We start from the raw sequence: 72,089 nt of genomic DNA on the forward strand, positions 1-72,089 counted from the left end.
GGGGAGGGGGTACGATTTCAAAAGTCTTGATATCTAAACTTCCGAGTTGTTGCAAGGGCGAAAGAGTGCTCTTTGTAAGTTACGATGTGAATATGAGGATGAAACAAGATCACAATGCAGGGTTGGAAGATTCAAACATTGGAAGTGTTGCTGTGTAAATTTTGAACATATCCCCCTTTTCCCGATCCACCCTGCTCCGAATCTTAAACGAAGCTAGGATTGGTTCTGTGTGAATATATAGGGGCCTAGGCCGATTCACGAAATTCACATCTCAGTAGGAAAGGAGTGTAGAAGCTAACCGATGAATAGAAAATGGGGTTTCGGTGTAAAACTGAGGATTTCATTATGACAAATGCAAAATACGAGCTCTGAAAGCTGTAGTATAATAAGGCCTCAAGATGGTCGACTTAAAAGTTGAAGAAAAAAAGGCTTTCTCTGCGTGGTAAGCTTCAGCCACAGCCGCCTTGGTTTCCTATAGAATAGCCGTCGTAACTTTAAAGTGACGAGGCGAAAAAGCAAGTGTAGGGCCTATCGTCGACGTCTGTTACAGAAATGTGGCGAATGTTTGAAAATAATTTACAGTTGAAATAATGAGGGTCGGACGGGGGAAGAGTTTCGGGTGAGAAAGGGGTGGAGAAAGATCAGGGAAACGCACTTGAGACCATGGAGAAAGGAAAATTTCCATGTTGAGACCGACTTGGGACAAGGGGCAGTGGGTAGAACAATTAGGGTCCAGGGATGACAATGACGGATCACAAACTCAGTCAGAGGAAGGGTGGCACTTAAACTGGAGTAATAGATGAAATCATATGATGAAACACAGGTGTCAAGGTAAGAGAAAAACTCGCCTAATTACTGGGAATCAATAATTTGCAGTACAACAATAACAACAACAAGCCAGACAAGACAGCTCCGGACTTGGCGAAGGAAATTAGTCCAAATGGTCTAATGACGATAATGATGATGGTGATTACGATCTGTCCGGTCCTCATCGACAACCGAAGCTAAACACGGGCATGCAACTCCCGGTTCAAGCAAGCTAGCGTCAACCATTAACCCGTTGTATACGTGCGCGCCCGGACCCACTTCACCCGGCAGATTAACGAGATTCCGACTGCTATGAAACTGTCAAGCGGTCGGCACTGAGTGCTGATTAAAGTTCATTTTTCTCAAGAGTATGTTTTTTTATTTTAGATCCCAGAGTGCCAAGGGCGAGCGGGCAATCGCCTCGGCTAGCAGCCGGCCCTGGCCAAGGTTTGATGGGCGGCTTGGAGCCAACGACTTTCCCAAAACATTTTCCTCGTTTATCCAATAATAAATGTCGATGAGTTACGGTAATTTCAAGCTGAGTAGAATACTGCTTGATTCCAAATTTTCAATTTGTTGATTGATTTAATTATTTTTTGTATCCTGCACAAAGAAAAATTTACAGAAGAAAACACGCCTTTATGGTTATAACAACTCAAGTTTCTACATATCCAACTTGGGGATAACCTTTTTCTACACATATTAATCAAAAGCACAGGAAGAAGGTGTGTTTCCAATTGAGAAGGGTCAATGTGCTCATACCATGAAATAATTGGACGGTTGTTACAAAGGCAGCATCAACTTGAAGAAATCTAGTCGTGCGTGTTGGGTTTGTCCTCAACTGAAGCTCCCACACCCCCATGGGTCCCCCTCCCCATGGGTCCCCCCCCCTGCACCACTCTCTACTTTCACTGCCACCTTCGAGACCTCTCCCTTTCTGTTACACCACGCTGACTAAACTCCGGCTGAGTGATGTGGGCGCCGTGTTGGCTTGCGACGCGCGGGGCGCTGGGGGAAAGAGGACTGGGCGACCGCGATAAGAAGACACGGTGGACCCGCTCCCGCATTGACACACGGACTCCGAGTCCGTGCACCGATAGTCAAGTTGGCAGCCGATGAGTGTATTTTCCCAGTGAAAAAAAAACATATGTGATACCTGCTTTAAATTCCCACGCATGGGAAAGCATATGCCAGACAAGGCAAGGCTAGCCCAGTAGAGCTGGGCCCAGAGAACACACAATTCTAGTCAATTGATTCAGACTGGAAGTTTTTTCATGAATCTTGTCTACACACAATGGGCCAGATTCAGCTCATTACGGGGTAATCCTATACAATAGCACTGCCCAACTCTCCCCACCAGCCAAGTCAGATACAGAGTAGACTGTAGACTGGCCCCTTTGGGACCAACTTAAAACAAAAGGCTGAGGAGACAAGGGGGCAATGCCATTCTACCCATATCAGTATTGATTTGGGTAATTGTACACTATTACTTTGGGAAGAAAGAATTGAGACCAGTGAAGACAACTTTGACTAACGTTGGGCAAAAACATCGAGCACATAATAGCCCACTTTTTGGCAGAGACAGTAGAATATTAGAGAGACACTGTCACTGTCCCAAAAATAGTAGCAGTTGTAGCATGATTAAAGAGGTAATGGGTTGTGACAAATTATAGGCCTAGTCAGTGGCTATTTGGGAGGGGGTGGAATCAGAATTAAGAGCGTCTGCTAGATTGTGGGATTCTCATCTCTCACCTTCCGTGAGCAAAGGCCACAGTTATAGTAAAGAAATGACCATAGGTTTGATAGTGCGGTGGTATAGGTTGCAAGTTCAATACGGCTCATCGGGCCAGCGTTTATCTCCGGTTTCCCTGACATGTACTAACTGATGGGATGCCAGTCCATCGCAGATAACGCCCCGGCTAATGCCGGTACCCATTTATACTCCTGGGTGGAGAATGGCAAGCAGGGTCAAGTTATAGGCCACATATTTTGAAATAGAACGGGAATAAGTTGTTATGCGTAGCTCATTATTTTACTATCTTTTGATTATATTTTCCTCACTCTACATGTCCAAGGTGTTTACGAGCGGCTTGAGATGAAAGCCTTATCAATAAATTCAATATTGGTGTGATGGTTCAAAAGGACCGCCGCGTAAGCCGTGTGTAGAATGACCTGGCAAAGAATAATTCTCCTTCAGAAAAAATAACCAATTTTGTTTTGTTAAATGGCATGTAAATGGTGATTAAATGGACGCATTGTTGATTTACTGTCACGCATAAGTCACCCCTAGTTAATTGAAATATCAAAAATATGTTAAGAATTTTTTATTTTGTTGAAAGTCTTTTATATTCCAACTATTAGATTCAGCTTCAAAGCACGGTCGTATTTGAACAAAGTGAGTAACCGAAGTGTCAAGTACCGTGCCAGGCCGACATATCGCGGTAATTTCTCTCCCTTTGTCCGTTGTAAGGTGTCTGACCGAAAGTAAACGCTTTTTGACCGCCCCGTGTTCAGCCCCCAAGACATGGTTGTGTATCATTGACGGTGCTCAAACAAAAAAAGTGTCATTTTTCTTCCATTCAATTGAACTAAGATAATCTGTGAAACATGAGGGAGAATAAAAGTTTTATTCTTCCTTTCTTGAATGGACCGGTCAATGGAACGGTTTGCCTGGGAGCTGGGGCCACTGACACGGCCGCAAAATTGGGAGATAGCCCCCCCCCCCCTGCATGACCACCGTGCACTAACCACTAAAAGGATATCAAGGTTGAGTGTATGCGTAGTTGGGTTGGACTCAACGCCTGCACTGAGCCAGCGTTCAATCCATCATACCGCTGCGTGTGGTTTGCGTTTCCTGATACTGACGCTTGGTGGCGGGCTGCTACTATAACGGCTCTTGGCAGCAAACGGCTCTGCCTTTCTAGCTTGTCTAGCGCAGAGGCAAATGCAAGAGCTGATAATATGGACGAGTTAACAGAGCGGGCAAATCTCTCTCCCCTTGTACTGACATGCCACTAACATGCCTTCCACATGTTACACGTGCCCAGTAATTCCTAAGAAAACGATGAATATGTTAACGATGTCGCGGGGTGCTAATCAGACTGTGTTTTCCAGTGGGGGGAGGGCACTCAGTCGTGGGGGGAGATCTACGCAACGCCCAGCTGGGCGGCACTCTATTGTGTGGTTACCCCGTTGGTTAGTGCGCTACTACTGACTGGGCTGTGCCAATCAAGCCAGCCGTGCCGTGCCCGGCCGATCGGCGCGCGTGATTGGCCCAATCGCGCCAGTCGGCTGTCACGGCGTGTGCACGCATGCTTGTTCTGGCCCTAACTGCTTCTCTCTCTAGGTGACTAGATACTGACACAGTGTACTCCTGTATGTACATGTTCATGTACACGACCTCGGGCCCCCATAAAGCGGTACGGTAGCCGATATCAGGGGGTGCCCTAGTAGTTACCCACAAGCCCATCACAACTCTGACACGGTCGAAAAAAGAGAGTTTACTTGTAAGGACACGCGCCGCTTGGAAGCAACTTCCCCCGACAACCTCACTCTCAACACACGTTAACCAAGGCGTATCAGCTGGGATGTAACAAACTTGGGGGCAACTCACTCCAGTCAGCTAGCTCACTACACGGAACCTATAGCCAGTGGTCCATCCCAACATCTCTTCAACTTCGAAACTTTTCTTTTGGTTATTTTATCGAGTTCTCTGAAACTCATTCTTTTGGGGTCAACTTCTGGGCAGATCAAACGCATGGGATTATACCGGACCAGGATTTTATTACGCAGGAAAACGCACTTCTTCTAACCCAACCTCTGCCGGTTCGAGGCACGACCTTCTTTCAAGCTGGAGAAAACAAGCATGTCAACCTTTGCGCAGTTCGGCTACCCGTATCCGGCCTCGTCACAGGTAATTTCAATCGAAAACAAAATCATGATTTAATTAGCTTTAATTAATGGGCCGTGTTGGTTAACTGAGCTTCGGGTGTAATTAATCAGTTGCATAACTTCATTCTACTTTGTGACTACTGTAAGCATACTGACAATTAAATGTCTTTAATTGCACATTTGAGTGAAGTGTTCTGCTTTTGTTTATATTTTACAATAACCGAAGTTGTTGCTCTTACTTTGAAATTTTGGGGCAACTACACTATTGCGTTCAATAAAGTCTCACGGAACTCAAGGAACTTAAATTATACATTCAAAATTGTGTAATAAAGTGTCATGACAATAAATGCACACTTAATGAATGAATAATGAACCTTTTTTATGCTTGGAATTCCAACAGTTACTGATGTCGGCTGCTACCCCGGCTTCATCGTGCTGTGAGAGCGGTCGACCGGTCGTCACCGATCCTCACACGGGGCAAGCGGTGTGTTGCTCCCCGCTAGACAACCGTGCCACCGCGCTGCTCCACTCGCGGGTGGCTGGGCTGCCTGCGCTCTACACATCCCCGTACGCTACTGACCCGGGCTTCGTTCATTTCGCCGCGGATCCTTCTGCGTTCTACTCACCTCTCGTAAGTAAATTTTCTTCCTTGAGATGACTCTTTTTTTGGTCAAATCAGAGCAGTTATCATAGTGTTAGGAACACAATTTCTGATTAACATGTAGGCCTAAGTCCAGAAGTAAGGTATATTTATTCTCCATTCTTTCATTTTGAAGGGATTAAAATGTTCATCTTGGCTTAAAAAGAACACATCGTACCTGCTATCAGTGTTTAAAAAAACCTCATTAATTGGCAGTATTGATATTATTGCTGGAAAATTCTCATATAGGCCAGGTTTGCATTTCTATAATTCTTGCGAAAGTTTGTTCATTATTGAAGTTAATGTAGACATTGAAGAGTCGGTGAATATGCTTCTCAATAAAAAAAAACAATTTCTGAACAAATACTTTCCCCTTTACTTCAATTCAAAGCCTAAAAATAATCCAGAATTTGTCACCATAACATTGTTTGCAGTTGTAAAGGACACAGACGGCCACTCAAAATCACTTGACGGTTTGGACAACAAACATAATTTTTGGTGTCTGTAATAAGCAGTGTTTGTATAAACATTACCTGAAAGAACCCCCACATTCCGTATGGCGGGGCTTGATTTATTTGCCAACTGTAGCCTGAGCCCTGCGGTTATGATAGCCACGGTTTTAGACAGATTCTTTTTTTCGGGGCGGGAATGAAGGGGGGGGGGGGGGCTTGCTGATGATAATGAAAAATGAAAATATAATTTTTTTCTTCAAAAGTTAAGCTAATGTCTCTCTACTTTGTGATGAATTCTGGAGGAATATTGGTTGCTAAAGTAGGCCAAATTTTGGCGATATTGTCCCAAGTCCCCTGTAGAATTGTGCCAGGGTTTAGCTTTATTTTCAGATTATACATGTTATAAAGGGGAAAAAGTGTACAGTACGCCTCATAAAATGTTGCCATTTACTTCCAATTCTATATAATTGTTTTGTTTGGACAGAATTCAGCGTACGATTTGAAGACGAATCCGGAGGGATGGAGTGCTTTAGCCCAGCCCACCGCCTGCTACCCGTACGACCCTACCACATATCAGTACTACGGCGACCGGTAAGTTTTGGTTTTGCAATTCTCAATTAAGTAACCGGCTATTGATTAATTGTATCACTAATTGAGTTGTATTAATTAGACTATTGCCGCGCACTTTGGAACTTAGAGAATGGACATATGGAGCCGTGCAAACAGTCGCCCTGAACAGTTGACAAATTTCGCGGAGCTGAAAAAAAAACCTGATTTTTTTTAAAAAAATGATCACCCTAACCTTATAGTCATGATAATTCCCAACAAATTTGGCTTTCTTTTTGCAATGAAATTGGCCATGCTAAGTGTTTCTTTCCCATAACATCAGACAATAATTAATATTCTGATATATTATCATGATTATATTCTGATATAGTAATTATATTTTGAATCAACTGTTTTACTTCAGTTGCAAGTTGAACAATTATCATAATTATCCTTTGACATGTGAACCAAGAACAGTGAATTTTCTACCAACTTACCCCACAAAAACCCAACAATAAAAAGATTTCGTCTGAAGCGAACTGACTTCCACCTGTCCCATCCCCCGCTCTCATTTTGCCCCAAGCTATTGCGCGAATGAGCCAAGCGCGAACAGATACAAAAAAATGCTGCCAGTTTCTAGCATACAGCAAGTCGTACAAAAGTTTTCCTATGAAATAATCCGACAGCGGCAATTTCACTTACTATAGAAACAGAAATTCCCGATTTTCGAGGATAATATCTTGATTGACATTGAAACAAAGTATCTCTGGTGCTGGTAAACTTATGGTGACACTTGTTCATGGTTGGTTTCCCGTAAACAGCGCTGTACGGGGCGAGCAACAAGCGCTCCTAAATTAAGCAGTGCAGTGAAACACGACACGGACTTTTTTTCTGTGTTGTCATGAACAAAAAACATCCATATCATGCGCTGCTTGAAAATATACGTGGGGCGTATATGTAGGCGGGTTAACAGGGTGCTTCAAAGAGTCGTACTGGGAAAATTTCAATGTCGTCTGTTCCAGAGTGTTAAAGAAGAGATTGTTTCGCATTGTTGCAAAGGAGTTCAATATGTATCCCTTTCAGTGAAATCGTATGTCATTTATCTTCAACAATGTACGACTAGACTACCATCATATCTTATTATCCGTGTCACAGTTGTTCCGCCGCGAGACCTTTTTTCCTGTGTCTTTTTTTTCTTCAGTCAATTCAAATGTCACTGTCGGCATTTGCCTTTGATCTCGACACAGACAAAAATCCCGACCAATTCATCCGCTATTTTTCTCTAAAACGGGCATGTAATAAGTCAAAAATATTTTGCTAAACGCTGGGTCTTCACGGTCGAGTTGGGTGACTTTGTCTGTATGTGTGTGTGTATACAAAAGTTTGTCGCTTGTGCCGGCCCAGTTATTGTGGAGGCAATTTTACATTGGCCGCGCTGACAATGATTTCGCCTTTGTGGTTAGGAATTTTTATTTTGTGTAATCCCTTCTGTTATGAATATAAGACCTTGAACGGTATAGTTTTTTTTTGGGTGATAAATTCAAGTCAGCTTGATTTTTTCTCCATTATATGTTGTTCAATTACATTTGTCCGCGCAGAACTAGATTAAAACACCGAAACAGAAACTACAAATATGGTGTCAAATACGCGGGCTTGTATCTTGTCATGCTTCACATGTATGTATGTACACTTATAATTTTGAAATGGAGTTCCCATAGAACTTGAAATTTACGGGCCGTGGTTACTTACTTTGTTGTGGTTTCGTGATACAGACTGTGGTTTTGTATAAAGACAGCTAATTCACTTTTTTGGAGAGAGACTGCCGGTTACTTCCAAAGGATGCATTGTGCTCTTCGGTTAAAAAAAAAATGTCAAAAACGAATTGACAAAGAAAAGTCAAGTTGTCGTGGTTGTAACAAGTTTGTAATGTAAAGTTGTTGGACGATATATTTTGACCTTGGATAGAAAGGAAAGAATGTTGCGATTGAAGTATTGATGTAAAACTGGGTTGGGGCTATGTCAGGATGTTTTCAGCTTCCCTATCTTTGTGTTAGGGCCTACAATATTTTTTTTTGTTGGTTAATTTTTTTTCTCTCGTGAACTTACCAGATACGGCGCGATGGATTTGAACGGCGCCAGGCGCAAGAACGCCACCCGCGAGACGACCAGCACGCTGAAAGCCTGGCTGTACGAGCACCGCAAGAACCCGTACCCAACCAAAGGCGAGAAGATCATGCTGGCCATCATCACCAAGATGACACTGACCCAGGTATCCACCTGGTTCGCCAACGCCCGGCGACGCCTCAAGAAGGAGAACAAGATGACCTGGTCGCCCCGCAACCGCTGCGGCGACGGCCGGAAGGAAGACTACGAGTCCGAAGACGGCGAGGACCACGAGCGAGACGACGACATGGATGGACTAGGCACTGACCTGGAAAGCAACCACAATGGACAGTGTAAGTTGATCCGTAATGGCTCATGATGCCACTTTTATTCATATTCCGGGGACTTAATCACTGAAAGAATGCCCACTGCAAGTTGGACTATTTTCCAGTCATTTCTGTCAAGCTGTATGTATTTGAGTGATATAGCCGATAACAGCCGGAAGTTTGAATATAGTGTGAGTACTAGTTCCACGAAAGACTAGTACATGTAACGGTTCATAAATTTAACTTCGATTGTTCAAAATCAACCCCCAAACCACAAAAGATATTAGCACTACCTACTCATGTCATGTGGAATAGCATTGTTGAACACCGACATGTACATGTACGTCAGTAGTAGCTCCTAAACATAACCTATGAACTGATATGCTTTATTTAAAAAAATGAGAAGATAATCCCTTCAGCAGTGATCACCGTCGTGTGAAAGGTTTCCTTGGAAGCTTTATAAACCTCGTTCGTGAATTAATAAAAAAGTACTTTGCATTCAGTATTGACTATCACTTTAGCTAGTTGGTATATTTACTGCACATGTAAAAAAAATCATTAAGAATTATGTAAACTAATATAAAGAATTATTTAGAATAGAACAAAGTAAGCATCACAAGTGATTTCTCTGAAATAACGTAAGCACTATACCGTCAAACGCTACTTTCATGAACACTGCGCGCCTACTGCAGACCTCTTAGCTTGCTATACCTAGAGGGCTTTCCGATAAAAAGCTCTTCAAATCATGACGCCAATTAGTCACGTAAAAATTAATTTCAGCGGCCGGGCATAGCAAAATCTAGGAGCACGCGAGGTTGTTTGAGATTCATTATGCCGCGGACTTTCGGTCAGAAAAAAATTCGACCGAGGAGTTTTGCTCACGCTGGGCGGGAATTAGCTCCGTTTAATCGGTTCAGTCCTCTCTCCCTGACCCGCTCGATTTGATAATTTCCAGCCTGGCCTCTCGTACAGTTTGTTCTTTGTCATGCTTGCTTAGTAATTGCACCAAAAAGCGCATCAGTGCTTCATTGAGCTTGTCTCATAACAAAAAAGAAAAGAAGGGAATCCAAAAAAATGCTCTTATGTTTGCTGACATGTCTTTCCTCGTTCGTGTTGGACAAGCACCGCTAGAAGGCCTGTTGCACGAAACTTGTGAGACAACTAATAAAGAATCCCCCTCGCCTCGATATAGCCCTTGCACTCAAAGCAGACCACATTAAACCTTATCAATTATATTGACAGTTCTCTCCTTTTTGTGCAATCGGAGTCACCCCTGTTTGAACAGTCAACGACACGAGACTTCAATGATAATGCCCGTTTTCTTTTGGAAACTCTTAACTGTCAGTAGGGCCTAATTATCTTTTTGCACCCAGAATGCGTGCAGCGGTTAGATCCTATATACCCTTTACGTTTAGTTGATTATCAGATGGCACACACACACTGTAGTCGCGCACGCCGCTCTATACGAGTGCCTAAATTGATGAGCAATTTCACGAGGAGCCATCGTGAAAGAAGAAAAGAAAAAGGAGAGGCTCAATTGGCAGAATTTGCGAAAATTAATTTTTCGTTAGCCTGAGAGCGTGTCAAATAAGCCGCACTTGAGTAGGGGTCTGATCCGGGCGACGGGCGGAAGGCTTGCTTCCGCTCGGCTGGGCTCCGGCCGTGGCTGGCGGCGTACGTGCTTCTACCGCCCCGCGCTATTTAGCTCTATCACTCTCTCTCTCTCTCTCATAACGGCGATGATGATAATAATGATGATGGTGATGATGCCATCATCATCATGAAATCACTACGGCCGGGGCTGGGGCTGGCCGCAGACACTTGAAAGCACAGCAAACAAACGGCCCTGGCGACGGAGGAAATATCAATGACGGATCGGGGGGTGGAAAGGGGCGACTGAAATCAAATACGGCGAGTTGGCGCTGTAGAGCTGCCAATGCACCGGCTCGAGCTGCCGACAGCCATATGATATAGTGGCTGAAATTAATTGTGAATAATTCCCGCCCACTGGCCATGCAGTGAATGTCTTTAACAATTATGAATGGATATTTGCTTTGATCAGATTACTTTCAATTTTCGAATAGTGGCGTTTCATTTTCGTCTATTTCTATATTCGCATTAAGCTTGATACAATGTTCTTTATGTCTGCCTTTTGTGGATTATGTTTTTCATTATTGTTCACTCGATTCTTTCCTTTTTTTTTCTTTGCTTCTTAGTGTCAGATCGTGAGGGAACGAGGGAGGAAAATAACAACGAGAAGGAGGATGAGAATGATGACGATAGGGAAATAATAGTGTGCGATTGTAGCAGTAGTAGCCATGTAGGTTTACCGCGTATTGAGCCGAGGGTACCGGCTGGGTTTGTGGGTACCAACCCGGACAGAGACTCTGTGAGTATCACGGTGGACGATGAAGAAAAACAGCCATCATCATAACCATCATCCTCATCGGTCCAGGGAACTTTGTGGTAGCCCCCTCTGCCACCGGAGGAGTCCCAGCCCCGCCCCTCTGGCGCCCTCAATGATCCGAGCAACCTGCCGACCTACCTCCAGATCCCCACCGTGCGAGAAACCGCTGCCGGCCTCGCCGCCCCGGCAGGCCGAGAAACCCAAGATCTGGTCGCTGGCGCACACGGCCACCTCCAGCAGCCCCGAGCGGGAGCGCCGGTCGCGATCGCCCGTGCGCTCGCCCGTCCACAACGGCGTGCAGGCAGCCATGCCGACCAACCTAGCCCAGAACTTTCACTACCCGTACGACTCGCCCATGAGCACGCTACGGCAGTGGGTGGACGGACAGTTTCACGGGGGTTTGCCCATACCTAGGATGTCTACGGGGTTGCCCAACATGCATCAGCTCTCGGCAGCAGCTTCCAGTCTCCAAGGCGCCCGAGCACCCACCTGTGTCGTCAGCAGCTCACAAGGACCTCTATTCTCCACGGCCTCGGGGATCGGGAGTAGGCACCCACTATTAGTCCACGATGTATCAGCCATGCATAATGGAGTTACCATCACTACGTCTCCCCATAAAGAAGGTAAGAATACTCACCCACCTTTCAAAAAGAAGAAAGAAAAAAATCACAAACCAAACATCATGCAGTGATGAGGCAGAGGTTTTACACATGCACACCGTGAGAAAAGACTAAATTTGTAGTTAAAGACGTCTGGATCTTCTCAGAGCAATCCCTAGAAGTTAGTCCCCACTATGCAGAGCCTCAAAATCGCACTCCCGTGCAGTTGAAGTACTCCCAACAATCAACAAAAAGTCATCCAAGTACTCCCAACAAAAAGTCATCAATCTCGGCAAAATGGAGAGCTTGGGCTGTTCTTTTAAAAGGTTAAGTAAATTTGAACTAGGGACGGAAGTATAACAGTAAATAAACATACAAAAGTTGTCCGGTTTTATTTTAGAAATACCATAAAAGGGCGCCATTTAATTGGTACTATATCACCATTCCCCCTGCTCCGGTTTAAGTTTTTACACATCACACTTCACATAATTTTGTTAACTAATTCTTAGATCATAACAGAGATCAAAATGGTCAATTATGTTTATTTTAATCAACTCAACTTGCAGACAGATTCGCCCTTCGACACTTTTTTCAACACGGGTCTCAGATACTCCATTTATATTCATTCAGTGAGTCATAAGGGACTGAATGAATGACATAAGTAAAAAATTAAGTAAACCATGCCATCCAGATTATCGCATGCGTATGAAACAAAAATAAACACCCCAATATTTCTAATCTTTGAATCCTATGTGACCTTTAGAAGAGCCGGTTGGACCCAGCAACGGGCCCTGGGGTCCCCACACAGCCTTTCATCGTGGCACTTGGGCCCGTTAATGCTCCGATTAAGTACAGGCGTTTTCTCGAAAATTGTCGCCGACGGCTAGCCGCGCTGTGCCGTGGCGTTCCGCTGGGTTGTTCTGCTCGAGCCTCGGCCGATGATTTGCCCGAGTTGTGATGAGATATAACACGAAACCCGCTGTAATAAGTCATTCCCGACGACAGATATATTTCAAAAATGGCAAGTTTCGCAAAACCGGCGCCCCCCCCCTAACCCCCCCCCCCCCAAACCCACTGGTCTTTACCTTTATGATCTAAACTGGACACGTGTTTACACAGTTACACACGCACGGAATCAAACATGAGGAAATGTATTTGCAACCTGTCATAACATACATAGTGTTTTCAATTGTTTGGCTGGACGGGTATCATTTTATGTTCTCTCCAATTTGCCGGGGGCGGAGTATATACAGTCACGCCACACTTCCATGAGCACAAAAGAAAACAACGCTATCAAAACAATCCGGTAATTGGCCAGTGTAGTCTGTACTTTTCCCCTCACGACACGCGGTTTGGGTGGATGTCTTCATAATTGCTGTATTTAAGTTTAACAATAATTGATGTTTTATCAGGTCGAACACAAGTTTAAGACTATACAAATTTACTTATTAACTTTTTTAGTTTGATGCGTTCATCTTGCGTGTCAAGCCAAGAGTATTTATCCTGACCCTAAACGCATTTTGGTCTGCTTGCAATATTTCAGTCATTTAGTCGGTCAATTTATTCGTCAATGTCACTACAAGAGCGATCTGTAATTGCCCCATTAACAAACATGCAGTTGATACGGCAGCAATACAGATGTCATGCAATACACGTTGATGAAAACGATTGAGTGCCGCCGTATTAATTTCGATTCTCTTTCGGCTAAAATGTAGATAAATAAAATGTAAACAACTATACAATAATCGAACTTTATCAGAGGAATAATCGTGTGATGGTAACACTGGTTAGATTGTTGGTTGTGTCTTGAGTGTTACGGGAGTTTGACCGCGTATCGTGCTGAAATTTCTCCGTGATAACTTTGCGTGTTGATAAAACATGCTAGGTACCAAAACCATGCCCTCGTTGCATGCATATTGGCATGCATAAGTAATTTCCACTCATGTTTTGGGGGAAAAAATATTGAAATGATAAATTGACAAGTATAGGTTGAAGTATTTAAATGTTTGAAATATTTTTTTGATAATTTTATTATTCAAATTTACACGAAACATATGCAATGAATGATCTTTTTACGGGGAAATTGTACCTCAGTCCTTCACTTTTAAAAAGAAAACCATTACAAAAGTCAAAGTTGTACCAAGTTGATTATAAGTGCAAGAGTGTCCTCTACAACCATTACATTTGGATGAAGAGTATTTTCGATTAAACGTTATTTAATCTGAGTTAAATTCTGTCATCAATAAACGTGAAGTTGCACTGCAAGAGCTATTTGACCTTTCACATAGGTTGGCATTCTTTCTGTAACATAAAGCTGACATGTGGTTCAAGGCTCAACCAAACGGTAGCGCGTAGTGATACTCTAGCACCATGGTTTTTTTTTTTCACGGGGTAGTTTTACAGAATAAGAAATCACTTCAAACTGATAAAATCACGACACTCTTAGCAAACCTGAACACAAATTGGGCAATTGTTCCTTAATTTCTTTCCCATCTTTGGTATACGTATCAGCTGTCTGCCTTGTTGTATTCTTCCTCCCAAATCGTAAAATTTCCTCAAATTAACAACCAGTTTAAATATGGTAGAATTGCACTAAAAACTTGTCTGTCTTTTTGTCCTCCGGGGTCCTCTGACAAGTATTAACGATGGCCTAGCAATTTGGCATCTAATACCCTAAAATCTCTTCTTTCTTCTGTTTATTCCCGTTCTCAGTAGTCGTCGACTCTAGACGAGACAGCAGCGATAGTAGAGAAGCCGACGAACCGATAATGAGGACGGCTTTCAAGCCAGTGCCGAGGCGATAAGAGGTAAGGATGATTGTGCCACCCTCCCCAAACCATCTCACCCCCCGTACTCCGGGACACACCTGGCCCGGTAGCGCCGAAGCACCTCTCTCGCACCGGGCACAATGCAGCAGTCTCGCCCAGTAGAGAAAGGCTATTTCCCGCCGGTAGGACATAACGGAAAAATAAGTTGACGAATTTATCGAATTTTCCCACTCGCGAAGGAAGTTAAACTGAATGACAAAAAAAAGTTCTTTGAATTTACTTAACAGATTATGTGCGGTTTTGTCCTTCAAACTCCAACGTTGAAGATTATGATTTGTACATTAGGACGAATGATCCATTTTAACTCTTTGTATTTAATTGTTTACATTGCTGCTAGAATACTGTCGTATCGATTGAAAGTTACGCTTATTCCCATACACCTGCATACTTTATAAACAATTATTCATCAACCTTGAGTTAAGACAGAAAAACCCTTGATGATTAGGCCTTGTTTATATACATAGACGCTTTGAACAGGGGCAGTAATTTTTCCTCCGAGAGCAAGCCGCCCCCTCACGGACTTGTAGAATCTTATTAGCGGTCATTGGTCTAGGTCTACTGCGAGACTCGATCCGTTTTTCCTCACACAATCCACGCCTACGACTCTTGCCTCTTGTGTTATTTCTAGACGCAGTGTGAGCAGCGATCATATAGTCTTTCGCTTCCGTTTGCCCCTTCAGGCCCCTCTATATCATCATCATTATGACTATTTTTTGCATTCATTGTATCATGGGAAATAAGTTGATCATCGCATCCAAATTGTTTCCACTTACAACTCCCATTTCGCTTAATCGGACAATGCTGGGGATATCGTCTGACGTGGGCATTGCCGGTTAGTGTGGGCGTAGACAGCGTCTACATGTCAAAGCCCGAACAAGGCAGCCTAAAGAAAGTTTTGACGCGCGTGTTTGGATTTGAAATTAATGCTTGTACATGATGCGGTGATGTCATGTAATTTGATGTTTCACCGCAAGGCTATAGATATGGTCTGTTGCAGGTGGTTCAATCCTAAAAATAACTTGGTGAGATAAATCGCTAAAATAACGTTCCATGGTGGGCTGATTAAACCTAGTCTTCTTTTGTTCCACACTGTAGGCCCTATGCATTAGAAATTATAAGATGCTTTCACTTAAAAGTAATTTTTATGTTAATTCCACAGATCGCTCACTCTGGCAGTGACATCGGTCTGCGCAGACTCGGTGACCTCCTGGTACCCTGTAGTGATTGGTTGGTGCGGCTGACGTCATGTCGAACGGGGTCAACCAACCGATGACTTTTTCTACGGCTGGCTGGCTGTGTGGTGTTCCGTGTCTTGACGCTGTACTGTTTCGTCTTGAGGAGTATTCACGTAGCTGACAGCGCGTGAACTGCGGACTTGCTCGACATCAGCGTTTGCTGTTCTCGGCAGATTACCAACTAAAATCGGCACCGGATGGATAATTCTGGGATGTCTGATTGCCGTGCCTGATTGGAGGACCGAGACCGAGCAGATTTGTGCTGTAGAACGCGAGGAAAACCGGCGGATTCTGCGGTCTGGTTATCGGCCCACTTCACCGGTTCGCGGTGACAAAATTTTTGCCGTAGTCTTCAAAACAAACGAGATTTCAGACCCGAATTCTATCCATCGCACACTCAGCCACCAACAGAACATGGATTCTGCTAACGGTGTTAAACTGTTTTATTTATATTACACATCGGACTCCTTTCTTCTCCGTGGCACCTGAAGGAAAATGTGGTAGTAGTTGGAAGATAATCCTCACCCTATAGTTATTTATTTAATGAGAAAAAAAATGTCATTGAGAGTATATTGTTTTCATAAGCAGGTGTAAGTAAAATGTCGCATTTGTTTTTGTTTTGTTTCGTTTTTTTTTATAAATTGAGATCCATAGTGGAGGTTATATTGGTAATATATGTATATACTGCATCATTTTCTATTGACAAGAAACAAAATGTGACAACTGCCATATGACATGATGGTGCATTTTTTCAGTGTGAGTTAAGAAGGGTGAGCTAAACAAGAAAAACGCAGCATAAACTTTGTAATTCTGTTGCCAAATACAACTTGCTTGAATGCCCATAGCGGTTGACCTCCAAAATTTTAGTCCCTACCATACTCATAGGCTACTTGTTGGGTCAGCACAATATTGTGTAGTCTTATCTTATTTTCCGACCTGTTAGTTTTTATTATACGCTTGCGAGCAATTCAAATGCAAGTTTTCACTGTAGAAATATCTGCAGTCCAATCCCATTCGAATTAGAAAAAAAATAGTGTTTGGAGTCTAGTGTTTACAAATGTTATTAAAAGGTTCTGTTGTATTCGTTTAGTACTTAACTTCGCCAATACTCGAGACAAAGCATATACACTGGTCATTATACAGGCTTATCTTTGTATATAAACGGCTCCTGAACCGAATCCATTTTGTTTCAAATTTTGTCAAAGTGTGTGAGACTGCATTTTGGATTCAAATAAAATAGAGTAATCCAATTTAGAACGGTCATCATTTCAACATTTGTTACCCTTGGATGCCGATGACGCACTGCCAGATCCCAAGAGGTCATTTGCAAACAGAGACTGTGAAACTCTTAAACGGTCTTGGTCATTGTCAAACGTTTTGTTCATTTTGTCTTAAAAAGAAAAACTCGCACTTTATGTTGCTGGAATTGTATTGCGAATTCAAACGAATTTATCTGTTAATCCCAGTATTCAATTTGTCCGAGTCAAGTTAACAAAAGTAGGCCCTATGCACGGACGCTGTACATTTTGATCTGTGACGGGTTTCCCCTTGTTGCATTCGTTGTGAAGGATCTAAATTAGGGACGCCATTTTGAAAGGTTTTCTTGGCCATTTCATGATCTCTCATCACAAATTGGTGGAATTATTTGACCTAATTGTTAAAACCAGACACAGTTTAATAACATGTTTTCCTCGTTAAACCCAGGGACGGCAAATTGCCAATGTTACAAATGAGTTTTGAATGTAACCTGAAGAAACATATGCTAACGTGTCACGTTACATGAAAATGGGCTCCCATGTTATGTGTAAAATGTTATGTGTATAATATTACGCCAACATATGTTGGCGGTAAACTAGTTATCTCTTTTGCGTCTTGCGAACTCATCTCGCACTATGTTAAAAACGGGTACACCGTTGCCAATGAGTTTTCTTTGTGCGTGATGATGTTTGTGACCTATCATAAGCCGTATTATGTTCTATCACTTTAAAAAAAATAGTCTGGAAAAAAACCCCGATAATGTTACGGGTCGCTAGGGCATGCATAGTTGTCATGGCGATTCCGTAGTCTTGTAATACTGAGTGACCTACGTGTTAGAGACAATGGAGTGGTGTACTGCCATCCTTCAAATCAATATTGTTGACTTCATCTTGTTAATGTCCACTATTTTTTTCTGTGAACGGAAAAAAAAACTTGCCTCACGAAACCCGGCGTCGGGATCATTTTAATAATTCAGGCCGTTGTTTGTTGGTTATTTTGGAAATCAGCCGATGGGAACCGAAAGGATCGGGATCGGATAAAAATTCCATCTGGTATTTTGAAGTTTGATCGAAAATCGATTTTTCCGCATACCAATCTGACTGTCATAGTTGGGCGTTAATGGTGTGATGAACGCACAGGATTAGCTTTTGTGACTTGTTTACCAACTCATGCATCCGTTGAGCTTTGAAGGGGGAAAAATATTTCTGAAATGTGAAACCCGTTTGTTTACACCACGTTTACTTGACATGTTGGTTGTCAAGTCGCTTTCATTGTGACTCTCAAAAGCTCGATTTCAAACGAAATTGATTTTGCGAGTAGACGCAAACGTTTTTGTGAGAAGACAGATCCAATCAGGTATTTCGTATTAAGTATACCGTATATACAGACCATAACTCAGTGGTACGATGACTGTGATTGGCCAGTTGGAAAAAGTCGCGCGTTTAAAAGTTATAAGCATTTAAGTCTTGCAGATAAACATGCAGAAAACCCACCACTGCCCAACTACTGCCCTGTACTTAGTTACATATGTTAATTTTAATGTTAAAATGGTGAAAAAAAAGACTTATAATAAAGTGTTTCTGTGATACGATTTGAGTGTTTCGAAGCGCTCTGTATTTCGTTTTTTATAACCGAGTTAAAATACGCCTGTGTTCACTTGTGTTTCACGTAGTAACAAAAAAAGCAAAGCTTTTTGGCAGGGAAATTGTGTACAAATTTTCTTTGTTTTTGTAATTATCTACTGTTGTTAATGTTGCGACGGAAATGTATATACATTTGTGGGAGACGAAAAAAATAATAAAGGTGATGAAATTACGATGATAAAATGTCACTGGCGTCAACTGTTAAGTTTTGTTCGCGGTTATTGTTAGGGGTTGATCAAGATGAAAGTTTTAAGGCGCTTCAATTGTCAGTCCTCTTGTTCTTCTGACTGTAAATTTGTCTTTTCTTCTGTTGATAGGAATTTCAATTAGCGCATGAAAAATAATCAATAGAAAGATTGTCACAAACTGTCAGTTAAGTTGTTTTTCAATTGGTTTGGGTCTAAAGTCAATAAATCTGTCACTCATCGTCAGTAAAACACTATAAAAAACCAACAAACAAACAAACCGATATGTCGATCTAAATTGATTTGCCTTTTGATTATCTGCTGTTTGGTTGAATTGGCTCAATTTGACTTCCTTGTCATCGGTCATCATTCTTTTTAATTATTAAAATCCAATTTGGTTTTTAAAATTAAGTACAAATTAAACAATTAGTATGAGCATTTATAAGATAAGTGATAGCGTCCGATCTAACACAAGTTCAGAAATGGACAATCATGCTGTTTTCCGGCAGCCAACACAGGCTTATATCTGGCAGTTATATGCCTCGGTGTCGATCCTTTCGACCAAGTGAGTTTGAAACCTTATTCCTCACTCGCAGCTGCGCTCGTCTTTTCTATATTCTCCAGTATACATGACCGTTGATGACATTTATGTCAAATCAGTAATATTGAATTGCGGTCATCGGCATTCGAGGAATCGATACTGCATTGCATGACGACCCCTGGATGCAGCGAGCAACAGTAGCTCCACCATCGACATGAAAATACAGTATTCTATGGGTCAGCTGTGGAAATGTATACAGCCCCTAACCATACATCAGTTGTACACTCGGTATTTGCAAGTATATCAATTGTGTAAAATCTATCAGTCAGTTCAAGTAAGGGGGGGGGGGGGAGGGGAGCTGAATTATTATCTGTTATAGACTCGTGATGTGGGGGAGAGAGAAGCCCCAGCCATCCATACGGCATTGCGTGCTATTCATCACGATCAATAGGACCTCTGATTACTAGGCCAGCTTGCCGTGTACAGACCGAAGAAAGAGAAAGGGGGTAAAAAAGAGAGTAAGCATTTCACCTATTTTCCGCTTGTCCGCACGATATGTGTATTAATTTCAGCAGAGCGGGCTCACCTGCCTTCGACCCGGCCGCGTAAGTGAATATCTCGCATCGGGGAGTTTTTTTCTTCTTCCCTTCTAGGCATTGTGATGTGCACTGGGGCACGGGGGAAACCTCTCTCAAGTGCGGCAGGTAGTGAATGGCTTTTTAGCCAGCCATCTCCCCCCTATTTCTCACCGTCTTTTTCTCTGTCAGAGAGGACCCTTTTCCGTCGTCTTCTCGGTTGTGCAATCGTGGATGAGAACATCAAGCTTGATAAGCCTTCATTGGACTGCGACTGAGGCGGACGTGTCGCCCGTGTACTAGGCACTTGTCTCCGATCAGAAGCCTTTTGTTTTACGCTGGTCTGTTTTGGGGATATAGGTTCGAGATCAAGAAAAGGTCACATTTCACCCCCCTTTTGCTAGGGGGGGGGGGGGATTGTCAGTGACTTCTGTAGCCTTGCTCCGAGAAGGGTATATAAAAGAGATTTTTTTGGGGTGGGGAGGTGCGGAGGGTGAAGTCCGCTGTAAGCCTAAAGAGTAAGTGCTTGTCTGAAGAGAGACATAATGTTATAGTTAAAATGGCATTTTTTGAAAATTTTAGTTTGAGGAAGTTGATCTTGAACTGGAGAACTGCAATGCCACGAACCAACGGTTAGAAAACTGGAGAACACATTACTTTTTCCAAACAATGTCAGTTTTTTCTATAAAGAAGATTGTTCTTGCATGTTGACTCGTGTCGTCAAGTGTGCATATAATTAAAAACAGGTAATAAGAACCATGCTGGTTAAATCAAAACTGAATCGTATACATATATAGACTTAGTGACCGTTTACACTCTGCTACCAGAAGAGTATACGTGCAATTGTTGGGAGAATTGCGTGGATTAGTCAGGGGACATGACCAATAAAATAACTGCACAAAGTCCTTTTCCAAAATCTCGGTCCGTCTCCAGTTTCAGCTTCGAAAGCTTGCTCTGTTATTTTAGGCCCCTCATTTGCCAAATTTGTGTTAAGCGTGGGTTTCTTTGAACATCCTGAAGTTTGAAACAGTAAAGGGTCTTTCTATTTAATTTTGGTGTTCAGTATCTACGAATGGAAGCAAGGGACGAAGCCGCCTCTTCAACGAATACCAAGTTTGAAAACACCTCATGAGACTCGGGTGCAGATACACATTTTATAACACAACCCAATACGGAACGCACAATCACACCACACAGCAGGAACACAGGGTACAAGACGTACCCCCTGAACAGCAGCAAGCGTATGCCAGTTTAGTACTAGCTGTCAGTCACTGTACGTCGGGCCTGGCTTTTATCATAATGCAAATATTATCGGAGGGTGTATCGCCTCGGCTCCGAATACAGGGCAATTCGGTGTTACAATCGCATTACTTGACTGAATAGGGTGTTTATCCCCGAAGTACATGTCACCTGTAATGAGAACTTAAATGGCACCCCGTTGATGGTACGCCACCGAAATTGATAACTGAGTATCCACGGTACAAACTCGGCAAACATGCAGTGAACAAGGGTTGGGAACCGGAGCAATCTCGATTGAAAACAAGACAAAAATAACTGACAAGGTAAACCATGGACATTTTCAAGAACATGGTCAACATTATCCGAACAATCATTCTGGGTGTTAAGTTAGTGTTAAACGGTTGCAACAGGTGTGAGCAATTGGATGATGCTTGCTTAATTACGGTCAACAACAGTCAAGCACCCATGTTTATATTGGAGCTGCATGTCGTTTGGGGAAAAATATAAATAAACTTAATGTGACAGTAGTTATTTGATTGTGAGTACTCGAAATCAGAGGAACTTTTTGTCAAATACTGTTTGCTTTATTGAACAAAAAAACACACGCATGTAACACCGTTTTGTCTCCTATTAGTGTAAACATGGAGGAAAGAAAACGGCCTTCTTCCAAGTTTTAAAACTTGATCAAGATAATAAAAGAGCAGTGCTTGTGAGAGGTTGTCGACAGCATACAAGAAAAACGTTTCATGTGATTTCTTTTCCGATCAGATTTTGTTGACTGGTTGGAGACCAAATATTGTTTGTCAGTACAATATTTGGTTTAATTAATTGAATAAAAAAAACAAGTTCATTTGGACTCATGGAGATTCCGTCATAACGCACATTTTATGAATGACTAAATTGTATACAAAGAAATAAAAACATTACTGAATAAAATGTCACTCTTTCTCGTTTTAAATCTTAAAAATGTGTCATTGAAACTTGTATGTGTTATGTATACGCAAGTGTTTTGTTCTAGCGCATGTTAAACGTGCATTCGTATGCTGACACTTCTAGACACTCAAGACAAGTGCATTTTACCAACGGCTTAACAACAAAGAAGTAATCAACAGGCCATAATGCATGCACGAACACTCGGCCCCTTTTTAATCTGGCATTAGAGTATTTTATTGACACCTCGATTCTTTTTGGTCAGACCAAAAAGACCGAAGAAGCGAAGGGGTCGTCTTAGGTTGCCCTCACACGTTCCCCCGTGGCAGGCCCCGGAGGGTCGTGGGCTAGGTCCGGCCAGGTGTATGTCACACGATCGCTGCGGTAACGGGACCGCGCCGTGCCGTGTACAGCGGCGCGGCGCGGCTACATCGGCCCCGGTTACTCAAGCTAAGTAGGCATGGCTATAATCTTTTACGGCGCATTACTGACTGCCAGCGTGCCAAAAACCTCACTCTAGCTGTCTACACTGCGGCTACTGGAAACGAAGTATAAGACAGAAAAACAGAGGTAACTAAAAATCGATCATAAATCATGTGACCCGGTGGGATTTGGGACGTGGTGCATGATGGGTAATGCCACATTTTTTTCTGCGTGGAATTCGAGATCGCCGCGCCGTTATTTTGTTAATTTACCGTTGGCGGCGGTGTTTTGAGGTGCGAAAAAAATGGCGCGGCGCAAGGAAAATCAAAAGGCAAGCCGGCGTCTTGGTGAGTGACAATTCCATTTGGAGGTGGGAACGTGATTTCTCCTGAGGGTCGGTGTGATACTTTTTGTGCCAATTTTATTTTATCCTTTTGTGGATTTATGCTTGATATATTTTGTCATCATCCAGAGCTAAGCAACACAACACGCACATGAAATCAATAGGTGTGCAAGTGCGGAATTCTCCTTTTTGATTTACGAGCAAAAGAAACGCGATTGGTTTCCCAACTCCTGTTAACCCGGCCATCTTGTTAACAAAAAAGTGACGTCTGGCGCATCCTTTTCTTGGATACTTGGGTTACTTACGAATTCATGTGTATAACCTTCCATGTTATTGGGGGAGTGTGGCCTAGTGGTTATATGGATTGTGACTCACGATCAAAGGATGAGGGTTCGAATCCAGCTGCTGCTCGTTATGTTGTGTCCTTGGGCAAGCCACTTCACCCCCATTTGCCTCTCTCCACCCAGGAGTATGGTTTCCGGCATTAGCTGGGGAGTAAGCTGCGATGGACTGGCATCCCATCCAGGGGGAATAGAAATATTCTCAATTGTTTCTTGCCAAGGAAACGGGAGATAACCCTTGCCTGGTGAGCCACATGCCTAGCCTATTGGCTCGTGACAGACTTTACTTACATCAGAACAGGTTTGAAGGCAATTGAAAGTCCTAGTCGATGTGATTGTTTACCCGGTACATATTTCTTGACTGTAGATGGCTGACAAAGTTTTATTGCTCAATTAACTTCTTTGCATAAGACAAGAACTGTTCTATGATCAAAACCCCAAAATATAAAAATACGGAAAAATGAGCTCACCCAGACAAATATCTTATTAGTTCAAACAAAATGTTTTTCCTTTTAAAAAGGTAGGTTCTTCCCGGTGCAAATGAAAACAAAAAAACCCAGTACAACTATGTCATTAAGACTCATTCGTGGGAGTCACCGTACAAACCCCGATCAAACCAGTCAATAGAGGGTGCCCCACGAAAATAGCAAGTTAGTTGACCGAGTCCATCACAGTCAAATCGCAAGTTCATTTCAAGTCAAATGACAAGCTTTCAAAACTGACACCCGACCTAAGGCATTGCCCGACGTGTGCAGTGGACTTAAAAAAGCTGTGGAATATCAACCGTTTTATTCCTCTGAAGATTGAAATCTCGACACTGACGTGTACGTCAGGATGTTTGACACAGTCAGTTAACTAAAACCAGGACATTCTTTGAGAAAAGAAGGACATTGTTTTGACATTTGCCCCGACCCTGAAGCACCCACGAGAGAGCTTTGCTTGTTTCAGGTACATGTCTTTTGTCAATAGTCCTGGTTTTGTTGCAAGGTATGAGGTAGACCATGTGTAAAGTGTTTTTGAGGAAAAAAAATGTAATTTGGTTCAATCCCCCGGTAACAGGCTGAAACTCGTAGATTAAGTTGTCAAAACTTGCCTGACACAATCGGATATGAATAATGTGTGGCTGGCCGGTCATTGGAGACCGCTGCAGCTACTAGCCAAACTACCCAGACCAGACGGCCAATTATTGTGGTCACATGCGCAGTGTGAGGCATGTCAAGAAAGTTTCGCGCCAGTTCCATCCTGCCAATACCTGCGTGACCAGTGTTTGAAGATAGAGGGCGGTTTTAGGGGGAAAATACAAGGCAAGTATAGTAAAGCTGGTCCCAGTGTGCACAATTCTATTCCATAGATTCAGAATGGCACTTAAGCTTGGTTGCCAAGCTTACTACACAGACTACGCAGACTGCTTAGACAGTAGACGGAACCGTCGGCAACTATTCCTACCTCCATGGTTGAACCGTGTTCAACTTTACCGATCGTCTGCGAGGTAGGTTGCGTCTGTCTGGGTTGTCGGCGACACTTCCGGACGAAAATGTTTCCATTATTTCTGTGTTGCAGTTTGGGTCCTGTTTGCGTTTCACTTTGCGTTTCTTACGTCGATATGGAAACTAGGCTTTAACGTCAGGGAACTGAAAAGTCCATGTCGCTGTTCGCATAATTGTACACTTGAGTTATTGCCTACACAATGTATCATGTAACCAGTCTAATTTCAACAGTGAAAATCAGTGTGATAATATTCGGACTTGAATGACAAAGAACAACAACCCATTGAGTAACCCGCCCTCAAGAAAACAAAGTGGCAATAAAATGTATGACAAGACGTCCAGGCCTATTGAGAACGTCCAAGAAGGTAGAGGGCGCTGTTTCGAAACCCGAAGAGAAAAAGGAAGACTGCCTCCAGTGCGTAGGACTAGGGGAGAGGGTTCATGATGAAAAATGACATTGTGTATCATCTCATCTTCAATAAAGTGCCCGTTTTATTCACAAGCTGCACCCCCACGCGGCGTGTTTGTGTACATGTGTGTTTTTCTTCAGTCAGTTTAACTTTTATAGAATTAAAGTGTGTAGGCCTACCGCAGTGAGGTCGGACAAGTCCAATTTCAAAGGAGTCTTTTGTCGGAGGAGCACGGTTCATTTGGTCAATTACGGGATCTGAGCGGCCGACAAAAGCGCCGAGAGAGGAGCAAAGCCGCCGTCTTAGGCTCATAAAGGCAAGGTCTAATGAAAAAGATATATCTCGCATCTGACACGTGCGCATACAACGGGACCTTTCTTTACGGAGAAAAAAAAGAGAGAAAGGGCAACGGTATATAGCCTATAGAATAAACTAATAATGTCTTATTATTTTATTCATACATTGTTCGGGTTTTTTTGTCGTTTTTTGGTTAGTATATAGCCCCGGGGTTTATTTTGTTATACGTAGTATAGAGAGTGTGTGATTGTGTGTTGCAGTGCCCGCTGAACAGAAACGTATATCACGGAATTCGAACCCACAGCACAGACACAGCGCACCAGTGACCACCGGATCGCCGCTGGAAACTTGTTGGCCATGTTCGACGACTCGAAGAAAGTGTGTGATTTGCACCACATTAAGTGGACCCCGGGCACAATGGGACTGTTGTGTTCAGTAGGAGCAAAGCATGCCATCTTTGCACTCGGGATGAGGGGGGGGGGGGGGGGGGGGGCAAGAGGAAGGAAAGAAACGTGTTAAAAAGCCAGCACATTGATCTGTGTTTGGCGTTCGATTTTACCGTGAAAGCGGCGATATTTTTCGCGCGCGCGAGCAGAATCGGCGCTGCGACGGGGTTGAGCTAATTAAATCAAACCGAACAGGCACGGGGCGCGTTAATATGCCGAATTTTCTCCCCAAATTTGCCCGCTCTTCGCTACGTTTTCAACAACCCCGTGTATTATTAGATTTGTTGGGCTCCCACCAATTTTGGTGCTGCGATGGCCCAATATACCTGAAATTTAATATTCCCCCCTTTTTTAGGCAATTAGGCCTCGCGCATGGGCCACCACGAGCCAGCGGCGGCGGACGTAATAGAATTAGGAATTAAGACATTTCTTATTGGTTAGTGTAAATATCGTCGAACAATCGCCGTTTCAGTGGGGGCTGCATTAACTGGTCCTGATGGCGTATAGTGATTCACGGCCAGCGAAATTCTCGCAGGTTTCAACCGTGCACAGAGGCAAAAGTACACATCCGATTTTTTCTCTCTTTCCTCGCGAGTTTGTATGATTGTCATGCATGGGCTGGGGAGGATAAATTGAATCAGAGAATAGTGGTCTACTTCTCGGGCAATATAACAGATTGGAATCGTCACCAAATGAATATGATCCTAATTTTCTAACAGCTAGTCACAAAGAGAGTGCAATCGACGGTTGTAATAAAGGGAGCCCAGGCAAATCTACGGACTGCAGGTCTTCGGCCTCTGGGTGAGCGTTGGCAGTTGATTCTTTGAAGGTGTAAAGGTCCTGTTCAAGAGTTTTTAAAACCATACCCATCATTGTTTTTATTGATTTTTTTTCTTTAAATATAATTGTCTTGTTACTTATTTTTTTTATAACCCTAAGCTGGCAGCTGAAATTACAAAATAATCGCAAAATAATTTTGCAACCCTCCCGCAAGTGATAGTTATATAAATTAATATTTTGAGCAATATATGTGACTATGAAGTGAGTAGACGATAGAGCGATTTAGATATCCACATATTCTATACGTTATACATTTCGCTGCACTATAACGGATCATATATGGGGGGGGGGGGGGGGGGGGGGGACGGGGCCATGCCCCCAAACAAGATTCATTCATAAACTAGAAAGCACTCAGAGAGCGCAAACCAAGGCTAAACAATTCCCCGCCATATTGTCAGTACACCCAAAAGAAATACTCGCATATCCACTGGACTTCCATATTGTCAACCATAATTGAAAAATGACATCAGTTTGGTAAGAATTCCTTGACTCGGCAGCAACTGGCCTTTAACTTTATCCTTAATTAAAATCCTGAATCCAGACCCAGATCCGGATCACTTCCAAAATCTAATCGATTTGTACTTGTACCAATGACCACCCCTAATTTTTTTCGTGCAATTCCGTCCATAACTTGTTGAGTTATTTTGTTAACAGATAGACAAACCAACCAACAAACTAACCAAATCCGATGAAAACATAACCTCCTTGACGGAGGTGATAGTTAACCAGTGGAAGGATGAATACGACTGTTTTTAAATCGATGCTACCGGTACCCCTCTACGGATCCATCTACATATCACTCGAAAGACAAGGGGACAAAAGCCCCCTACTGTCAGGTCCAGCCTCTTTTCGAAATTGCAGTGGTCGGCCAGCCACTTGCCCCCTTCCCCTCCCCGGAAAATTTGGTTCGGGATCCGCCCCTGTGCTTCAGGTTGTTTCCGTGGGAAAAAAACCCTCAGGAAGCATTTAGGCTTAACGAAATAAAAGCTGTTATTTTTTGCTCCGGAAAATTAATTTTCATTCTCGATTGATGATCAACGAACCGAAACCTATCGCATATAGGTCTTGGATAGTGTGTTAATAACTGTATGTATGTCATGTCTGTATGTCATGCAGTATGATTATGAAAACCAATTCCGATCGGTTACTTTTGATGTGTCTCTCTCTTTACGTGTCATGTCAATTTGTAAGTAAATTTTACTATCCCCCGACACTTATCGAAACCTAGACACGGTCCGTTTCAGGTATTTTTTTACGGTCGACCCAAATTGAGTTAACAAATGTAAAACACTATGTTAGCAAAATACAGCTGATACTTATTCAGCAACAATTATTGATTGCTGGCGGGCACCTAAGACCTAGCACAATGTATAACTTTACATAACACCGAATCGCCCAAATCCTATTGTTTACATTGAGTGATATTATACTTGTCATAAATATAATAAACAGAATAACATTTCCAATGGTTAGACACACCTATATCTCTGTCAGAGTAGCCAGAGAATCATTTGCAGAAAAAAATGAATCAAACATTTTTAAATTTCGATCACCCAGGGAATTAATAGTTTACGACCAAATCACTTTTGTGGGTTTCTGCGTACTACGTACCATCTCAAGGTACATTTTAAATTAAGTAAGATTTGAGGCTTTGCATGGTGGAGATACTAAATGATGAAAGGCCATTTGCGGAAACATCATGTGCGAATAATTTCTCAACTAAGAGAATGGTTCTGAAAAGAACCAGAGGTATAAACTCGACGTTCCGGTCAGTATGCACTCTCCTGAAGACGATCAGAGCATACTGACCGGAACGTCGACTTTATACCTCTTGTTATTTTCAGAGCCATTTTCTTAGTTGAAAAACTATTCGCACATGGTGTTTCCGCAAACCTTTCATCACATTTGAAATTGTCGTAATTAACAATCGTATACAGTAGTGCAGGCAATTACCAGTTGCACGAGGTATACAGGCAATTTACTCATGCAGCGCGTGTTTTCAATAATGCATGAACAGATTGGTCACCGCGGACTTCGAGCAAACAACCTGTACGGGTAAGTGTCGCCCCACTAGAAACACCGGTTGTATTTCTTTCTCCTTTTTCGTCAAGTCCACAGCTCCGGTAATCCCAAGTTACTTATACAATTCAAAGTGGGCATTTCCTGGGGCCCGGCCGGCGCATCTCCCATCGCCATCCCCGCTCGAGTTTCTCCGTAACAGAGCCTTTCCAGGCCCCCCCCCCCCCAACCGGTGTTCCCAGCTCATGCCGCCTCCGATTCCAACACCGCACATCAAGGCTCGAGCCACGAGCTAAATGTTCTCCCCAGCTAGTTACAAGCGCCCCAGAGCTTCAACGATCGTTCAGCCCAATGTTAACAGCTGTAAAGCTCGTGTCGAAATCCTACACAAAATCAATACGATGCCTTCGCTGACAAAATATTTGCCGCGAAAAAGGCCGGCTGAAAACAATACTTTTGGGTGCAAATGAATGCGCAATTAAAAAGGCGGGCTCGCGGTTTTCTTCGATTGCCACCTTATTGCGTGTCAGCTCCCTCAGTCATCTCTGGTTTAGGGGCCCTCCAGTGCCGATAGTATCATGTTCTGTCACGCCGGCCCAGACTTGATGGGTTTTAGCCGGCGGGGGCTATCTACTACTCCCCCTCCGTTCTCTCATTCTTATCTCCTCCGTGTCTTGAATTCGTTCCCTCTCCGACCGAGGGGACCCGAGCAGCCAGCTGCCGGACTAAGAGCACCTCTACTCGGTGCAAAACAACCCTTAGCTCCCGGTATGAACATGCAACTCGACAGTCGCCACGAAAAAAAAAAGAACTCGCAGAAAGAAAAAAACCAAATCTTCACTAACAGTGGGAAATATTGCACTCATTCAATAACGCCGAGGCTAGCACAGGCGGTGGGTGACATTAATTTGAACAAGTACTTACAGTACATTTCGCACAAAAGGATCGATAATTCTGTTCGCGACTGCCGTGCCTAAACGCTGGTCTTCCATCGACGAATCATCACCCCTAATCATATTTTGTACCTCGCTAGTTATATCAGACACACACACGCACGCCGCATAATAAATAGCTCACACTTTCCCGCTTGGCTAAGCCCCCTCTCATCACAAGCCGTCTATTTGTCTTACAACCGTTGCTGCATAATGCAAGCTTGTGATTGACAAGACCGTGTTAGCTACCTGCCTGCAAGAAGCCATTTACATTATCTGGGTTTTTTTTAACAGCGCGGTTGTTGAACACCTTGCTCTGAATATCGAACCCCGGCGCGGATCGAACAGGTTCACCAAAGACAGAAGCCACACAGCCGGCCTATACATCACACTTGTACATTTCCCCGTGTATACATTAGCGTGCTCATTATTATTTTATCCAACTAACTGTGCGTGTGAATTCCACCTTGACCTTGACCAATTGACCGAATCACGCAACTCACCTAGAAGAATTAGCCTTGCTTTCACTCAAACCCGACCAAGACCTTGGTTTTTAAGTTGCCATTTGCAACAAATCATTACTCATACTTTGAGATCCGTCATCTTTAGTTAATTCAGTCAGTTTGGCTACTTTTAGAACTCGTACTTTGCTCCAGATTGACAGGTGAATGAGTGGCTCCATCACGTCTCCTGTCACGTTGATCACGTACCGAGAAGGCGCGGCTCCAAATGTCACGCTTTGATCATGAAACTTAAACAAGACAAGGAAAGCGTCCCGGAGTGCACACCATGTGCAGAATCTATTTTGAGAAGATGTGTGGTTCTGAAAAGAACCGGTTGGTCGTCAAACTCGACGTTCCGATCAGTGTGCTCTGATCGTCTTCTTAAAATCTGTGAAATGGATGATGGTTGTTGACTTGAAGTCTTTTCATGCATTTGGTGAACGCATGCAGTTGTTGGATTTTAGACGGGTGCATACCTATGTTCCCCAATACCGATGTTCCCCGAAATCCTATACCCTATTACCCTAACCCTAACCCTAGCCCTAACCCTAATCATTTAAGGATTTCCGGGAACATCGGTAGTGGGGAACATCGGTATTGGGGAACATCGGGTAGACCCCATTTAGACAACTGCAGCCTGCAGGGTAATCCTATACAATAGCACTGCCAGGCTAAGTCACAAGTGACAGTCAGTCATTGAGTCAGTCAGTCAATCAGATACAAAAGAAGTTAGTTAAATGCACAAGGCGAGTCTTCGAGAGTTATATTCCTGAAATCATACGGTCATGGCAATTTATAAATCCTGTTGTATTGCTCCAGGGGTGACTGCTCTATGTTCCGACACCCCTATGTTCCGACAACCTACATGTAGATTGTGTTACTCCCGGTTAGGGTTAGGGTTAGGGTTAGGAATAGGAATATGTGCAGTCGGAACATAGGGGTGTCGGAACATAGAGGTGTAACCGCTCCAGGTCTTTACACACATAAACACGTTCTCAATAAGAACTTTTCCCAAATCCACCAAAGGATAAAACAGAACAGTAGTCTCCTAAACTGGACACAATCAAAGAAAACGCTGGATGTAGGCCCCTTGAACCACCAAGTTATTTACTAACACAATTGCAAAAAGTTCTCAAAATAAAAATAATGAAAAAGAAACAGTCACAAGATTTGGATCCTTCAAGAGTTTATGGTAGAAAATATTGAAACCCCACCTTAGGCATCTTGTCAGTCCATGTCTCAAGGCGTTGGGCATACATTGCTTCTCGCTTGAATAAGCCAGTGCTCTTCACGAAGGTGTAGATTCAGTCAATAATTAGGACTGTTGATGTAAATAAATTAAAAAAAAAAAGCTCAGCCGTTTGCAATTTGGACAGGGGAGGGGCGCCGGGGCGGTGGGCATCATCGAATAAAATAGATGCTGTTCGTGAACGGACGCACTTTGAAGAAGTCATTTTGCGTAGATAAAAATCTTGGCTGTTGTTTTCTTTATGAACTATATTCGCGGTAAAATGTTTAGGATGGGTTGATCTTGGACCTAAATCCGCTAAAACAGAAGGGGATACACGCCCCATGCGATTTACGCGCACTGCTCCAAAAGGATTGGCCAGGTGCCCTTCTACAAAAATTGATTTCGCGTCTCTGAAACAAGACAAGTGCGCGAATAGCTTCATTTCAAACGACTCTTTTCTGTCTGTCTCGTGCTTGAACTCATGTCAACTTCAAGTAGTCTTTGTTCAAGACCCACGCGCGTTTCAAGCATGTTTCAATCATAGCGGCCCAAAGAGTGATTTATGGATATTTCTATAATCAACTAATGGCGTTATTAATTGCAGGAGGCGACAGGAACTTGGAAAATTGACAGCCCATACTCGTTGCCCAAAACAAACCGTAAATCTTGGAGAGTTGGATCTCAACTTTGAAAAAACACAGGTGGGAGCTAGTCGGCTGACGGGACAAAAGCGTGCATCACGCATTGTTACTGGATACTAGGCGGAGGCACGGGTTCTATTACAGTCGTCCGTCAAATATCAGAACCAGATTGTTCCGTCGGTATCGAGTTCACGCTCTGGAAAAATTGTTACAGGTTACCCCCCGCTACGCTAATCTCTAAGTAAACATACGAAACCATAGCTTCCTGTGGGGGTTAGCTAGGGGCCCCGACGTACCTGGTCTTCATTTCCACTGACCCTAACCGCCAAAAATGTCAGCCAGAATTAGGCCAAATGGTAATGGACACATATATATTCCCACCGGCCCGAAGAGGGCGGGGCTAGGATTCGATGGAAAAGGAGGGGGGAAGGGTAAAAACAGCAAAGCCACTCGATAAATTGTCTAGACCTTTGAAGCCTCCTGCTTCGTGACGAGTTTATAGCACCCAGTGATGATCTCTGGGAAAACCTGTAACAAAAGTTGCAGTCGCAAGCGTGCAGTCGCAAGCGTGTACTAGTTGTGGTACGAGGAGTCCAAAAAGATGGAAAACATGGCGGTCCATGTACCATAAGCATGGAAAATGAACGCACACGAGTGCTTCGGGAGACACGATTATGATTCCATGATCTGCAGTGAAACCTGCAACAGAAGTTGCAGTTCTCTGTGTGTAAGCCGTATTCGAATGTGCGACATGGGAGCTAGAAAATTTGGACACAACATGGCGATCCATGCTTATATCCATGGACATGGATCATGAACGCATGAGTGCCTTAGCGGCAACAGCAAGATCAAGACCTAATATGCTTACACAGACGCCACGTCACAGGTTTGTAGCTGAAAGAAAAGTATAACTTAAACACATAAGAAGTTAATGTTCCTTGGTATAACATACTCCGCAGTACCAATGCACTCTGGGTACTGCAGATGTTTTAACAACAAAACGCAGTGAAACCTCTCCCTAATCAACCCTAAACGTCTGCTTACGAACATCATTGTTCCTCATCTTTACAAGATCGGTTCATGTTAACACGCATTTTTCTGTTTCATTCCCCCTTTAACAAAAACCCGGCAGTTGCAAAGAAAAATGCACCTGCTTTGTAAAAGACAATTACTTCAGCACATCTTAACTCGGTATGTTTCAGTTTTTTCTCCTTCTAGACTTCGCGGGATTCGGGATGTTTCGCATCTTGTCAGGCGAAGGTGAAGGATTTGGGGAATAGGAGTTGGTGAGGCGAGCGGAGGCAACTGAAATCTTCCCCGGGCGGTGAGCTCTTGAAAGCCCCCCAGCATCGCCTCAATCAACGCTGCCCGAGGCGTTTTTACTAATGATGTACGGTCCACGCTAGGCTCAGTACACGGGGGCAGGAAACACAGAACGATTACCCCCGGTTAAGGGTGAGGCTGACTATAGGCGCGTACCGACCGGTGCGATCGGCTGATCCGATGCACGCCCGGTACGCGCCGGCGCAATATAACCGACATCAAAGCACGGCCCGAAGTATGAGATCGGATCCAGCCTCGGCATCATTGTGCCGTGTTCTTCCGGCCGGGAGATGGGTCGTTAAAGTTTTTGCGTCTCCGTCAGCTCGGAGCGTGAAGGAAGCTGGGGAAGTTGGGGCTCCACGCCTCATTGGCCAGTTAACACCTGCCTCACGAGGGGCGAGCAGCCGCCTCGGCTCAGCCATATCGAACCCCTGGTGCACTTTCATTTGCAGCAATTGCAAGCGAGATTTCAATGCAGAAAAGAAGACAAGGAAACCTATAGTAAAGCTGGTCCCAGAGAGCACAAAAGTCTATTCAATCGATTCAGAATGGATATTCACTGGATGGGTATTCATGCATCTGGCCTACACAATGGGCCGGGTTCAGCCCATTCAATCCTATTTCAAACATTTCGGCCAAGGTTAGACTTACGCAAGTCTAATTCTCAAGTGACAGTCAGTCAGTGAGTCGGTCATTCAGGAAGAAAGAGGACAATAGACTGGGTCCTCTGGGACCAGCAAAAAGAAAGATGTTTGGTTATCATGTCACTTCACTTGTGACGCCCCCTATTGACTGAAACTACAATGTGATAGGCCAGTTTTGCTCGTATTCGTCGTTTCAAACTTCGTGTTACTGATGACTTTTCTCTTTCTCAAACAGAAGAAACGCAAGGGATTGTGGGTAGGTTTCACAGTGGTCAATACTCACACATTCTGTGCGCCTACCAGCGGCCAAAATGTTCAGTTCACTCTCTAAATTGCCACACAAGTGAATACACATACACTGCCATGCAGCTTTTACGGAAGCTGCATTGTGCCATCCTCTTTGTTGCTTTTTGATTCTAAAAAAAAGAGTTCTATACGCGACGCAAATACGTATACGTAAGTAGACAGTTCAAGTGAATAAAAGAACATGTATATGTCAGTCTGGTGCCAAAGACAGTGTTATGTCTTCAAGCACAACGCTGTTGGGCAACAAGGTACCACTCTTTCTATTTGCATAGGTCGTATGATAATTTTTAGATGACGTCATGAATGAGGTACACCTACATGTATATGGCTGTTGGTATACGACCAGGGCTGAGGGTACGTGGTAATTGAAGTGGCGGCAAAAGTTCAACCCAATTCCTTCCTCGACAGTTCAAGAGAAACTGGGAAATTTCAAAGGATGTTTTTGTCTAACTAACCAGGTCAATAATGTCGCATGATATTCTCAAACTTTTTTGATAATCATCATCGATACTCAGCTAGCGCTTTCTGTGCGCCATAGTTCCCAAAAATACATTACGTGTCTCTAAATAATGAACTGAAAAAGCATTGCGGAATATACACTTCCAAATTAATTCACCACAGTAGACAAGTCTCAAAACCGGTCATTTATCAATACAGAGTACAGTGTTGTAGTCGAGTACCGTACATTTCCATGAGAACGAGTATGAGTACAAGGCATTTTTTCCATACGAGTACGAGTATACACATTACGAACACCAAAAAAGCATTCGAAGTACAAGTACCAGAACAAATACGAGTACTTTTAGTAGGAGTAAATTCCAAAGTGTCACGTGTTTTCAAGGGCTTTTTGCTGTCAAACTAGGCATTAAACACAATAAAGAAGCCCCAAAACAGTAGAAAACTGGTTCTTTTCCTGCATGTAGCTCTCAACTCTTTTTGTTTAAATTCTTGCGGGAGAACATTTAAAACATTACGAGTTCGGGTATTCGAGTACTTTGTCATAAGTACGAGTAAGAGTACGAGTATACGGGTATTTTGTTTTCTTGAGAGTACGAGTTTGAGTACGAGTACATTTTCATGAGTACGAGTAGGCCTCTGAGCACGAGTACCAAAAAATATACTCAAGTATACGTGTACGAGTACAAGTAGCATTACTGACGGAGTCTATACCGATTTCTTGCGGTTATGATCCACACAAGAACGAGTTATAACCCCTCAAATTGTGAAATGAAATACCCAACGGCAGTGCAGAAAATTCCTGAAAGCAGTTTCCAACTTTGGTCGACCTGTGTTGGGTCTCGTCGTCTAGTGCCGGTCGGACATGGAGCTCACCTTTTCAAGGCTCTGGTAAACTTCGGAACACTTTGTTGTTGAAAAATCACAAGCGCAGTACCAACCACGGGTCGCTAATTTTTTTTGACGGAAAGAGAAATAATTTGCCACCTCCCTGGGCATATCGGTTCCCTACCCCACCCACAAGCTGTCTTTGTCTCCCAAGCTGTCCCCCCGTTTCTTATTTCCCAACGACGCTGTCGGAGGTTGAATGTAGCAAACATTTTATACATGATCACTTACAGCCAGCTAAAGTCTTCACATTTCACATTTGACTGAAGTACAGATTGTCATTGATGTTCAACTGTGGTATACACTTCGCGCTGGAACATTTGATCCCGTTTGCAAATTTCTACTTTTTTTCTTGAATGATGTAACCGAATCAATAAGTCTTGTATCGGGCAAGCCGGTGGCTTTTGTGCGACTGTTTGGTCATTCCACACTTGATACAATGCAGAAGCAGGCAAATTTACCTCTCTCAAAAGCTGTTTTGTTTGTTGCCGCCCAAAGACCGATGTTTAGTCTGCAGTCTACGTTTCCCAGCCTGACCCAAATTGACGTGACCTGGTTCTAGGGAGTTTGCAGGCTGTCAGTTTTGTTTCTGACCGAAATAAAAATGGTCTTCGAAAGGAAAAAACAACATTTATTGCATGTCATCCCCACAGAAAGTGTTTTTGTCCAAACGACCGGCTGCGCCAGTCACGTGGTTGATATCAGGTGACCGCCCTAGACTGGAAATGTTGTCATGTACACAGCAGACGATGTGCTGCAACCGGTATACCACACAGTTGGGACTCATTAATCTTGATTGCTAAATTAACATGTAACGGTAATATTTTCACTTACTAAGAGCTGGTACCCATATATTATCATGTTTATCATCTACATGTGGATTTAAGCACTACCAGCCAACTGACACAAGAAGGTCAACTCAACAATAAAGTAGAGGGAAAATATTGATGTTGTCAGACAGCACTTGCAAGTACTGCAATTTAATACAGAAAAGTGAATGCAAAATAATGATGAACTTTTATTTTCAGGAGACTTCAAAAGAAAATATAACAAATTATGATCTAGTTAATGCATTGAAAATGATGGGGTAAAACGATGAGAAACCAAGCAATCTTTTTTTTGTAGCGGTAATACTCAGAATTGTGATGTTTAACCCATTACTAAAAGCAGGCACTTTCGATATTACCAACAAATCAACTATGTATCTCCTTCCACAGAAAGGATCTTTGATAATGCGAGCAGATTCGGCGATTAATTATGCAAAACAAGACTGCGTATTGACCTCGACATTCTAACCATTCAGCGAGCGCCTTCTTCATCGGGTTTTCGGTAAGCCGTTGTTGCATTACAAAGACATGGCATCCAAATTGACCAATCAACAGCTTAGTCCACATTTGTGATCGAATCGACGTCACAGTTTCTAAAGTTGACTCCAATTGGTTGGCCAACGGGGTCGCATAACATTTGAATGTTAGGATATATGAGACGCTCGACCGTGGCTCTGCACACGTGAATGTCCGATCCTTGTGCAGCCCCACATGTGCAGCGTCTGACTTCAATTGCGATATTAATTTCGATGCAGTTATTTTGGTCCAAACAATTCTATTCAATCAGTGACACTGGATGACATGGAGGGCTGGTGTAGGGGGTAGAGAGAGGGTAAGTCCGCCCTCTCCTTTGGTGAAATGACCCCCTCTTTAACTCAGGCTTTACCAAATTCCATTTGCCAATCCTATCTATATTTCAGGTCTTGTATAGTTAAAGGCCGACCGCAAACCCCTTCCCCCATTCTTCAGTCGGGCCAAACTCAAAACATGTCCCCCACCCGCATCGTGATTCAGAAATTGCTCAAATTTCCTCGTGTTTGCATTTCAAATTTCCGACCGAAGGAAATGAGGGGAAGTGGGGGGGGGGGGGGGTAGCATGGGACCGAAGGAAACATCTCAAGTTAAAGAAGTTAAGTTGTTCGGTGCGTTGTTCGCTTTAATTGAGTCACTACCGCCTTATTCCCAATTGGGGGCAGTCTAGGTGTATGTTCAATATCTCCAGCCCTTGGCCTATTGCTAGAACCCCGTCCCCTTCACAAGCAACAGGCCTTTTGCGTTACAAGTTAAGGAGGAAAGACGTAAAATAGAACCACAAATCCGCAATTGTGACACCGAAATCTTATCGGGGTCAAGTCAGTTTTCATCCGACTATCCTCTTTTTACGAAAGCTGGGGCGGCCGGTTGAAACTAGACATTTGCCGAGGACATGTCAATGCGAGGCGAGCAAGGGTAATTAGGGGTGACATAGGGTACTAGACGGAAGCTGTTTGAAATGGAAAAGGTGATTGAAAGGGGCGGAGCCAGCCGAACCAGGCCATTAGACCGGGGCGATGTCGCGAAGTGGTTGCAGATCCCCCAATCTGGCTTAAATCGCGCGGGGGGGGGGGGGGAGCCAGACTGGAATATATCTTAATTAAGGATTGAGCAGAATATATTTTTATAGGGGAGGGGGTTCGGGAGTCTGAAAAGTTCGCAGGAGGTCTGAAAAGTTCGCAACTGTTCTCCCCTTGAGAACACGAGAGGAGGGGTGGGGGTGGGGCTCAGGCCTCGAACTAGGGAGGGGGCACTCCGTCCGCGGAAATAAGGCGCCCTTTTCGAGTAGCATTTTGGCGTCAAGTGCGACGAGAATTTTCATATACGAGGAAGTGTAAACATGGCCGTCAGGTGACGTCACGTGGACATCAGGCAGCTTGCAATAGATACATCGTATAGGCTATTTTCGGGTCAAAAGAGAGGCTGTCGTGACTCAACCTCGTTCCCAAGGTCTGCTTTCAACCTCAGGACAACAGTACGCCCAAAGAGGGAAATTGCTTCCTGTATTAATATGATGCGATGCAACATGCACCTTAATGGTCATGTACCAGGGTGAGAGAGCAGCTAGTGGGAGCGCATTGCTCGACGTCAGGGGAACGAGGTTGACCCTGGTGATTCAAATGGATTCTTACATAAAAACTTTACAACCTTCACAGCAACGACACTTTGTTGCAATATGGCGGGTCCACGCAGATTTAATCACGATCAGGCTGGACGTGATTGAATTGGACAATACTTGATATCGGTTTTAAGGCACAAAAAGCTTCTGGGTCAGATTTTGGTTCAACAAAAGTCCCAATTCACCGTAAAATAATTAACAATTGAGGCACTACGATATTTATTCGCCGATGAAATAAAAAGATTCTGACACCACGCAGGCTCTTAAAAAACAGCGCAATATTTCGAGCGATATCATCGTCTCTTTTCATCTTTCGAAATTAACCCTTTCAATTGACTTTCCAAAATATCAATAATCGCTGAATCCACTTGCGCACTTCAACCTTTTTAACAGAATTCCACTTAGGACAATTAGAATGGATGGGATTTTCTCAGCTTCCTTCGGGTTTTTGTGTTCCAAATCGGTGATTTGAAAGCTCGTGCCGAACGCACCGCCCCGAGTCAGTCACAGAAAGCCTTTTAAGCCGTCAATAAGTGAGTGGATAAAAAGTGGAGGGGGGGGGGGAGAAAGTTGGCTGCTGATCGCTTGGTAGTTGACATCCGAATCTTTGAGAGAGTTTTCCCCCGTCGTTATCCCATAAGCGCTCATTCCAGTCACTTAACGGCCAATCTGCAAGAGCGTTTATATCCCGCAGTTTTAAACCGTGGAGAGTCCGTTGTATTTATACGTTATAAATGCCCAGCGCCGGGGCTTTCCTTAATCGCCACTTTAGCGCGAGATGGCTGGCACGACACGGGCAATCAGCGTCAAGCCGCTCAGCGCAAATCTAGGCGGACATGCTGCCTGCGGGGATCTCGGTGAGTTGTCCTGATGGCTCCTTTATAGAAAGCACGGTGTACAGTCACTCATGCTTGCCCTATACTTTCCGTTTCTCTCTCTCCTATACCCTCACCTTCTCTGCCCAGGAAGCCGACGACGATACAAAAAAAGTCGGGGAAATAGAACAGTTTCCAAGCTTGTAATGATTCGAGGAAGCAGGAGGAATGCCTTCCAGCTGCGTGTTTTGCCCCTCATTCATACCCGTGTTAACAAGAGAGTACAGAATGGGGGAGCAGGCACCGATGTCGGAACATTTCTGTCGCCGCATCCTTTCCCATCAATCACTGGGGAGAGTCCGGGAGTGTGCTGGCTTCCTCAGTCTACCCAACCTCCGCTATTGTTGGACCGAGGATCCCCTCCCCCCCCCCCCCCCGAAGCATGCCGCTGCACATGTACCCTTCCGGCTCCCGCAGCAACCGCTAGCCTGGAGGCAACTTCCGGCTCTTAAAAAGAGCAGTTTTTTCGGGGGAACTGCAATTACAACCCCTGAATGATGCGGAGATGTAGTACTAGGAATTACCAACAAAACCTATACAAGAAAATGTGAATGAGGCCCCGAACCCTTCTCGGATTGTGTATGAGGCACACGCAACCGAAGCGACATTCGCAATAAATTGAAATGTATTACTGGTAAACGTTTAATAAGTACGGCCAATAACAGGCTCCGCTGTAAACCCGCTCAAAAGGCACATGATTGAGACCCCCCTCTTGACGAGTTTCCGGGAACTAATTCGATCCGATGTCACATCACCGGAGCCGAGCATCCATTTCCAGTGATATTACAACCCCACGCTTAATTCTGATAATTCCTCTGCAAGGCCAGAACCGCGCGTGTGTACGTGTGTGTCTAGATACTACACGTTCACCTATCAAGCCAGCATAAAGCAAATACAAAATGTCCCCGTTTGCCTTTAAAGTAGCCCGATGAGCTAAAAGGATAGCAAACAGCAAAATGCATATTACTCCTTCCTTGATTTCACAGAATAACAACAAAATTGGGCGGACGATATATTTAATCAAATTGAAGGTCAACGCTGCATTTGTTTAGCGGGAGAAACTCGAATCGTTAAGAGTTGTTCCTGTTCTTCCGCAGCCATCCATTATCAATCCCAAGTTCCTGCAATGTTTGGACAGCGCTTGCTCTACAAACCAAGGCAAAGGGGGGTACCACCTGCTAAATGTTGCACAGTCTTTGATGATGCCGACATCGAGGGAAAAAAAATCCGCATTGTTTTTAAACAAGTACAAGTAGGGATGCCACCTGTTCTCTGTGCACTTTAAATGACCTTTTTTTTTGACGACACACTTAAAATCTGATGTGAATTGAATTTTATGAAAGTGTTTAAATTGAAGAGGCATGAATAGAAGAAGCCGTTTAGAATCATGCTGTTTCAGAACGTGCCATGTCTTTTCTGAAGATAATCATGGACACTTGCCTATTTAAGGGTCATTTTCTTACAGTTCGATCAAACGAAATTGATATCAACTGGAAATGTCAGTATTTAATCACATTGTACCATGCTATACCAAAATGAATCTTAATTTTATTAAAGGTTTACGCTGTAAAGAACACACCTCGCTTTCCCAATAAAATCGGGCGCAATGTCTAGACCATGGTCTATATGGTTGTGGCTGACGTGCTTGAAATAGACTGGACAATCCAGACTTGGCACAAATCGGCTATCGTCCCAAATCTCACATGATATATGTTGCTTGAGACTTGTTCTCAAGCAATCATGTTGCTTGGCACAAAAAAGTTATTCAGCAAAATTTTCTATTTATTATTCACGAAATCAGGTAGCCAAACTGATTAGGCCGAAGACCAAGAATCACTGAAAGGTAACTCAATTAAAGGTGCATACGATTTTTAAAAATCCCATATGGATCTGAATAGTGCATTCCTTGTCCCTCATTTTCACGACTATAACATAAACTTATTTTCAGACTGCAATGAATCACAATTCACACAGCAAGTTGATTGGAATTATGCCACAGTTATCCTCAGTTTCACGACTATTAACATAACATTGTTTAGCTGATGCACTCAGTCCTACAGGAAATTACATTGAGAATCGAACACTAACATGGGGGCTGCCTGAAAAGAAAACCATTCGCGCGGAATACACATGTGATATGCCACGCTGCATCATCTTTGAACGACCTTTGCTCCCCTTTCCCCCACTACACAGATAAAAGCCAATAATTCTAAACTGTTGAAGCAAATCAGTTCTCAGTATTCAATGTAAAAACAGAAAACTTCCCCTTTCTCTTTAGAATGTAGATTTTCTTTTTGCTCGACCCATCAGGGTGCTTGTTTACCACGGGTGGAAAATTGTGGTAAAAGGCCCTCGACTGCATGGGGACCACTCGGGTCTGTCCCCGGGGAACACCTGCGTTGAAGATGCGCCCAAGTGGACAAGAAGGTCTTTATATGACCGTGACGAAGACTGCATGCTGAGTTGAGAGAGTGAATTAAAAGCCGAACGGGAACACCTTTGCACTAGTATTAACACCTTCCACTATTAAGGGGTCGCTACTGGGAATGACTCGTGCATGCTCGTACCATGCTCGTACCCACAGCACTTAACCCAACTTAAAAAAAATTGGGACAAAATACTTGGGCCGTATTAAGTCCGACGCCTCATAGGTCCGACGCCTCATGAGGCGTCGGACTTATGAGGCATCGATTCCGAGAACCTGGGAACGAGGTTGCCCTTAATTGATTGCACATAAAATGTGGACTAACTAAATCTGGGGAATTTGGAGCAGTATTTGAAGAAAAAACGTCACTTTTTTTTCCAACGATGGTCGGTCAACCAATCGTTGGAAATTGATTAAAAAAATCCACTTTTGTTAAAAATGACAGCACACCAGGCGCCCTAATTTCGCAGGATGCTTGAGACTATTATTCACTTACAGTCAAGTGAGGCATTTCATAATAACTTGATAGTTTTTTTTTTAAAGTTTGCAAATGTTGCACATCACCTTGAAACGTGCAGGATATCTCAGAATAGGTTGGATGTGAGTTGAGCTCTAGCACCCCCGCACCCCCCCCCCCCCCCCCTCTGTGCGCAAGCGCGAGACGTTATTTTGTTCCACCTGTGACTTGATACCTGTGCAACATTTCACTAAATCACGTAACAAAATACGACACAACCACCTGCCCCACTTGGAAGAGAACCTGAAATGAAACCCCGTATTTATGTGACTGCATTGTCATGTCTCTCCGGACGATATGTTCCAAACGTAAACATCGGTATGTTAAATAATGTAAAGCCAAGCTACAGCGCCCACTGTGGGCTGTCAACAGGAGAATCTACTTACACATTAAACAGTGCTCATCTTTTAACCGAAGTAACATTAGCACCAAAATGACCCACTTTCCAAAGTGGGTCATCCCATCATTATACAGCATTTCATAGAGAATGTGCAAACAGAAGATGGATTTTCCTATATCAGTTAACAAAAAAATTCAATCAATATTCCTTTTTATTTTACTTTATTTGATCCGCTAAGCCTTTACTTTATGAACCAGAAGCACTTTACGATGGCCGATGAATACCCCTGACCAATGGGCTTTTAATTTCAATAATCAGCCAACATTATGATACAGTTATAATACCATTTGGTGGGGATACTAAGTTTGGTCGATTCACATTCTCTGTCCTGTCTTAATTTCGAAATTCTCCAAACCTGAACTGGAATAACAAAACATTCGATCGTTCCCTACCGTACTGTTATCAAGCGGCAATCCACCTTAATTTGTCATAAGGGTGATATTTCTTTAAGACACATTTGGAACATTTTTTTTCAAGTAAAATAAGATTCTTGCACTGGTTATCAAACACACACATCATTATGTAAAGGACGCCCTTCGCCGAGTTCAACGAGGCAGCGCAAGGCAAAACAACAAATACAAATGAAGTAATTATCTGCTTTCAGGTTGCCAGCTTTCCTTTGACCCCAAGAAAATAGAATCCGGATCACCACTAGCATGCGATCATGAGAGGGGTTATTACCACAAAATAAAAATGGTTTCTAAAAGCAAATTGCTTAATTTGAACTGCAGAGAATGCATAAAAACAACCATGGTTTGACTGAAATAAATCGACAGAGGGCGCTGTTAGGGTCATACAAATGTCATAGGTCACGTTATTCTGGGAAATTGATACCAACAATTCAGAACGCTATTTTATCAAAGATAGATCGAGAGAACGAGGACTGGTACGATTCAGGCTCAAATTCGAAAAAAAACCCACACAGTTTCCATGATGCGTGCTGAGCCAAGCCGCTATAAAATGACTGAACACTGAAAAATAGAGCGAATGATCGAATGGTTTCATAATGAGAACAGTATGCCATTGACATAGTTACATGTTTTAACACAGTTTGACAAGAAGCCTCGGGCATGTGAGTGAAAGTTCAAATTATGTTCCGGAAGTGCACACGTCCACAACGACCTTTTGCCGTCTTGTTGTGTTCTTTTAACGGATCACTTTGCCAATCGGAGTTGGAGATTGACGTTGAGATTACGGTGTTACACACAGGTTACATGTCTCCATCCTGTGACCTATGCATTCTACGTGGGCCAGGTACATCCCACCACGGAGGCTTCGCCCTCCATAATCCATCCAAGCAAGGGCGGAGCGCATCACCGGGGAAGAAGTCAAATTCGACTAGGCAGAGCTGGGTCTACACCCTGCCGCTAAGGGTGGGAGGTTCGTGAATCTTGAACTCCCGTAAACGAAAGCATTCGGGTGTTCTAATCACAGTTTTCCTGCGCGTATTTTTGTTCTTTCTTTGGAACCCAAATACACAATGTGCTTTGAGGGGCTATTCCCTAGGGGCCGCATGTTCAAACGAACGGGTAACACATGTTCGAATGTTACCCGTCTTGACATAATTATGACTTCATTGTTCAGGCGGTCGAGTTTCTGAGGTGCACACGTGAGGAGGAAATTGGAGGAAATTGGGACACGGGTCCCCACCCCACTTGTCAATCTAGGGAGAGAAGGTATGACTATATTTCCCTCAACTCCACACTTTTCGAATTTTCCGTACCACAGACGGTGCCGGTCGACAAAGGCAGTAGTTTTTGCTTCTTATTTTGTGCTTGTCAGAGTCGGTTAACTCTGATTTGTTCTGTTTTGCTCTGTGATGCACATTTCGGATTGGTTTGACCTAGATTTATGGCCATCTTGCCCTGTCGTATGGTGTTCTTGAGTGGACATCAAAACCATGAATTTCAGTGGAAATACAGAATGTATGTTGGTATGGTGCAAGTGGTTCTTTTCTCGCCCTCCACCTCTATTGCCCGGGTTCGATTCCCACCCTGGTCCACATTGGGTTTTCAGTCCCTACCTGGTTCCTTGGATTTTCCCCAGAATATGTCTGGGGTTTCCTCCCACGTCTAAAACTGTAATTCCTCCATTGCCTTCTCTCTACAGGTTTTCGCAGACTTGAAGTGAATCCAACGACGAAATGCAAGAGTCCACAATGGAGTTTTGCTTCAAAGATGTGAACAACTCTTCCTTACCGTGATGGTAACAACTTGTCACGTTTTGCATGCCAATGTGGACGTTTTCCATTTCACGTTTATGCAATGTTTTAAAACACCCCCACCCCACCAAAAAAACCTTAAAATACATCAATTAAACTCATCAATTAGACCATCCCCTTTATTGAATTAATCCATCAACCTCCTTCCCTAAAAGTCGATCTAATGACAAACCAAACACATCATCCTCCCTAACTCCCCGCCAAAAAGAGATCGGCGTCCGAGTGACTGGGGTCCCTTAGCGGGGCACAGCTGAAGCGATGCCTGGCGAGCGATCCCCTCCGCTCCCCGGTGCCTGGCCCGAGTAAACAGCCTCTCCCAACTGAAGAAGCCAGGTGGCCAAATACCGCTGGCTAATCTACGGGGCTAAACACACACGGGGGAGCGGACAAGCCTCAAGTTTATCCTGCTAGTTTTTTCTTCAAATATCTATTGTTTTTCTTTTAAAAATAAAATTGTACAAAGAAATGCCTCCACATTATTTTTGCTTAACTGTTAGTATAATCCTCACATTTATAATATTATATTTATTGTGATTTATCTTAAATCTTTAACATTTTTCAATGTGTTTATTTGAATGACTAATGGAGCTCCAATTCATTTGCAAAAACTCTCAAGAAAAATTTCATATAAAAATAGTTAGCTCAACAGAATGCCTTTCACAAGAATCAAAATATTGGAGTTGGCGGCAAATCAGTGGCAAATCTCACCCATCGTTTTACACAAAGAAGTCGATAGAGTGTTCGGGCAGGATTGCGGAGTTTGGTACCAGTCTTGTTCTTTGAACGTGTGTTATTCATTCAGAAATGGTATAGTATCTGAAAGCAAAAAAAACGAGAGGAGATTCTGAAATTTTATAAACCCATTGTCCTCTCTGCACCTGACTGACTGACTGACTCACTGACTTACGGTTATTGGTTGTTGGCTGGTGAGGAGAGCCGGGCAGTACTTTTGTATAGGATTACCTCGTAATGGGCTGAATTGCCACTGTGTATACCAAATGCATGGAAAGATTACCAGTGATAAGCCATTCTGAATCAATTGCATTTTTGCGCACTGGGACCAGCCTTCGGCTCACAGTCATTATCAGCGTCCAGACTCCAACTGGTCTGAAACATAGTGTTTAAAAACGGCCAAGCACATTATTTATTCCCATTCATTAAATACCTTTTCGGTCAAACAGTCAAAACAAGTCAAAAAATATAAATTTCCAACGATTTTGTTCAACGTTTTACTTCTTGTTTTTTTTTAAACACCCCTCTAGCTACCGGTATGTTATGGTATGTGCCTCTCGCAAGTGGTCGTAAACAACTCCATATATGGAGATTGGCGCGCGCGTTGTGCGGACTGCGCGATGTGGCGCAGAACGCAGCTGTGTCGGAGTAGTGTAAATTTAGGACTAAATATATGGACTCATTGGTAGAATTGCGCATGCCTAATCGAGGATTGTGAACGTTAAACCAATTAAAGGGTAAAAGGGACCAGATTTCATAGGAGTCTAAGTTTCATGCGACTTTAGAAAAGTGTTTAAGACCAGCCAGCCGGCGTTTTATCAACCGTTTCAGACCGGCCACGTGACGGGCTCTCGACCAACAGGAATGGGTAAAATGTCTTAGGTATTTATGAATATGGGATTACTTTGTCTTGTTTCTCAAAAGATGTTTAAAATTGCTCGATTGTCGATCTCTTCAGTATAATTTGGGCTTTGGTAGTTCGGCTGATAGTGTTGTTGGTTTTACTGTTGCGTCACTTGCGTGCATGTTTCTAGTGCTTCCCCAGAGACAAGAGGTCCTTCCGGTAAAAACAAAAACATCAAGCCGAGAGACAGGTGAAAGCTCGCCGTAAACATTGCCATAATAACGGTCATCCATCACGGCAAATCGCGGTGCTGGTTCTGATATAACCACATACAACACTCCAGACTTCAGGTGGATGTTATAATGTTGCGTGTACACAACACCCTCTCCACAAAAAAAAACCGCCCCAGTGACTAACACTTCACCACAGCAGTGGACTTGTATCGAGTGGTGGCAGGCGCCACTATAACAAGCGTGTTGTGTATGCCACAAACCAACAAACGGCTTGGTTAAAAATAAAATAAGATAGGGAAAAAATGAACCCCGGTCCTGGCTTTTGTTGTTGGACAGGTTTTTAGCGGGACTAGACTCCTGTTAGCTACAGCGAAATGTGACAGACAATTCCCTCTTTTTCTGTATCTCCTCGTCGTGTTTACACGGGGTCGCAGAACAACCTACACGTTACCATTGTGTTACCGTATCGTTGGTACACATCGTCGATGACACTTCGCCTTAAAGCGACACGACCGTCTCTCTGGGCCCGTACCGAATCTTTTTGTGGAGTATTTTGGGTAGCGAATTATTTGGAAAATAAGCATATTCAACACCAACAGATTCTTCCTTGGAAAATGTTTAACGCAACCCAAAGCTAAAAAGGCACATCTTTGCATTTGTATTTTCGGTGTTGGCAAGTGTCCAATAAGGTAAAACAGAAATTAACTGATGAACTGAAGCCACTAACTCGCAAGATAGTTCGATGAACATATCGCTGCTGTAAAAAGGCCAACATTTTGTAGTAACAGAAAAGAACCTTGCAATCGTCCAACAGTTCGAAAGCTTGACGGAATGAAATTGAACGATAACATGATAATTATGCCATCATTCTTTCCAGATATGTGTACTGTACAGGAAAGAAGCGCACAATGTCAGAAAAGGGAACAGTGGTTCAAAATTCAAACCACACAATGAAGAAATAATTTGCTGATGGCGTGGTCGACCGGCTAGACGGGGCGCAACACGGCCGCGTCAACCGGTGGAGGTCTCGGCCCCGGCCAGTCGGGGTCGTGTTGCGCTCTAACTGATAAGCTTTATTTATCTCAACCCCCCCCCCCCCCAAAAAAAAAGGAGGAGGAAAAAGACAGATGAGGATCAATTGCGTGTCGCCCACGGTAGATATCCAACAGCTTCCCTTACAAGTGGATGCCATTTTTTCCCCTCGTATCTTTTTTTTGTCGACGTGGGAGAATCGGAGAGAAAGACAAAAACAAGCAATTCACAACTCCTGTTGAATGTGGCGCTCGTTCAGACTGACCCCACGATAAGGTAACCGGGAAACGACCGGCGTAGATGGAGGAGACTGATCCGGTGTCGTTGTATTCTCGCCTCGTAGTTTACGGACACTGCGATATTATACTGAACATGTTTGGGAACTTCACAATCAATTTTGGCACATGAGAAAAAAAAACACTCGGTGTTTTTTTTATTTGGTCAAACCTGCACGTCAAAAACGAACGGCTGACAACACCCGAGGTTTAATTCCCATGCATGAATATCAATTAATACGGGTTTTGAAAGAAAAATAATTGCCAGAATTTTGTTTTCCCAGCGACCAGATGATAACTTCCATCCTGTATCTTCTATGGGTCCTCACCGGGCGCTCAAAGAAAAACATAAAAGCCCCGTCAATCATTCCGATAACCGGTGATTGTCGTGTTTGCTCTTCGTATCTCGCCCGGGCATTATTATACGGTAAACCTCCCTCGGACTTATTATGCCATCCATCAAAAAATGCGCCGTAGTGTTCTCAGCTTGTCTGGCGTGGGGTTGGGGTTGGGGTAGGTACAACGAGATGCGGTGTGCGTGGTGTCAGCCTCTTGTAGCCCGGGCTGAAAAATGGGAAATTGATAGCCTGATCTAGAGGCAGAGTTCAGGCATTTTTATTCATGTCAATATTGGGTAACGAGTTTTTGGTGTAGTTGAACATCAAGACAGCTTCGTGTTGACTTTAAAGATGTAATAGAAAGAGAAGAAAGCTTACTGATTGGCGTCGAATTTGAGTTCAACGGGACGGTGGTTGATTTCCATTTAATGCGAAATTGTTTACTAAAAACCAGTTAAAATTCTGAATTCAAACCAAGGATAGCTTGAAAGCAAATACGAAAATTCATGTACGGGCAGTACGGCTCAGGCGCAGGCACTAAGTCGATTCTTCGAAGCGAAGATGAAAAATAACTGAATGTCGGCCCCGAATCAGTTACGATTAGAGTTGGTGAAATTGTGTCCAAATTGTGTGCCAGTCTGTGAACGTACTTGCCCTCTAATAGCGTGAAAGTCACTGAAACTAAGGAATAGACGATTAGACCGAACAACCGCTCTAATTTCCGATTGGGAAAGATTCCCATATCTGGCCATCACTAATTTTTCCTGTCAGTGACCCATCAGCCATCAGAAAGTGATAATATGTCCTAAAAAGTCAAATTTAGCAGACAAAATATAGAAGCATTTACAGAGAAAACACATTTTCAGACCAGTCTCACAGGGTTTGTGCACATGGTGACAAGTGATGGCCACAGTCTAGGTATTGAAATCTTTTCTTCGATTGAAATACTCTGAAAAGAGTGAAAACTCGATGTGTTCGATTGAATTAATTTCACTTTAAAACGCCTGGTCCCTAATTGTTTCAGTCGGTTCGACTGAATCTTCACTCGAATGGAGAGAATTTTCACCTTTTGGAAATAAGACAGTGGTTTTTGTGGCACATTTCTTGTCAGTTTCAGCCTAAAAAGGGACTCAGACCTTTAGGCCTAAACTGGAAAACTGCACAAAATATAACCTTGATTTCAATTTTTAATATCAGAAGTGGATCGAGAGGAGGTTGGGGGTTGGACCCAACTTGCTAAATTTCCTAACTTTGTTCTCTAACTGCCTTAGAATGCAAGAGAAGGCATCGTAGATTTCAACATTTTCCGGGGGAAAATTGTCCCGAACCCCTCAGCAGGGCGTGCGTTATAGCCTATGATCCACCCTTTATATCACCCCCCCCGTTTCCTGAGAGCTAGTTCCGCCCCTGAATGCTAACGGATCGTGTTGCAAGTGCTTTGTCTGTGTTATTTCATATACTTGTGCAAACCATGCAGCAGACAAAAATATCTGCTGAACCAAAATCTACCATGTTCAACAGTTTCGGTCCGTGTACAAAATGGTATAAATGAGACATGTTGACCTGTAACTTAAGTGAAATGTTTCACTTTTAAGAGCTACTTTGTCGTGACAGGTGTTCACAAGTTGAGGGGTTCATTAACTCTGGGGTGTACTTTCCCCATTGTGGATTTGCACCAGTTTTAAAAAAGGTGCCAGATCGTTGTTATATTCTACCTTCATGTTGTATGCCATTTCGGCTCAATAAATCATATCATCTATTCGTTGTCATAAGCCGAAAGATGGGGGTATTTTTCCCCTTAATCCTAGTAACGGTACTACGGTAACGGTACTTGGAGAGGCATTGCTGCACGCAGTGTGGTTTCAGGATCATTAATCACTGAAAATCCCGGTGTGTGAAAAAGGTAGAAAGCAATTCTCCTTGCACCAATAACCAGACGTGTCAAAAAGGAAATACCTCGGTATAGCTTGAGAATAGCTCAACTAAATCCATGGTCATAAAAAAAAATACAAGCACAATAACGTCGTAAAAAATATCAACCTGCCATCTGTCAGTGGTATGATGGGGTGGCTTTGAATAGCAGCCGTGAAAATAAAATAATACAAGATAGATTTTATGTACAGAAAATTAATGGTGTTCACAGTTTAATAGTTCAGAAAGTGCATTCGGTTAACAGCCTTGTACTGTTGTAGTTATTTGTGTTTACAAATTGACCCCCCCAAAAAATGGATACAAAAATGTATCATAAGATGTTTATTTGAAACACCACCCAGAAATTGTGGTGAAGCTAAATCAGACATTCCCGTCCACGCAAAATGAAGCGCCTTGTGGCATGTGTAGAGGGCGCCCTCGACATTATTACGTAATACATGTCAAACTGAAATACGTAAAAAATTACCTTTTTTGCTGGTATATGCTTAAAACATTTGCCCGTGCTCGATTGCCATCTTTCTCGTAGTGCAGAAATTTAGTGTGTTCTTCGGTGTTCATAGGTCGATACGATTGCCAAATAACAACGCACGTCGATAAATTCACTTGAAGCTGTATGCTACTTTGCAATGTTTGGTGCACGACGTTGCAGAGACAACCACTAATCCAAAATGGAAAAGATCTGAAACTAAAAGGTTGAACAACACTTGAATTTTGCATGTCAAATAGACGATGGGAAAGTCGAAGGTAGCGTTTTGGAAGCGCAAGTGCATAATATATGCATACAGGGTGAGTAAAAAAAAAATGAAACCCAAATGGCAGGACCAATTTTTGCCTTTAGCACTTTCAAAATGTAAGATATGAAAGCCTAGTCATTAAGCTTTCTTTTAGTACAAGAATAATTCAAGTCACTTATGTACTTTTCAATTTACGGAATTTTGAACACAACCACAGTTTTAAAGTTCTGTCCACGGATCACAAAAAAGTAAGTGTTCTTTCTGCAAAACGAAAACAATTCTTATAGGATGCATGTGAATTGTTTTCGTTTTGCTGAAAGAACACTTACCTTTTTTTGTGATCCGTGGACAGAACTTTAAATTTATATAACGGCGTTTGTGTTCAAAATTCTGTAACTTGAACAGTACATGAGTGATTTGAATTATTGTTGTACTAAAAGAAAGCGCATTGATTGGGCTTTCATTTCCTACATTTTGAAAGTGCTAAAGGCAAAACTTCATTCAAAAGTTGGTCCTGCCATTTGGGTTTCGTTGTTTTACTCACCCTGTATAGTAGTCAACATAAACAAGTGAATTCATAGGAAGTGATATGATAGTTCACAATGAGCAAGAATCCGTTGATGGTGTGAAAATACCATACGCGGGGCGCAATAAGCGATGAATCGCTGTATGTTATCTCCTAACGTGTCATTCATAAAACTGATAAACACAAGTTCCCATCATGTTTACAGAAACCAAACGCCAGAGTTCGGTGGCGAGTGCATGGCGTTTACATTGTAACTCAGCTCTGTCACAAAAAGTGAAAAGAGCCTATCTGTTGTTCTTCAACCTGTCAAAGTAATTGCAAAAATAAACTTATCTCTATCACTTCTATGCATAAAGCGCTAAGCGTTTATCAATCCTATCAAAATGACCGCACGCGTAATTATTTCGCCGTTTTGTTCAAGGCGTGCGCATGGGACCGAACAACTGATAAAAATGATGGGGAGTTACGACAAAAGGGACGGTGGGGAGAAATTTCCCTCCATGAGATATGAGCCCTATCAAGTTGATGTTAGTGAAAGATCTGACAATATCATGGACACGTGTTATTAATACAGCTTGTGTTCATGGGATGGTATACAAAAAAGTAACCGGGATGTGTACTTTTTTTGGCTGGAAACTGACAAAGAATTTTGCTCTCAAGACTGAGGGTAAATCACTCAAATTGTGGGCATTCAAAGTTTTGACAGGATAAGGGATTACAGTAGTCGACAGGCTGAAGAGATTGATTTTCACTTTTGGCAGTTTTTTTGCTTTTCTGTCGAGTCTGTTTGCGTATCAATCTGATGACTTCTTCATTGTGCTGCAAAAGCCCAGAATATGTATAACGCACAGTGTCGTTTAAAATTCGAAGTTGTGCGAAGCGCGAACTGCGCGAAAATCTCCCCTAAGCCCGTGACACACATTGTTGCAACTCGTTTTCGTGCTCGACACGGGTGTTCACCCCGCTGTAAACTCGAGTTTTTGACATATTCATGAAAAGAAAATCTTCCGGTTGATCCTGATTAATGACAACGATTTCGGATGGATGCATTTTAAACTGGACGCAAAGAAATTCACATACCTGTTAATAAATGACAATTCATTTTGATTGATAGTTTCCGTAGTGTTTGGGTCACATTGCGTGTGAACCAAAAGCGCGCAAAATTGTCAGGACAATAAATTTGCATCGCCCATTTGTCCCAAATATTGAAGTCCTATCTATTTGGGAGTAACCAGCCATAACACCGGAATACGGGCCTATTGAATGATTGTGGCGAAAGTGAGAAATAACATTGTTGCACGGGGATTACTGAGGACAATGCGTAGATTTGGCGAGGACTCCTTAAAAGTGCAACTGTTATCCTTTTTGATTAAGTCCGGAAAGGCACTTCACGGCTGATACAAGCCGGGGGCAATATTGTCCACCTGTTCCATTGAAATTGTGGCTAATTGTTGCGGAATTTTGAAGTTTGGAAATGTAAACAACTTCGTGATAAATTTTTTAAAAGTTAACTTTTGGAATTGAGATTCAGAACGCTATCACGATATTTGCCTTATTCGAGAGTCAGCCATTTTTGAATCCAAAACGAGGCAAACCCTAGAATAAAATGTAAAACTCATTAAGAAAAATATCATACGAAAGAGGCAAATTATGGATTAACCTTGCTGTGCTCCATTGACTATAATTCTAAATTTATTAAGGATGACAGACGACAACTGCAATCGTAATAAAATAGCCTGGTCACTTCCCATCCAAGCGTGTACACTAAAAGAAAAAGATTCAGGGGCACGACCTAAAATGGCATCTTTTGGTTAAGACCCATAGGGGACGTGTACGCGTCTGCCGTCAAAAGTCAATTAAAAACCCTGTACTCCCACGTATGAGAAGCATTGCTATAAATTAGCTTATACTTATTTCTTAGATATAAGCATTTAAAAAAAAACCTAGACAGGACTAAAAGAACAATCATCTTGGCTGCCGAAAACCGATTTCCGTATCATCGTTGCTGATGCCAGAGGTCAAAGGTCGATTTCCTTTGTACCTATCTTACTGACTCACTTACTGACCCGATGACTTGCTGTAGGGTGGTGAAGAGAGTCGGGCAGTGCTATTATATAGGAATACCCCGGAATGGGTTAAGTTGGGCCCACTTTGTAGCCCACATTCAGGAAAAGAATAACCATTCTGAATCAGTTGAATAGAATTCTGTGCTCACTGGTACCAGTTTTACTGAACCTGCCTTGTCCTGTTCAAAGAATGTCGATAACAGAATTATGAAGTAGGCCTAATCCGAATCACAACCCTATGTATACTAACTATGAGAGGATCAATTTATTGCACAACAGGTATTTGTCCGATAACTACTGTCTACTCGTGGGATATTTTGTGCAAAGGAATTTTATTTGGATAGCTGCACTAATGCGTGTCGCTTATGGACCCAGACGGCTGTCGATATGCGACAAATTACGCAATAGTAGCAGTGTTGAAATAAAGTCATCATACCGCAAGTCAATCACAATCCAAAATCAAATGAAATCGCAAGTCCAGTTTTGAGTTAAGGAATACTAAGCTTTTCAAGAGAATTGTGCGGCAAAGGCAATCCGTTGAGATCTGACGTGTCATTTTGACCTGGGCTCGAGTTGTAACTGACTCGATTACAACTCCGAATGTTAATCTATTAAACTAGGGCATTGTTCTGAATGCACGTTCAAGAAAATTAACGTCCCCAGGAGCCGAGCAAGGCTCGACCCGGCTCAAGACCCCGGTGCTTCCACCTCATACCCGCTCGCTCACGCGGGCATGCCCCATTTAAAAGGGAAACATTGTATAGTTCCGCTCCTGTGTTTGTAACAGCCCAAGCCTGACCCGCGTTAAACTCTATCTTTATCCTCACTGTCATCGACCTCGGCTCGGCATCGATTCAAAGACGTAAATTTATTCTCCCTTCCAGGTAAAAAAAATCCCACAAGGAGACATACCGGCTAAGGCAAAGTCGACGGCGCGGCGGCGCGTTCGTTGCCCATCCTCCTCACCCATGACGATATAACGGCCTCAAGCGATGACCACCCCCAAAAAAACCCATTGTAACCAATCAAAACAGGTGTCAGGCTCTAGTTTCGGATCGTTGACCAATGAGACATCCCGTTTAAGACTTGTTAACCAATCATGGCAGCTGTTATGTGATATCATTAACCTATCAAATAGACGAAATAACCTCCAATCACAACAGGTGTTAGTCATCCGGAGCAACGGGAAGCCTCATTTATCCAAAATAGCCGTGATCAAGATATTGTCAGTAAGTACAAGAAAATGATAAACACTCCAGGAATGTGGTTGTTTGATTCAAACCTGGGCCATGGTAAGGAGGAAACATGGCTTAGAAAGTCCACGTGCTAAAAATTATTGGCCGAGGACTAGTCATACCAATAGCCATAGAATGGCATTTTCACTGGTTCCCCTTTTTGCTAAGCAAATATTTGCTGGCTTAGCAGGACTGTGCCTATAATTCCATAAAATTCCAGAAAAATTGGCGCCGAGGTGCTAGGTACGGAAGCTTGAATTGCCTTCCGCGATACCGCGTTACCGCGATAATTTATCACAGAAATCCAGAAATCAGAGATACGTATTCCTCGATACCGCGTTACCGTGATAATTTATCACAGAAATCCAGAAATCAGAGATAATTCCTTCCGCGATACCGCGTTACTGTGATAATTTATCACAGAAATCCAGAAATCAAAGATAAATCATTCAACGATACCGCGTTACTGCGATAATTTATCACAGAAATCCAGAAATCAGAGATACGTATTCCTCGATACCGCGTTACCGTGATAATTTATCACAGAAATCCAGAAATCAGAGATACGTATTCCTCGATACCGCGTTACCGTGATAATTTATCACAGAAATCCAGAAATCAGAGATAATTCCTTCCGCGATACCGCGTTACTGTGATAATTTATCACAGAAATCCAGAAATCAGAGATACGTATTCCTCGATACCGCGTTACCGTGATAATTTATCACAGAAATCCAGAAATCAGAGATAATTCCTTCCGCGATACCGCGTTACTGTGATAATTTATCACAGAAATCCAGAAATCAAAGATACCTATTCCGCGATACCGCGTTACCATGATAATTTATCACAGAAATCCTGAATTCAGAGAAAATTCCTTCCGCGATACCGCGTTACTGCGATAAATTATCGCATTTCTGGATTTCTGTGATAAATTATCACAGTAACGCGGTATCGCGGAAGGAATTATCTCTGATTTCTGGATTTCTGTGATAGATTATCGCAGTAACGCGGTATCGTTGAATGATTTATCTTTGATTTCTGGATTTCTGTGATAAATTATCACAGTAACGCGGTATCGCGGAAGAAATTATCTCTGATTTCTGGATTTCTGTGATAAGTTATCACAGTAACGCGGTATCGTTGAATGATTTATCTTTGATTTCACGATTTCTGTGATAAATTATCGCAGTAACGCGGTATCGTGGAAGGAATTATCTCTGATTTCCTGATTTCTGCGATAAATTATCGCGGTAACGCGGTATCTCGGAAGGCAATTCAAGCTTCCGTAGCTAGGTAACCCTAGATATCATTGAAACTGTTTGCCTGACATGAATGCCACAGGAGAATGAACAAAATTGATGCCCTTTTCTAGTATTTCTACAATCCTAAGGTCATTAAAAATTTGCGGGTGAAAATAAGAAATATGGCGAAAAGATTAAGCACTTCAACTATAATGACACTTTTGTTCCTTGGTATGGAATGTCAAAACACAGTAGACCGTATGCGTAGCGGCCATCCAAGGGACATCTTTTGTTATTTTAATTCAGTAACAATGAATGTATAGAAGGTTGACCCATGCGTATCCCAGCAAAACAAGGCATTGCCCTCTAAGATGGCCGCTATACGCATACAGTGAATGTTTTGCTTTACATTTATTTTTTACAATAATGGTTTGTAAAGGCTTTCACCGCGTAAAACCATACGCTAAACGACATTCAACTTGACACTGCAATTTACATCATCGCTCCTGATACTTCACCAAAAACTCGATAATGATAATTCATGTTCGATGTCTCATGGTGCCCACCTGTGGATGTAGGTCTTCAGAAACGTGCATGACAAGAACAACAAAACATCTTGATTGGCTCTCTAAGAGATTGGGTAAAACCCTAGAAGAACCAATTGAACAAGACCTGGGGGTTATTACTGTGTTTAGTTTCTCATCGCAGCGGTGTTCATCTCTATAGGACAGTGAACTTCAAACGAGAGAAAGTGTCGCCTACTCCGATATCTACATGCGCGTATTTTTTGTTTAACCAAAAACTACTCGGTTTCGAATTCGCGCAGTCCCTCGGACGTTCACCTCCCAACAGGTTCTCTATTTTAATAGGGGCGGGCGGAACGTTTGGGGTGAAAATCATATCAAGTAATATAAACGATTTGTAAATTGTGACAACAGTGCTGTGTGTATCACCGGTGCTACACGCAGCGCCACCCACCGCGCTGACACCAAATACGCGGCGATAATCTTGTTTTCTTTTGATTATGATATGGATGTATAACATCCACCGCGCTCGCGGTGTGACTTGCGGAGCAGGGAGATGTTTCTCGTCAAGGAAGGTGAGTCTCGCGGAACACCCCTCCCGTCCCTGCTCGCGCTGCGCTGCGCCCGTGGCGGGCGGGAAACACCTGTTCTGTTCTCCCCTTTAAAACATCCTCCTAATTGCTCACAGGTATTCCACCGTGGCTTTTGGAGTGCGTTACCCTCCAATATTGGCCCCAAGGCTCCCGTATGACAAGCACAAGTATCCCTTGTCATGCAATGACGCGAGGACGTAAATGATGCAAATTGTTTTACGCGCCTCTTATTCTTTCCAAAACTACTCTCACTCAAAATTCAAATTACTATTCATAACAAAACATAAAATTTAAGGAAATAATGTTGGCCCGATTGTGGCATCATGTTTTTTTTATGTAATACGCTCAGACATTCGGATTTACAATCCGAGAAAATTGTAGCAGGCCCTACCAGTTACGGGAAAAAAAAACCCGTGCAGTCAAAAGTGAATAAAAGTTACTGCTTTAATGTCTAAAGATTTAAAGTAAATACATAAATGTAAAACATGTTACCCTTTTATTTAAACAACAGAAGTAAATTTTACCTTTAAAGACCGTGCAAAATTAAACTATGCTTTTTAAAGTTTAATGGGGAATCACCAACATAGGGCTGGATAGCTCAATTTGTTTATTCAACTTTAAAAAATTAAAAAAACATTTAATATGGCTGCAAATTTCCCAGCCTTGGGTTGTGGTAAGATCAAGTGTAGTCTTGCTTTTATTTCGACGATAGAAGCAAGCTGAGATGAAATTTACCCCGTGTCTCGCATCCTTGGTGCATGCGCATTAACGTCCCAGAACAATCTTATCACAAAAACATATCAGATCTCTCCAGTACCAGGTCGCGACTTTATTCGGTTCATGCGGGAATCGCTGAGGGCGCTATATAAATCAAGTCGACAAGTCATTGGTTCATAATGTGCATGGCTTTTACTCTACCATCTACAGTGAACAAAAGAATGAAGGAATGGCTAAATGAAGTATTATATATACACGTAAAGATGACTGCCAAACGTCTACCGTAGAGGGCCATGATAAGAATGGTAAATAATCGAGAACTTCGGAAGCAGCAGCAGCAGTAGCAGCAGCAGTAGCAGCAGCAACAACATCAGCAGCTGCAGCAACAGCAGCAACAGCCGCAGTAGGGTTTAATAGGTTTACGTGATGCGGCTGCAGAAGCAGCCATAGCAGCAGTAGCAACAGAAGCAGCAACAACAATAACATCAGCAGCAGCAGCATAGCAGCAGCAGCAGCAGCAGCAGCAGCAGCAGCAGCAGCAGCAGCAGCAGCAGCAGCATAGCAGCAGCAACAACAACAGCAGCAGCAGCAGCAGAAACAACAGCAGCAGCAGCAGAAACAACATCTTCATTTACAGCAGTAGTAGCCCTTATCATCGACCAAACCAATAGCTACAGTTCCATAAGCTTATCATTCCCGCAAACTTTGAGGAAAAAAAATGAGCTCAAACTCTGCTGTTTCCAAAAACGATCATCCTTGCTCCCGCCTATATAAGCCACGAACCAACAGTATTCACAACTGATATACATGTACGTCTGATGAAGTGCTGCTTAAACAAGGACACCAGTTATAAAGTTCACTGCTTCAAGTTACTAAGACCACCTCAAGATCCCCGATAGCCTTAGCGTCAGACGACCTTTCCCCCATTGTTTCGACCCTCACCCCTTCCTCTTAATATTGTCCCAAGCAATCATTCAGACCCTAGCGAGCCCTCCCGAGACGGCTTTAGACAAACACAACTGGACAAGACCGCCTGACCGTTAGACGTCACTCGTGGACTTTTACGTCATTTCAACAGGTTATGATAGCAAACGGGACACACAATACACAACCTGTTGATATTTTGACGACTGTAACGAGAGACTATCCACAGTTCACAAAAATGTCAACAGAGCTGCGCACATGACAAGCCTAACCTTTGAAGACAGTTCGTAACCACACTTAGCTCCTTTTTGTCCGTGCGAGGTCCGTCGACCGATTGTCCAAGAATAGCAAACGGCGTTTTCTTACCATTCTTTGAAAATGTCACAAAAAATTCAACACTTTATCCAATTATGAAAAGTATAATTTCAATGGCAACGAAGATTCCGGCTCTGATCACTCAATGGGCGGTAATGCGCCCGTGCTAAAATTAGTTTAAGTGGCTTTGTTGTCCTCGACATTCGAAGGGAGGTTTTTAATCCGTTCATAATGACTGGAACGAAGATGTAACATTTAGGCAGAACAATGGAGTAGACACCCGAGCCTCGAACCCAAACGTCAGTCCGTGCAGTGTTTCAAGGGTTGAGCCCTAGATTCCGACACCTGATCTACACTGACATTTGCCTTTGCTTTTCAGTCGCAGTCCTGCGGTCCCCCTGAAGAATAGAAACACATAGACGGGGTTTTCTTTCCAATATCGGGATCGTCACGTTCATTTGTGCATTGAAATGCGAAAGTCGGGTCAAAAATAACAACACAATGCACACAGATCGTCGCCATTCACGTGGCTTTACGATATCAGGTTGAGTCGTTCAAACTATGAAAAGTGGAGTCTTCTGTAGATAGACACAATGTTTTCTTATTGTTTACAGGGACGTCTCCGTTGCTAAGGTGCTAAAAGGTCTCGAGTTCATCCCAAAAGCTTGAAAATATCGGTGCGTGTCATAAAAGCTATCAATCAAAAACTAGCCTCTATCAAATTATATACGGCCTGCCTTAATATATCCAATATTTTAATCAGAGGCAACGAAAAGAAGAGATAGGACGAACATGAAACAGTGCAGAACGCTAGTGACCTTAAAAAAATCCTTGAGAATTCGCCAAAAAAGGGACTTCTCGCATAGGAGCGACAACATGTGCAATATTTGGGTTTTTGAAGAAAAAGGTTTCTCTCCCTCGGCTTAGAAGGAGCGCACTTCTTGAATTATTGCAAATTGATGACCAAACAATGATAATGATTTAACATGGAATTCCATCAGTTGATCATGCTAATTGATATGAAGACAAACGAGCACTTGTCATCATCATAGTCTTTGAACTAGGCGGAGGATGAAAACAAGACTGGGTCTAAGAAGTCATGTGAGTCCAACTTTTGGTTGAAGATGAGGTTGATGCAATTCAGAAATGACAGTCAGTCAGTCAGTAGTCAGTTAGGGAGATAAGTACAAACAGGACTGTAGGCTGGCACTATGGGACCCGAAACTCAAATGTTTGGGCCAGGGTGAGACTTATACAAGTCTAATTCACAAATGACAGTCAGTGAGTCAGCCATTCAGTCAGTGGGTGAAGTACAAAGACGATTATAGTCTGGTCCCTCTGGGACCTTCAAAACTCCAACACAAAACCCCAGCTTGAATTCATCTCCGGCTTTGATTTTGTATCCAGCCCAAGAACATGACGTGGTTTAATGGTGAACCAATTATTGCACCAGAGTCAACCAAAATCTTAAAATGATGTGGCCGGAATAAGAAGCCAATGCCGGAGCACGAATCCGAGATTTCGCGAACTCCATTTTTTTTTTTTAAGGAAAAACGCCCTCTTGTGGCTTACTTTGCTTTTACGTGCATGCGTAAGGATACAAAAGTGGGATACAAAATAGGGAAAGCAATGCCACTGTTTGGTAAAACAAACTTGGGGAAAACTGCGTCTTTAAGGCAGAAGGTGCAAAACAATTTACGAACTCAAGTACGCCTTACAATATTTTGTAAAAAAATAAAAGTACTGCACGCACTTTTTACGTATTCATCACAAGAATTCACAGAACCAGAGGTGAGTTGAAGCAAATAATAGGTGATGCAACATGTTCTATGCTCATTTATATTTCAACTTTCTCCATCCATTTTGTGTATTCATTTGGAGTGTACAAATTTCCCATCAATCAAAAACGTACAATATTAAATACTGGAAAAAACATGTAGTCATTTAAAGATGTTATGTTGCACATAAGTGCCTCTCATGCGTGTTGTACATGGAATGTAAATACAAACGGTTATAGCACAACAAGCGCTAGCAAGCGTGGAAAAATAATATGCAACGGATCACTTTGATTGAGTGGTATCACGTATCCAGAAAACCCGTCGGATACGATTGTTGTCTCCGTTTCTAATTTGGAGGGGTCGGCTACAAAAGGAGGGTGCCATAAAGACGGAGTTTCAGGGGAAGCTGGTGGCAGGTTGATGGTCGAAAGAAAAGACCGAAGGACCGGCGGGGTCCGATAAGGGGAGCTATTGCCGGTTCGTGTCGGTCAGCCAGGCGCGAAGGGGAGATAAGAACCGGCCATCGCGAGGGTTGAGTGGCAGCTCTGCTCAGGCCTGGGCCGAGTGAGCTTCGCCCCCTCGCGGACAGGCCATGTAGCCCGGACCCTAACCCCTGTCTACCAGTGTGGTCGGTCCATGGTCGGTCTTATCATGCTTCCAAAACCATTGTTTCAAGCAGTTTTCTTTTCAAGGGATTACACTATTATCGGTAGTCGGGTATTACGAACTTAAAACAAGATTTAGCTTGCCTATCTGGTGTGTTTTGATAGCAATCTGCGGTATTTAGAAAAATTATGGGATTAAACGGTTCACGGCGTGTTAATCACAGTTTTAATGTTTCTGAGATGATAGTCGTTTTTAAGAGGATTTTTTTTGGGTTGTAGGACTTTTAAACTTGTTGATTGTGTTTTATCGATAGGTAGCTATATTTTTAAAGTTTGTTTTAATGATGACAAAAGACTAGTAATCTACCACCCACATCACACACAAACACAGATAGACTTATAGGCGTTAATCTCCGCTGGCGGTGATAAGGGGACACGGGTAATTCCTTGTTGTCAGAGCCAGATAATGCCTTGTCAGGGAGTAGTGCATTTGACCTCCCTTCTGTCGAGAGGCGAGAGAGAATTGGTGTGAGAGAGGGAACAAAAATGATTGACAGGTCGTCACCGGCTGCATGAGCAAACATGACGAGAGGTACTTATCACTAGCCCCCAGATTGTGTTATCGAACCGGAATAATATGCCTGGGCCGTGGTACTACATTGCATGTGAGACAGCGTTTGGCACAAGAAGTGCCAGGCGCGAGCTGCTCGGGGTTGAGCGAGCAAACTGCCGTGGATGACCGTCACTCCTGTGAGCGGTAGAAGCCCGGCGTAAAAAAAACCTGTGGTACAGACCAGTATTAGATAGCCGGGCACCAATCTATGAATCCCGAATTTAAAAAAAAAACCGCGAAAATATACTCAGAACGCTCCTAGGTGATCAAGGCATAATACGTCAAATTAAAAGTTGATTTATCCTCTTTCACTTTTTGTTCAATTTTTGAGGGATTAATCAAAGGCTTTTGGGTGAATTTTTCCCTACAAAGATGATAAAAATAGAAACAGTCCCGAAGCCCATCACCATTTTGAAACACGACTTCTCCACTCCATTGCAATATACACTCACGGGCCCAATTTCATCCCAGATTTTTCAGAAATACAAGTTCCAAGACCGATTTAGAACTGGTTCCCTTCATTTCTACAAACCACTCAAGTGCATGGGCCACAGAATTCAAAATTAAAAGCAAAATAGACAGTATTCAAATCATGACTTGACCGGCGTAGGCAATTTTGCGCCAATTTACTGGCCAGCACCCGCAGGTTCTCTCGGTAGATGACACCGATGATGGTATAAATGGCATTGGTACAGTCGGCCGTTATGTATACCGTAATCTCGTCAGCCCAACACGAACTAGCGCACACAATGCATGGGAACCACTCACTGTCCGATCGGTTGGACATGATTAACGGTATTAATATCAGGACGGATCGTGTGAGCTCTTGGCTACATGCAGACACGAACTAACCTACCCCCCCCAACCCTCGTCAGTAAATTGACTAGTTCGTGCTCGACACATGTTTTCCATGTAATGATCTTGGCTTAGCTACATGACACCAATGCGTGTGGACCTGTCAAAAATTTCCAGGGCCAAACAACGCGTGTATGGTGGCTTCTGTAAGTTGAGGTTCCCTCTTTTGATTATTTTGGGTTGAAAGCTTATGAAAACGCCGGCAAACTAAGGAGAACCTAAAAGGCATTTTCCTAGCATGAAAACTCATGAGAAATGCGACACAAGATGATATTTCTTTTTAAATGTACGTGGTTTGTGCCAATACTTCATCCAAAATGATGGAGACAGAGTAGGAATCCAGCCTAATTATGGTAGATTGCAGGTTTACCGACAGTTTGACGGGAAATCTAATTTAAAAAGAAAAGAAAAGAAACCCTTTCTTTACTATATTCAACATTCCCACGTATGCCTATGACGTGTGAAATATGAAAAAAAATAATATTACCAGTTTCCAAAAATCACAGAAAGGCTTCCTTTCTCAGATTGAAAGTCTTGTCCTGTTGTAAAGCAATACAATAAAACAGTAAAAACAGCCTAAAATGAAATTATTTTTTTAAAAACCAAATATTAGTTAAGCCTACCATTAAGCAGGCCTACTCGTTATGTTTGAATTAAAATGTCATGAGACAGAGAACGATACCAACAACAAAACTGGTCTCTTATATAGATTTCAAGGAGCAAAGAATATCTTAACTGATTATCGGCTAAAAAAGCAAAATGTTTTATTACCGTGGCAGTGCGCAAAGCCGCCATTTTCAGCCACACCGACATAAAGAACAGCGCCCCCATCGTTCGATTTGGTTACTAAAAAGAAGAAGAAGAAGACAGAGTTTAATAGCATGCGCGAAATTCAAGCTACATGGCTGATAGGTTTAACAGATAAGCATCAACTGAAAACACGACTGCACACAAACCAATTTTGACAGTACCGCTCGTACACAACTGCAACAACTGATGAAACCAGCGCAATGATGAAAATTAGCCAACAGAGGGGAAAGAAATACATCACCTCGAAACACCACACAAACCAAATCTTAATGAAAAAAATCCCGCTCCCCTTGACAATGCCGCCTCGATGTAGGCAACGATTTTCATCTCAAGAAGAAAATGAAAGTCATCCATGCCCCGCGCAGGAACAATATTGTTTTGACTTCTGAAAAGCCGAGGCGGCTCCCTCTTTTTTGTTTTTTAATTCTCTCTTCTCCAGAATATCGAATTAAGTCTGTTTGGGAATTTGTAATAAGCCGACTGGCAACTAGGCTATAAGAAGAGGGACTATAGCCCGGAGCTTTTATTGTTTCCCTGTCACATATCGTCTTCTGTCTGCCCGTCACGAGCGAACAGTTGCCCGGTGGCCTCATACAAAATGTTCCATCGGCAACATGTCTGGTGTCTCAGCCAAGAGAACCCTTTCTTATCTGTGCCCCTTTTTCTCTATCTCTCTCTGTCTCCTTTTTACTGTCTTGCCGGGAGCTCCTGCATTCTCATTCAATAGCATAATTTCATTGGCGAGGAACGCTTTTTTCTTTTCTTTTCAAGTTTTGTCCGGACGCGTGTTCGTGACAGTATTGGGGACAGGAAACCGCTCCAGTTATTCAAAATGATTTCTTTCTATTTCTCCGTTTCCCCCTTTTCTGGGGGATGAAAGGAAGCGAGCGTGCGTGATTGAGACCCCAATAAGTTGCGATTTTGTTTTCGTATCATGAGATACATCTTCATTGTTATACCGAGAATCTAACAAACCTCTAAAGAAATAAATAGATTTTCTGTATTCTGCCTGACTGAGTGGTTTTCAATTTTGGGATATGTCCAATCGGGTTCTCTCACTTCAATACGAAAGAATAATTATCGTAAAGCAGCACAAACATCGTTCGATTATTATGCTGTTAGGATTTGACGACGGCCGGGAGAACGAGGCGTTGGTGCGAGCTGGCCAGGGGCGGGCCCCGCGGGCCAAAGACAGCTTTTCACGGGATCTCCCCAATTCGAATTCACGCTCGACTCCCTCTTGGGAAAACAAACGCATAAAAGAGGGTTTTCAGTACAGCTATAATGTTTACGTTTTACAGAGATCCAAATAAATCAAGCTTTTACCTGCATGCACTGGCACGTGTAGGTTTATTTATCACATCGCCCACAGTTTAGGACTCTTTTGTAAAGGTGTTAGGTTCTGTTGTAGCCCAACCAAAAATCACATCAGCGGACTCGTGGGTTGGTGATCGAAAACTGGTTACTTTTCACAGCGTCCCAAATCTAAAAACAGATTAATTTGTCTCGTGTTGCATCCGAATCTATGGCCATAATCATCATGCACAGAGAAATCAAAAAAGCATAGGCATTTTTTGTGGAGTTCCCAAGACATTTACTGGGGACAAAAATATTTGTTCAGCAAATCATTCGCTGCTGTGAGTGGTTCTCAGATGATTACAGGAAATATCTGCAATATACATGAATTATGTGTGAGTTTTACACGAGTTTTGCGAATTACAATAATTTGAAAAATGGTGGTTTTTTTTAGTACTATTTTTCTCTTTGTGTCTCACTGACTGACTCACTAACTTACTGTCACTTGAGAGCCCGGGCAGTGCTATCGTACAGGATCACCCCGTAACGGAAATGAAAGGTCCATACAGATGCCAGTAAAAATAGCCATTCTGAATCGATTTAAAAGAATTCTGTGGGCTCTAGGACCAGCTTTTGTAGCCTCGCCTGGTCTTTTTTTCAGAATCCGTATTCAATGTTAGGCCCTGCCGGTGGATAGGGTCTGTGACACTAATGCAAAGAAACAGCGAATCTTTAAGGGGCGGTTTCTTCAATCAACCGTACCCGAGCACTGTATATTCTTTACTGCCCTTTGCATTTCGGAGTGAACGGATGCGAGGAACAAGTGTCGGTGTGGTGTTTGTCTTTTCTTCCTCGGGCACACGATCACCGTGGACGATGGAGTGCTCTTTGGTAAAGTAGTGGTCATGATCACTGAAGGAAATACCCGCTGATTGCGTGAGATGATGACGCTAAATGCAAGTGGATGGACCATTAAGGAACAGTATGCAGCCTGCCATGCAAAATGAAAAAGAAAGAAAAAATTGGACAAGAAATATGAGTTCACTTCGATGGCTTTTAAGACTTGCACTTTCTCGCGATGTAGTATTTTTTACGACTGTACGTTTTAGCTTAGTCACACCATTAGCTTTTCCAAAAGGTGTTTTTTGTTCTGATGTTTTTTTATCCAACACTACAAATATTGAATGAAGAGAATCGGTTGATACCTCATTCCATCAGATAATAAGGATCAGAAAAACATGTCCAATCCAAACACCAATATTGTTTTGTGTTTCGCAACCTTTGAAGCTCAGTCTTATGCCGATTCGAGGCTTTCGAGTGGAAGTGGGAACTTATTAGAGGAAAACAATTGAAAAATGGGAACTGAAGGTGTTACTAGACCTTCATTTAATGAAGGCAAATTCTAGTCTTGTCGTTGTAGTTTTGTTAGTAAATCCCCAAAATGTTTCTCTGATTGGAGCACAATGCTGCCGCCTGCGTTGTCATATCAACATGACAGAAAATGAGTATAGAACACCATCAGACAATCAAAAATAATTATTTTTTCTAAATCTGTATGAAGTAATTTTTTTTTTCCAATTTAATTACTTGAAAACCTGCCATTTGACAGACATATACTGTTGCAAATTTGGAAGAATTATTGTATTGAAAATTTCAAAGGGATATTGACATATCTCTTATATCATTTACTGACGTACATTCACATAAATGTCGACTAAACGCCACACAATTTAGATTTCATGTGCGCACCCATATAGTCTGCGCATGTGCAAGCTAACTTTGCTGCAGGCGGCTGTTTCCTGGCGTCTTGTCACTCTCGTCACGTCGTTGACGGCGCGAGAGGCGGAAGGGTGGCAGGGGAGAAGTTAAACCATCACTCACCCGGCACGAGATTGCCAAACTAAAGCCTTTTAATAATAACTCTACAACACGGCAAAGGTTACTGCAGGTGAATTTAATGTTGTTATTTCAGCTTTCAAAACGGCCTTATTTACCCAGTGGAAGAGCGTGTTTTCCCCTGCAGCCGTACATGGCCAGCCCCCCTCAAGAACAGTAGCCAGGGTCAGTGAACGCCGCGCCGAGTAAGAGGGAGAATTCTGGTCGAGGGGTTTGTTCGATTGGGCTGGTCGACTTTGAAGACAGTTTTTTTTTTTGGCCCACTCCTCTCGTGGCTCTTTTGTTGTCAGCCAAGCAGCCATTTGCACACCTGCAATCAGCCAGTTTTGCTCATGACACGTGATAGTCTTGCAAGTCCGTTGCCCGCAGCGATCCATCCCGCACCATTTTGTCCTCCTTTTTTTGTGTAACTGCACCTATGGCTGGGGGCGATGACAACAACAGTGAGAGACTACAGAGAGAGAAGGAGAGAGGGTATAGAGGAAGGCAGGAAAAAACTTCACTTGATTCGATTTCCCACGCAGTGGCAGGCACGAAAGCTGACAGGGAGAATCTGGGGCCGGCTGCCCAAATATCGAACTGTATTGATTCCCGCCAAACGAGTAATAAGCATCTTGCACTACCCGTCAAACAAAATAACGGGCCGGGGCGATGTCGTTTAAGCCCCAACTCGTCAAGAACCTTGATGCCAGCCAGAGAGAGAGAGAGAGACAGTCATCGATGGGTCCCGAAGCGAGAGAGCATCCAGCTCAATTTGAACCGGGGTGAGATCTCTGGCGGTGGAGTGCGAAAAGAAAAGAAAGAAAAATTGACACTGCCAAAAATGTTTGCTGGGAGATGTCAACACTGCCCATTAAGGTAAACGTTGACGGTGTTTGACGTTCGTGTCTTCGCAGTTTTCTATTGGTATCTTGTCAGTTGATAACTATTCATGAAGTTTGGTGGCGTGGCACAAGTTGGAGGTGGTTAGTGGAAGGTCGTGAAGGGGGGGGGGGGGGGGGGGGGTAGCGTTGTTATATACTTCAAGTAGCGGCAACCCGCAATCTCACACCCTGTCATTCAGCCGTCCAAACTTTGCCGTTTTTTTTTTTTGACGGGTCCCGTGAATGGGCTACAGCTTGTTCGCTGAATGCACCATTTCACCTTTTGTCCGGCTCTGAAAAGCCGGCTACCGGAGGAAAAACATATACAACATTGACGGCTAATACTCCCCATTGTCCTGCCCGTTGACATGTTTGATTGGGGAGACCGACAAGCCCCTGTTCCGTTGTGCTCAGAATGTGGGTTTAGCGGCTCCCTTGCAAAGACCCCCTTATACTTTTTTTTGAGGGAGAGAAGAGGAACAACAACCCCAGAGAAACGCCTGGTGGCAATGCGAGCAATGACCGTCTTTTCTTGTCGAAGTCTGTGTATCAAATGCCAGTTTTATACCGAGGTGACACGAGGGGGTGAACATACCGAACAAGCAGGGCCGGGGTGTCCCCCCCCCCCCCCGCTTAAGCTGGCTGGCCCAATTTCCCCTGTTTGCCAAGCCCGGTCACGACACCCTGGGACAATGGCGGCGATGATGGGGTCTACGACCAGGGTGTTAAGGAACCCGGTCATTTGCACCCCCAAAATAAATCTCAGCACCCACAGTAATTCCCCGGGTCTCTCCCCTTTCAATTCAACCGGGCTGTCTGTTCGGAAAACAAGGTCAAGACTGTGTCTGGCACACGCTCAATGCCCTGGACTTGAATGGTGCAAAAATGGGACAGGGAAAAGTCTTTGACTGAACTCAACCACAGGGTGCTTGCCCTGTTCACATTCAATGCCAAATAGAAATCACTTTTGGTGCAAAGCCCCTTAATCAATCAATGTAATACTCTAACGCATACATGTAATACTCTATGCATGTGTTGGGTATAAAATTAACTGTATTTTTCCCTCGAGGTAGGGATAATACAAATGTGGTTTTTTATTTTTTATTACAGCAGGACCGTCTGAGTCTACATTGATCTTCCATCAGTGCTTATTTATTGCATGTCTCTCTTAATAAAAGAAGTACAAGAACGCCAAAATACTCAGTTTTGGATGAAAGGTAAAGGGTGTGTGATCGGTTCTTTGAGAGTGATGAGAATATTTTCCCCTATTTTGAAAATCAACGTCAATTTGTAGCTGAAATTAAAATTAAAAAAAAACTGAACTGTAGCTTGGGTCTTTTGCGTGAATATTTGAACAATTGCGCAAAAGGCGTCGTAATACGATTTGAGCAAGTCTGGAAAGCACAATGACAATTTCACAAAGAACTGAAAATACAAAAAGGAAGTCTATTGGGCCTATTTCCATAAAAAAACTGTTTTGCAAAAAGGTTTGGACAGATAGGCTAATGTCCATCTTTGCTCGTACCCCCCGCCCTGCAAACAGGGCGCTGGGACGGGCTGATGAGCTTCACAGAATCTTGTGAAGGAAGTGGGGATGGCATTCTGGGTAATTTATCATGACCTATGTATAAAGACAACTGGCCGCAGCTGTTTAAGACCGCAGTTAGCCAATCCGAAAACGTTCTCATAGAAATGTCCATCTAAAGGTCAATAAAAGGTCGTTTAAGGTCACTGCAGATTGCAGACATCACCCGAGATTGAAAGAAATGTCTAGACAAAACTCATCGAGAATTTGAATTAAATTCAGCACAATAATTACTGAATGTCGTAAAAGGCGATTTAAGAATCAAGAATGCATCTTCTCCCCTTTTTATCTCATCTTATAATTTCTGTCAGTCTTCAGTTAACAAGTAGGAGCAGACGCATCACTGCACATCTTTAAGATTTGACCAAATAATGAATTAGGCCTATTGTGGACAATGGAGGGTTTTAGGTTACGCCAGCCGTATATTTACCGAGTAAAAATGGCATTTAGGCAATCCCTCTTGCCCGCAAAAAGGGGCAAAATTAAATTATGATCAATTTACAAGGAGAAGAAGAGGTTAGAGATAATAAAAGCCAAGAAAAAAGCGTCACAATCAGCCACCGGACTGAAAGCGCATCTCTCGGGAATTCAGTGCACTGCCTGTTGTCATCATTTAGTGAAAAGCGCGGGAGAAATATCATCGGATCGCCGGGTTTTTGGCGGGCTTTTTATATTTTATTATGATTCTTGATTGGCTCTAATGAACGAGCGGCGATGGCTGAAGATCGCCAATGAAGGAAAATGCTATTAACGGGAGATGGTCGCCGCGAGATCCCCCTACTCTGTCTCTGTTTACTCGCCGGTAATAAGCTTCATCTTCATCTCAAGCCACCATTTACGAAGGGAGACTTATCGTCGACCCGTCCAACCAATATTGTCAGACTAGCTGGGAGCTAAACCTGCGCGAGTCATTGCGGGCGAAAGCCCGAGGTGGTAAAGCATCTCCAAAAACGTAGCTCCGAGCGCAAATCGTGCAGCTTCACGCTTGGATACAGCTCTGTGTGAATAATGCTGGGCTTATGACTAAGATGATGATGGTATTGAAGCCAATGGGTTATGAAGAAAAGGGGGAAGGGTGTGGGTGGTTGACGATCTGTAAAGACTTGAAAGAAATTTCGCGCATTTAGGAGCCAAGGACTCTAAACACCGGGCGCGATGACTCTGATGCGCTGTGACACGGGCGGTGCGCTTCAAACGACGGCCAGTGAACTTGCTTTAATAAACGCGGCGCAATACCCGCGACAAGAGTGGAAAACCGTGTACCTGCAAATTACGATCACTGTCAAAATCCTCCAGCTGTGAACGGGCGATAGTTGGCGGGAATTGAAGAAGTTTAAGCCTTAGGGGAAAAAGGAAGAAAGACGAGGTGGGATTGGTTTGCATGTGTTCGAGCCCGTCATGAAAACGAAAAAGCTAACAGAACATCCCTTGGCAATTTATTGTCGCCCTTTTTTGTTCCCTTGGTCGTAAATTGGACAATATTGCTACCGTGCTATGCGAACTAGCCCGAGCAATTTGTGAGATTCTTTTTACCCCATTGGCGGTACACGGGAACATACAGAAGCAAGTAAAGTCTGGTAGAGTTGATGCGTCCGTTTGATTGAATGGGGAGATTTCGTGATTCGAATTAAGTACTGGGAGAAAAACTCCGGCACATCCATCAGTCAGACCGGGCGAAACCGTGTGGGCACGGCCGGCTCCAAGCCCCAAACGACCGCGGACATTTCGCGTCGTGCCTGGTCGCCGATTTATCCTCGGACTCCTTAAGTATCCAAACCTTCATTCGTATAATAGACTGGATAAGTGAAAGGAGTTAAAAAAAAAGAAAAAAAAAGAAAGAAGACATTAGCCCCACCGAATTAGGCCGGCTCGCATCCAAACTGGCAATTGTTGGCAAGAGGAAAAACTTGGCCCTAATGAAGAAAACGCGCCCATCCATCAATTGTAATTCAATATTGGATGATTTCTACGGTAAACGGCAAAATAAATGCCGCGCAATTCAGCAGAGCCGGCTAATTGAAAAGCGAAAAGACCCGGGAGCCCTCGCAACGCGTGCGCCATTGGCCGAGAGGACCACTAATGTAATAAATATTAGGATAGGAAGGAACTATACTAAGCATGGTTGGATGGTGGTGTTGGTGAGACCTTTTGTGCTGCTTCTTGTTTGCAGCGCGGGAATACACTTGTATACAGTGTATACAATTGTATACAGTGTATACAATTATTAGCCGAGTAGAGTGGCTTGTCGCGGGGAACAACAGCTTTTAATGACCGAGCCCTCTTATCATTGGTCAGTTGCAAACCAATCCTATAATAATGGACTGGAATGGTTTAATCAAGCGTTTGTGAATGGGACTAATATAAGCAGACAGG

At 43.1% G+C, this 72,089-nt stretch overlaps 1 protein-coding gene across 1 annotated transcript; it reads left to right on the forward strand.

The window, feature by feature from the left end:
* Window positions 1-4,086: 4,086 nt before the first annotated feature.
* Window positions 4,087-18,917, forward strand: LOC119737673 (iroquois-class homeodomain protein IRX-6-like). Its single transcript, XM_038212178.1, is given in 8 exon segments — window positions 4,087-4,720; window positions 5,099-5,329; window positions 6,275-6,381; window positions 8,446-8,792; window positions 10,982-11,181; window positions 11,183-11,795; window positions 14,484-14,578; window positions 15,759-18,917. Coding segments are annotated over 7 exon segments (1,638 nt in total). The 5' UTR covers window positions 4,087-4,672; the 3' UTR covers window positions 14,576-14,578; window positions 15,759-18,917.
* The last annotated feature ends 53,172 nt before the right edge of the window (window positions 18,918-72,089 follow it).

This window comes from Patiria miniata, unplaced genomic scaffold, assembly GCF_015706575.1.
Source record: "Patiria miniata isolate m_02_andy unplaced genomic scaffold, ASM1570657v1 HiC_scaffold_3, whole genome shotgun sequence".
NCBI classification, from domain to species: Eukaryota; Metazoa; Echinodermata; class Asteroidea; order Valvatida; family Asterinidae; genus Patiria; species Patiria miniata.